The sequence below is a fragment of the Cryptomeria japonica genome, chromosome 5, assembly GCF_030272615.1.
Source record: "Cryptomeria japonica chromosome 5, Sugi_1.0, whole genome shotgun sequence".
Taxonomy (NCBI): domain Eukaryota; kingdom Viridiplantae; phylum Streptophyta; class Pinopsida; order Cupressales; family Cupressaceae; genus Cryptomeria; species Cryptomeria japonica.
In genome coordinates, this window is record NC_081409.1 from 847,769,206 (window position 1) to 847,841,294 (window position 72,089).

The following is a 72,089-nucleotide window of genomic DNA, read 5'->3' on the forward strand; positions in this document are numbered from 1 at the left end:
CATGAAAGAGATTCATGTGAAGGTTAGGACAACCCTACTAGACACCTCTCAAAGGATCAAAGAAAAAGTAGATGAGAAAAGAATATACAATTTGTTGTTGGGGACTTGTTCATGATCCATTTGAACAAATAAATACTTTGGAAAGGTGTCCCTAGTAAACTTCAGATGAGAAGGATTGGACCTTGTAAGGTCTTGGCAAAATATGGCAACAATGCTTACAAACTAGACCTACCTGGAGATATGGGTTTATCTCCCATATTCAATGTTGCAGATTTGGTGCAATATAAGGGCACACTTCCAAAGGAATATAGAAAATTCTTAGAGGTCTCTCAAGCACTTTCAGACCTGCCCTTACCACCCACAACCATGCCACAAGCCGAGAAAGTGTTAGATTCTAGAGTTCTAAAGAAGACAAGACACACCACCTATATAGAGCATTTGATCAGATGGAAGCACCTTCCAGCATCTGAGGCTACATGGGTACCTAAAGAATAATTTTCTAAGTTCGGAGTTCCCCTTTCTTTGTTTCCTAAAGGAGTCACTTGACTTCTTTCTCATTGGGGGAGTATGGTGCAGGAGCACCTAGGATTTAGTGCATTTTCTAGATTTTGGTGTGTTAGTCCTTATTTTGGATTAGTTTTGTGAATAATGGACTACTCCAAGGTCCACATATGTGTTGGATATGCATTTGAAGGATGATTGCCAACTAGATTATGTGTTTTCTCAAATTTGGCCTATGAGCCCTTATAAGCCTAAAATGGCATAAATTTTCTTTTTGATGTAAAATGTCTTGTGACACCTCATTTGGAATTTAGACATGTCATTTTAATGTTTTAAAGTCATTCTTGGAGGTTTAGGATGAGTGACAATGCATAAAATGTAAAAATGCACATTTTGGCAAAAGTTGTTGTAGACTAGGAAATTGAGGATTCATCAAAACCATAACAAATTAGGACAATCACAAAACCTAAAATTGCAATGAAAACAATCCTAATCTAATCAATGAAAACATGAAGAAAAGATACTCAAAATGCAATCAAAGCAAACCAAATGCAGATATCTCCTCCATAATTCTCCATTGTCCTTATTTTCCCTTCAAATTACTTTGTTTGTGGATCTCACCTACAAGTGCAAAAGCATAGTATGAAAGCAATATTGACAAGATGAAATGGTAGCGTAAGGATACTAGAAGAGTGATTGATTCTCTGAAAATGTGATTGATTGAAGAAAAATCATCCAATTTATAGACAAATTGGAGAGATGACAAGATTAGCATGAAGAGATTTGAAAGGAAATTCAAATCAAGAATAGCAAAATTATGACAAGTGTATGACAAATTTCTATGCAAGGTGTTATGACAAATTATGACAAATTGCTATGCAAGATGTTATGACAAAAATTTGAAATTAGAAATAGAAATTAGGAGAAATTAGAAAATTAGGTTAGAAATGATGAATTGGAAATTAAGAAATTAGAAATTGATGAAATTAGAAAATTAGGTGAATTAATTAATAATTTTTCATTCATTAATTAATTCACAAAAATAGAGGGAATTAATTAGCCAATTAAATAAATATTTAATTGTGACAAGAAGACGTAGGATAAATAAATAAATTATTTAACCTAGAGGGAAAATGACAATCAAGATTAAATGAATAAATCATAAAATCCTAGAAATAAGAGGACAAGGAATTAGGTCAAGACAACAAGAAATTAATGTCGATTCAATCATGATTTTGATTGACAAAGGACCAATGCTAATAGATGATTGAGATTGGTTGACAAATTGACCAAGATTGACAAAGAGACCAAATTGATAGGCGCCAATTGATGAGGAACAATGACTAATTGATCCAAATTGACACAATTGAAAAGGACAACGATCGATGACAAATCGATCGCAAAATTGACGAGATTGACAAGAGGACAAGGATCGATGACAAATCGATCACAAAATGACAAGATTGACAAGGACGAGGATCGATGATGAATCGATCACAAGATGACAAGATTGACAAGGACAAGGATCGATGACGAATCAATCGCAAAATGACAAGATTGACAAGGACGAGGATCGACCAAAATCATGACTGGAGATTGTTATCGACAAGACCAAATTCAAAAGCGAGAAAAATAAGGAATGTAGAAGAAGGACTCGATGCTCGCAAATGATAAAAACCAAGTGCGCAACATAGAATAAATGTTAATGCAACGCAAAAACCCTAAAATAAGGCAATGCGCAAATGTTAAAGTATGACTCCACAAGCGTTGACCATTTTTAGACATCTACATTTTGCCCCTCTTTGAGACAATGCAACTCTAAGCGTTGTTTCAAAGAACAATAATGAAAATGCCCCAGACAATAGCAATGACATATGCATGCCCCCTCGAGGAATTGGCTGGAAACATCTAGAAAAGAGGCCAATTGATCGATAAGAATGATAGAAAATGATAGGATCAAATGGATGAAAGATCGGAGGTTGGATACACAAATGACAAGCAGTGGAAGGTGCAAAAGACCATGACCAGACTGACGGAAGAAATGTTAGTAAGAAGAAATTAGATAGAGGACAATTAGAGATGAAGGAAAACTTGCTTTCACAAATGCACATAAGTAGGTGAGAACCTTTATTTATTGTAGCAAAGCGGATGCAGAGCATCATGGCATTGAAGGCCAGAGCTGGAATGCAAACCCTTTTGCAAAAGATAGACACATCACACACAAGGAATGAGTGAAGCATCCTAGGGTGCATAGATCAAGGGTCGAGGTATGTGCGGCATTCACAAAGTGAACGTACTTATCATAGACACCCAATGATATAGTTGCCCTAGTTTGTGACAAACATTCCACAAATAGCAAACAAAACAAAAAAGGAAAGGGACCATGAACCATCCCGGTCACTCTAAATCAGTCAGTGACATCCTCGAGCAACATAGGAACATGATCAAAGCCAAAGATAAATCAGTAAAAAGATAAGACTCACAAATTCAACCAAGTCAAACAAACATTCTGATCGTCATTGTCAAAAGTGGAACACAAGAATGATCATGTTGTCTGGTTCTAGGGAAGGCGGTACCCCATCTAAGATAGGACACAGTCTAGTTTCAAGTATACCACACCCTGCATAAGACCCATGATAATAGTGACAAGGACAAATGATATTGATACTAATTGATTGATATGACAATTTTCATCAATTTGAATGTCTGGTTTGATTGAAAAGTTCATCTATTAATGCATGATTTCAGTTAAAGCACAATGTTTGATTGATTGTCATTGGATGTATGCTCAGCGATTTGTCTATGCACAAAGGGGATATTTATGGACAAAATGCAAAATGCCAAAGAAATTGTTTTTGGATTTTGATGTTTTTCACTTTGTAGGAATTTCGAGTTTTTTACAATTTTTTTTTTTTCGTTTTTCAGGACTTTATTTGACTTTTTTTTAGGGATTTTTTAAGGACATTATTTGATTTTTAGGGATTTTTTTCAGGACATTACTTGATTTTTAGGGATTTTTTTCAGGACATTATTTGATTTTTAGGGATTTTTTCAGGACAGTATTTGATTTTTTTGGATTTTTTTCAGGACATTTTTCAATTTTTTTTAATTTTTGCCCTCAATGTCTAGCAAGGCAAGGAATATGACAGGTGAATAAATAGGCTTTCTGAAATGATGGTGGATAGAGGGAAGACAAAGGCCTTTTATCATGGAGACAATACAGATGTAATTTTCAAGGGCTATTGCATGATGGGACAAGAGATTGGATATGACAATGTAAAGCAGTGACATGGCATGAGGGATATGTCGAGAGGTTTTTGAAACTATGTTTAAATTTTGCGTCCTTATGTCATATCAAGATCAAGGAATGAAAAAAAGAGTGTATGTATAGTGATAAGATATGGATGGGATAAGCAAGACCAATAATGGATAAGGGACATGGACTGAAGGTCGGGAGAAAATATGGGATAGTGGCAAAAAGTTACAATAAGACAAGGAATATGGATGAAAGGTTATAATAAGCAAATGGATAAAGACCAAAAGCTATGATGGACTAAAAGTTGCAAACAAGATGCATGATTCTCATGAAGATCCTCAGCCTTGTCAAGATCAAAGGTGGAAAGGGAAACTAGACATGAGGGACAATAGGATATGAAGGGTAATGACAGGGGTTCGATAGGATAATGGAACAATGAAGGACAAAAGGATATGATAGGATAAAACTTGTCCCCAAGTATGGTATGCAAGAAGTTCATAGATTATGCATGATGCCTGTTTGCTAGGTTTTCATCATGGTACTTGCCCAAGACGCCTGTTTGCCAGGTTTTCACCAGTGGAAGAATTATTTTTTCTTTACTTTTTTTTTTCTTTTTTTCTCACTTTTTTTTTTTTTTTTTGTATTTTGACTTTTTCAATAGAAGATGGACACATGATAGGGGATGGAAGAAGGACTCAAGCGTCTTTTTTTTTTTTTGATAGTAGCCTTGAAAAAAATGGACCATGACCTTTAAAAGTATGCTCAAAGATGTTGGTAGGATAAGGACATGGAAAATGAGATGAAACTAAGGCAAGGATTTATGCAAAGGATGGGATCAAAGGGATCGAAGGATGGAAAATATGCATTGGATAATGGATAGAGTATTGAAAGAATTGGGCTTCATTGGACGAAAATGTTGGCAAGATCACCATTGGAACACACCTTGAGGGGTGGTGGATTGATGGAGGAAAAATGGATCTCAGATTGTGAGATTTGGATGGAGGAATAGCTTGGGATTTTGGGACATAAGGGCCCAAAATGGATGAAGAAGGTGATGGAGGAACAAATTTGAGAGGGTTGGATGGAGGAATAGCAACTTTGGATGCCAAGTTGGATGTTTCTTTTTGTGCTTCATGGAGCTTCTTAGGGATCCACATGGTTTTTGATTTTTCATGCTTTTGTGGTTCCTTGGAGTGCATTGCTTGCACAAGGGATTTAGGAACCCATATATATTTTGACTTTGCTTTATTTTTCTCAGTGGGCCTTTGTGGCCTTTTGGACATTTCTTTTTCTTTATAGATCATATTGTTCTTTTTTTTGACATGTCGATTATATTGGACATGTTGATCCTTGAATACATGTGGATTTTTAGACTTATGACTTTTATGCTTGGCATCCAAATTGCTTGGAGGGGGAAAGGAATGCATGGATGGATATGAATGAAATGGAGTTCTTTTGGATGGATGAAATTTACTCAAGGATGTGTGCCTTTTCTGACCTTGCATAGAGGATGAAGGGATATAAGGACCTAAGATGGATGGAAAGTATGATGGGGAAGGTGTATGTTTTGATTTTGAAGGGATGTTGGACTTAGTAGGGGTACCCATGTCTTGAGGAATTTCACTGAGGCCATGACCCTTAATATTTTCTTTAACATGAAGGGATTCTTGCTTATGGAGATCTACTCCTTTTCCTTTATGAATATCTTGACTTGTAGGATACTCTTTTCTTTGGGAAGAGGACGTGAGTCCATTATGAGGTGGATATGATATGAGAGAAATAATGAGATCTTGAAGTGGATCGGATTGCACCAAAGTGGAAGAACCCATTATGCATGTCGAGGGTTCACGAACATCTTGCACTAACATGTTAGAATCATGAGGGGGATTAGGATAATGAGGGGGACTAGGATTGTGTAGTGGACATGGTTCAATGACAGGCTCTTCAAGAGATGGAGTGGGAGAAATAATGGGATCATCAAAAGAAATGCCATCTTGGAGTGTAAATGGAGCATTAAGACAAGGAGATGGAGGAACAAAAGGATCTTGTGGAGGATTTAAAGGAATAATTTGATCTTGACAAGGAGGAAGATCATTGGAATCCTCTTTAAAGTTGCTTTGCTCGTGACTTTCAATGGGATCATCGGAAAGGATGGAAGGGATATCTTGATCTTTCTTTGGAAGTGGAATGTCAATGGGATTTGAAAGGACATTTTTTTCATGAAATGGAAGGGGATCATTTTGGATTGGATGGACTGGGATATCTTGATCTTGCTCGGGAAATGGAGTGTCAATAGGGCTTTGGATAGGATGGACAAGAATAGGGGAATCATCGTGAGTGTCTAGGAACATGGGGTCCTAGTCAACAATTGGATGTGATGATAAGGTTTCAAGATCTTGATCTTGATCTATTTCAAGACACGTTTCTTCATGCTCTAAATTATCCTCTTGACATGGGGTTGGACTTTGGATATGCATGGGGGATTCTGACAAGGGATCAATGTTTTGGCATGAAGGAAATGCACTTTGAACATTTGTGATGGATTCTGGCAAGGAATCAATGCTTGAACATGAGGAAGAGGGACTTCGAATGGGGTCCTCTAAAATAGGTAATGGCAATAAAGTGCATGGTGGCATTGGGTCTTGTATTTCTGAAACATGACAATGATGTTCATCATGAATTGGATTATCTTGGTAATCAATTATGGATAGCCCTTGGATAATTTCATCCTTGGGTGTATTGTTTGATGAGGACAATATGGAAGGTTCTTGTGAAACTTCTAAAGGTGTAGGGATAGATGCCATTGGAGAGTCAATTTGTTTGTGGGGGGATGAGACATTGCTAGACATAAGTGTATTATCTTGATCTTCCTCAAAGAACTCACTTGGTAATTTCCTTAAGATCCTTGCAATAAAGCCACCTTTCTTTTGGGGTTTTGACGTGGTTGTATCTGGAATTTGAACTTGTTTGGCAAGAATTTGGTCTTGGTTTGATGTCATGTTTTGATTTCGAACTAGATGTTGATCAAATTGGTTTGACATGTTCAAAATTTGGCTTGGTGTGTGTTGCAACCTTTTTTTTTGAATGTTTGGTTGTGGTTGTTGACATTGATATGTTGATTGAACTTTTTGATATTCCACCATTGATTGAACTATCTGTGGACATTGTATAGTTGGTTGGACATATTGTTGAAATTGGACCATTGGTTGTGTCTGTTGGAAATGTTGGAGCTATTGAACAATTGGTTGTGATGGTTGAAAATGTGATTGATAGTAAACACCTTCTTGTTCTTGTTGTGGAGGCACATAATGTTGTTGTCTCTTTTCTTGAAATTGTTTCATCATCTCTATTTGTGAGAGGAGAGCTGGTATGTCTGATCATTTGATAAGAGATCTTACATCAATTGGCTCAATCTTTGGATTTCGACTTGGAAATTTACGAAACATTTTGGACATTTGTGATCTATTCTTCTCAATGTTTTTCACTTTTTGTTCCAAAATCTCCTTTTCTTGAGCTAGTTTCTCCTCTAGTTTTTGTATTTGGAGACTTGTTTCATCATAAAAAGTTTGATCCAAGTTCTGAGACATGTAGAGATTGGATTGACATGATTGATTTCTCAATTGTGATGACATGGCTTCGTAAGAAGGTTGAGACCTCATTTCAACAAACATGTCACTATGAAATGCAACTAATGGGATTGACAAATGCAACCTAAAAGGATGACAATGCAACTTAATGTTTTTGTTGTTTTTCAAGATTTGGACAAACTTTTTGGAATGCAAACCTAAAGACTCAACCTTGGGAAGTTGAAATGAAGTCAAGACCTTAAAAGACAAAGGACCAAATGACAATAGGACAAATTGACAATGTCTCACCTATATGCTTGGATACTAAGCTAGGTTTGACAAAAATGATATTAATGAAAGGACAAATTTTAGACAAGGTCAAGACTCCCTAACAACAACTTAGGGTATCATCCAAAGTTTTGATTTTTCAAGTTTAACAAACCAAATTTTTGAGACTAAATGCAAGAAGGCAATGATTATGACAATGACTTAGGATATGACAATGAAATGCAAACTTAAGGAAATGATTTTAAACCTAAGTGCAAAATGAGGACGCTTGCAATGAAAAGGACTAAAATGAAGGGAGATGACAATATGTCCTAGGACCTAAGTGGGACTATGCAAAGACCTAGCCTAAAGTGACATGAATTTTGAAACCAAGGTATTCAATTTTTTGACAAACCATGTCCAAATGTTGGATGAATACTTAGATGGATTTGGACTTTTTGCTTTTGATTTTGTTTTGAACTAAAGGTTGTTGTTTTATGAGCACTTTTGAAAGTTTGATTTTAACTTTTGACAATCACGGAAGACATAATGTTTGTTTGACTTTGACTCAAGACAATCAAGCACATTTACAACAAACCCTATGGCTGGCAAGGGCAATATCTATTGAATCCTCTAACCATAAAATACAACACTCAGCTAGATAGCTAGACGCTTGGTAGCACTGGCTCCCCCTTATAGTGCACTCACTTCTCGGGCATACCAAGCTTCGAGTTCAAGGGGCATCACTTCCCAAGAACTTGCTATCTCTAACTAAGGAATACATGAGAGGTGTCTTCAGCATGCGCGTATCACAACGCCTGAGCCAATAGATAGAAGGTTTTTGGCATCTAAACAAGAGCTTCTAGTGAGGGCATCCATTCGGGTGGGTATTGATCCACCGAATAAATCATCGCAATACCATTCTAGCACCCGTTGTCTACAACTTTCGTTGCATCCATAGTTATTTAGAGTGGTTTGGAAGAGCTTGGTTTTAGCCTGTCACCACTTAGGGTCGTTCCCTCTCACCAATGCCTATGCGAAGTGCTAGGAAAATCGGGAGGCAGGCCCAATTCTAAGGGTTAAAACATGCAAATAAATTAAAAGCAAACAAAGTATGCATGGTGTTCATTATCCTTTAAGAAACGAAATGTGCAACTACTGAAAAAATTTGCAAGGAAGCTGTTTCAATAGAAGTCTTTGACCACGTTCTGCATAAGATTTGTTAGTAGTTTCATTCTTAGTCTTCGTCACACGTAATGCCAAGGTGCTACATAGAGAATCAGTACCAAAAAAAAACCAGAATATAAGAACAGAATGAAAAACAAAGTAATTTGCAAGTAAAAACACTAGTTTCACCTCTGTTTCTGGCCTTACACAGGCGTCGAATGTCTCAACACAGGCGTAGAATGCCTTGACACAGGCGCAAAATGCCTTGACACAGGTGCAAATCCCTTTGACACAGGTGCAGATCCCTCTTACATAGGCGCAAAAGTGCCTAGAAAGCCCTGAGTTACCCTATTTCTTGGGTTTTCACCTGCAAATCAGCTCAAAAGAACTAAAAAAAACACAGTTAAGAGGTTAGATTCACGTCGGGTTCACCAATTAATGTAACATAGGAATTTGGAAACCATCAAAGAAATAGACATTAAACTAGCTCAATCACAAAAACTAAATTGCAATGACAAATCCTAATAACATTCAATAGAGATACTAAAAACAAGACATTCAAATCAAATGCAAACCATTACAAACGCGAATATCTCCTCCAGAATTCTCCCTTTTCCTTCTTTCTCCTTCAAATTAGTGTGTTTGTGGATCTCACCTACAAGTGCAAAAGCATAGTATGAAAGCAAGATTGACAAGATGAAATGGTAGCATAGGGATATTAGAAGTGTGATTGATTCATCAAAACCATAACAAATTAGGACAATCACAAAACCTAAAACTGCAATGAAAACAATCCAAATCTAATCAATGAAAACATGAAGACAAGATACTCAAAATGCAATCAAAGCAAACCAAATGGAGATATCTCCTCCATAATTCTCCATTGTCCTTATTTCTCCTTCAAATTACTTTGTTTGTGGATCTCACCTACAAGTGCAAAAGCATAGTATGAAAGCAAGATTGACAAGATGAAATGGTAGCGTAAGGATACTAGAAGCATGATTGATTCTCTGAAAATGTGATTGATTGAAGAAAAATCATCCAATTTATAGACAAATTGGAGAGATGACAAGATTAGCATGAAGAGATTTGAAAGGAAATTCAAATCAAGAATAGCAAAATTATGACAAGTGTATGACAAATTGCTATGCAAGGTGTTATGACAAATTATGACAATTTATGACAAATTATGACAAATTGCTATGCAAGATGTTATGACAAAAATTTGAAATTAGAAATAGAAATTAGGAGAAATTAGAAAATTAGGTTAGAAATGATGAATTGGAAATTAAGAAATTAGAAATTGATGAAATTAGAAAATTAGATGAATTAATTAATAATTTTTCATTCATTAATTAATTCACAAAAAGAGAGGGAATTAATTAGCCAATTAAATAAATATTTAATTGTGACAAGAAGACTTAGGATAAATAAATAAATTATTTAACTTAGAGGGAAAATGACAATCAAGATTAAATGAATAAATCATAAAATCCTAGAAATAAGAGGACAAGGAATTAGGTCAAGACAACAAGAAATTAATGTCGATTCGATCATGATTTTGATTGACAAAGGACCAATGCTGATAAACGATTGAGATTGGTTGACAAATTGACCAAGATTGACAAAGAGACCAAATTGATAGGTGCCAATTGATGAGGAACAATGACTAATTGATCCAAATTGACACGATTGAAAAGGACAATGATCGATGACAAATCGATCGCAAAATTGACGAGATTGACAATAGGACAAGGATCGATGATGAATCAATCGCAAAATGACAAGATTGACAAGGACGAGGATCGATGACGAATCGATCGCAAGATGACAAGATTGACAAGGACAAGGATCGATGATGAATCGATTGCAAAATGACAAGATTGACAAGGACGATCATCGACCAAAATCATGACTAGAGATTGTTATCGACAAGACCAAATTCGAAAGTGAGAAAAATGAGGAATGTAAAAGAAGGACTCGATGCTCGCAAATGATAAAAACCAAGTGCGCAACATAGAAGAAATGTTAATGCAATACAAAAACCCTAAAATAAGGCAATGCACAAATGTTAAAGTATGACTCTGCAAGCGTTGACCATTTTTAGATGTCTACAATTGTCATTGTTGCTCGACAACATTTTGCAGCTTTTGAGCAAAATTTTGCATTTTTGACCACATCAGTGGTTAAGCAGGTGATGAAGAGTTTGTTAAGATCCATATGGCATATAAAATGATCTGAGAAGGATTTTAAACAGGTTGGCAAAAGCCTTGAGCAAGTTTGAATAGATTGTGAAGACATTTTCCAGATTTTACCTTGCATTTTCTCAATTTTTTTGAGCAGCAGTCCATACATAATGGATTGATTCTACCACCGTTCTTTCATGATTGCTTAGTAAATTAAATTTTAGTGCTCAAAAGGTGTTTGTAATTTTTTTTGGTGTAGGTTTGAAGTTTGTTATTTATTTTGCATTGCTCTTGGCCTAAGCAAGGGTTTAAGAGACCAATTATGGTTCCAGCTTGAAATCCCTTGAGTTTTGCTCAATAACCCTTGGGACTCAATCCATGGAACCATTTTGCAGGGATAACTAGTTGTGAAGATGCCAAGTGTCTGGAATGAAAAATTAATCTGTGGAAGAGCCTAAGTGAAAGGTTGAAGGTGTGACAGAGTAGAGAATACAATAAAGCCTTTGGAGAAGACTGCAAAGTCCTAAAACCCCTTATAAATGCCATTTTTGGGTTTTGTACCAGTACGGACAAACCTGACTATCTCACCTAATGGATTCAAAATTTCATCCAAAAGGGTACTCAAATCACAAAATAGGTTTTAATGTTCTTTGAGCGATTTTTGAACAATTCCTCAAAAACTAGTCAGGTAGGGCTACTAGCCCTAGAAAATAGAAAAAAGATGGAGCGATGAAGAAATGAAGATAAGTCAATTGAAGAGTTAGTTGAATGGCATGGAAACACTTTTAGAAAACCTACTACAACCCCTGCAATTACATGTTAAAGGATTGCATAGCTTAGAGGTTGGATTTACCCTTGTGAATCTCAACCATGCTTGAAGCAACTATTGAGCACAATTTGATAGGGAACACTCCTAGAGAGTTTGAGTGTTTTGGTTTGTTAAATTATCATTGAAGAGTGAAAGGAGCCCAATAATGCATCACCCTCCTTCCTATTGAGCAAGGTGAAACTCTCTATGAGAACCCCTCCCCATCAAACATGATCTTAGTTTTTAGGTTCTTCTTCTTCTTCACTTTCTTCGTCTTTTGTTGTACCTACCTATTTTGGCTAAATGGGGAATTCTATGTTCAGTCCTCCAACTTCTGGATTTACTAGTTTTGGCTCCACAAATAGTGTGTTTGGTTATTCTTCCTCCTTCTTCTTGCTAGTTTATTCATATTTTTCAGGAAATTCATCTACTTGGACATTGATACTTTCAATGATCTTCTTAGTTTGGTTGTTGTAGCACTTGTAAGCTTTGCTCTTGGTGGAGTAACCAAGAAATATGCCTTCATCACATGTGGCATCAAAATTTCCAATATAATCACTTCTTTTAATAAATCATCTGCTACCAAAATTTTTGAGGTAACTAACATTCGGTGATCTACCATACTAGTATTCATAGGGTGTTTTGTCTTTACCTCTTTTGACCAGTATCCAGTTCATTGTATAAACAACTGTGCTGATAGCTTCTCTCCAAAATTTCGTAGCTACACTTCCTTGAATTAACATATTCCTAGTAGCTTCAACCATTGACTAGTTATTCCTTTCTACAATATCGTTTTGTTGTGGTGTCCTTGGTGTAGATAGCTGCCTCTTGATCCCATTATTTTCACAGTATCTAGTGAATTCCTTTGAAGTAAATTCACCACCTTGATCAGTTCTTAATTTTTTCAGCTTCCTTCCACTTTCATTCTTAACCAAAGCTCTGAATACTTTAAATTTGTTGAATTCTTATGTCTTGTCTTTCAAGAATGTGACCCACATCATCCTTGAGCAGTCATCGGTAAATATCATGAAGTATCGATCTCTTTGAATACTCCTAGTCTTTATTGATTCACATACATCAGTATGAACCAGATCTAGAAAATGTTTAGCTGATAAAGATTTGCTCTTGAAGGTTGAGGATGTCATTTTCTCTAATTGACATTCCTTGCACAAAGCATTCACCATTTTTTCCAACTGAGGCAATCCTCTTAATGGTTTTTACTTGCTGACTCTTACAATGTTATCAAAATTCACATGACAAAACCTTTGATGCCAAAGACAGCTATCTTCTACTTTTGCAATCAAGTAACTGTTGAATTTAGAGTTTAAGTGAAATAGATTACCACTTGTTTGTTATTTTGTCTATTGCAATTAGTTCACCTTTTCTTCCAAAGATCTTGCAAACTCCATTCTTGAATTCTAATGGGTAACCTTTGTCATTCAGTTGAGAAACACTCAAAAGATCATGTTTCAGACATTCAACCTAGTAGACATTTAGCATTCAGGGAAATGGAACCTTTGCCTTTCACCATGCAGGAAGAGTTATTCCCAAATCTAACAACACCTCCATCAAATTCGTACAAAGTTGGGAACTTGCTCTAGTCACTAGTCGTGGTGTGAACAACCACTGTCAATAATCCAGTCATCTGAATTATCCAAGTGAGAGACCAATGCCTTCTGATCTGATATGTCTTCTTTGATAGGAACAAAGATAATGTCCTCATTTGTATCTTCCTTAGATTCTTCATCTGTAATACCTTCATCCACTGCAATGAGACAATCCTTTTCCTTTCAACTTCCTATATTTCTCTCATTTTTCCTCATTATCTCCATTAGGACAGTTAGCAGCAATATGTCCTATTCGGTTACATGCAAAACATTTCAGTTGTAATTTACCTCTATACTTATCGGTACCTCTAGGTAACTGCTTGGACAACAATGCTTCCAGTTCCATCAAGCTATCTTCATCATCTACCTCTCTGCTAGATCTAGATTCATGACTATATTTTATTTCTCTGCTTTTCCATACTGGTGGGGTTGAGACTAAGGTTTAAAGTACAAATTTTGACCTCTGAACACTTCCATCAAAACCATTTAATTTGAATGCAGTCAATTTACCAATGATAGAGTCGAGAGTTACCTTTGTCTTGTCAATAGATTTGAGTTCTTGAATGGCTGCAACTTTGATAGCATAGATCGGCAGAAGGGTTCTCAATACCTTGCTAACCACAGTGGCATCCTCCACTATACCTCCAACAGTTTTTATTTCTACAATTATATCCTTGATTCGCTGACCATACTGTGGAATGTTTTCACCTTCAACCATTCTCATATCATCAAATTTTCCTCTGAGACTTTCTTCCTTGGCTATCTTTACATGCTCATCACTGCCATAGATTTCTTCCAGTTTCTTCCAAAATTCATGTGCAATCTCCAATCTATGAACATCAACATATTCTGAATCTAACAAGGTACTGATGATGGCTTCCAATGCTTCATTGTTCTCCTATTGCTCCTTCTTCTGATCATTTGTCAGAATTCCACTAGGCAAGTTATACTTAGTAACAACATGATCCCAATACTGACTTCCTAAGCTCTTGATGTAAATCTTCATCCTATCAATCCAGATTCTGTAGTTATCTCTATTGAACTTCTGACCCTCTCTGTTCATCATTTTCTCCTAGATCTTTTCCTCAAGCTATTAGGCTTATACTCAAGAGGACCTAGAATGCTCTGATACCAATTGATAATATGATGAAACTATAAAGATCTGGTCAACCACTGAGAGGGGGGTGAATCAGTAGTTGAAGAATAAACTAAATTTTCACCAAACTTATTTTCATCTAAGAATCAACTCACAAAGTTTACTGGTTTAGTCACTTTAACAAATCTGCAGCTGCTTTGTTAGACCTTACCGGTTGACCTAATACTTCAATGATATAATGCAATAGATCTGAAACTTAAATATCCTTTGACCAAAACCTTAAACCACTTCACTAATAACATGTTTTAGATCATTTCAAAACATTTAAATATATCTTTGCAGATTTACCAATCATTCATATCAACTATACCAAAAAACACATCCATAAAATCATTCACCACTTGACACAATGATTTTTCATGTGGAAACCCAAATGGGAAAAATTGTAGTGGGGATGAATACCCACAAGTATTCTTTGAACTCTTCTGAAGTTCGCCCTATTAGGAGCCAAGCCTGGTTAGAAGTTTATACAAGAATATTTTTTTAGGAAAAAATCCAGTTAAGGACCACCTGGTTAAGGGATTGACTACAAATACCTTGTTAAAAGATAACCTCAGTAGAGGATTTCAAATCCAAGATAATGGATCACTTGGTTAGAGAATTTCAACAACAATCCTGTCAGAGCTTACCCTGTGAGAGGATTTCAAATTACTGTAATGGCTAGAGAACAACAGGTTCTTTGATCGATCTGAAAATAACACTTCCTTGTTGAATCAGATCGTTTACTGCTCCTAGCTGCCTTCACATCATTTTGCAGACACACCTCCTGGTTCGGCAACAATTACTTTCACACTTTACCAAATTTTCAAACCACTCATTCAATTAATTCATCGATCTTATAAACAAATACATGAGGTTGGTAACACAACACAAACCCTAAAATTTTAATAGAGATTACAAACACATTGGTTCACTCTTGATCATTAGATTACACTGCAATCAACTTTACATTCTTCTAGGCATCTACAATTGCTCCTGGATCATCGCATTTTGAATCTTGTAACACAACACACGTTTGTCACTTCATACTATGAATTTGATCATTCCCAAGATAAACGGTTATCTTTACACGCCAAAACCATCTAGAAACTCATCACGTGCAACATCCTTTCATGGCATCTTCATCACCGATCATCATCCGATCATAAATCATCATGACCGATCTCTAAGCTTCATTGGTTAGGGTCCGCTTCCCAACTGGATAGTGTTACTGGTTGATCTTCACTGCTTCATTACCGGTTGCTTTACGACTTCATTACTGGTTGCTTTACTGCTTCATTATCGGTTGCTATTGACATCAATGACAACACTTCCTAATAAACTTGTTCAATGCAATCTTCATGCAATGCCAATAGAATATCCATTTACAATAGATATCCATTTTCAAAACATAAAAGTTAAAAAAACAAAAGCAACTTGAGGAAACACATATCTATTTTTGACATTAAAAAAATGGATTATCCGTCTCTAATGGATGAAATGGATAATCGATTACTAACTGATATCTATTTTTTCTAACATAAATTTTTTCCATCCATTTTTCCCTCAAACTCTCTTTGTTATTTGGCTTGGGGGTTTCAAACTTGGAAAGTCAATAGCAAAAATGTGTTTAGAAAATTTTGTTAGTTTTCTAGACTTCGCCCATGTAGCTGACAACATTTTTTATCCGATTTTGATGAAATGAAAAGGCTTTGTTAGGGAAATTGTTAACTATCCACCAATATAAAGTTTACCTTGTTTTGAATTTAAAAAATATTTATTATTGATTTTGTACACGCATTATGACTAAAAGTCTTGATTGTTAGGTTGATTGAAAAATGTCTATAAATTTCAAATGGTTTAACATTTTTTGAATTCGAAAGATGCAGCATATTCCATTCTTTGCATACTATAGGATTACAAAATAAAAAAGTTAAATTTCATGAAGTTTTGACCACGTTATGGTGGAAAAATATATGAGTTCTTTATGTATTTAAAAATTTCTAGTAAAAATTTCATAACTAGTTATTTACTTGGAAAAATAATAAAAAACTATGCAATACATCAAGACATATGTCCTCTACTTATATTTAAAGTTTCATAAAAAAGAATTAGGTTGGTCAGACATACACCTACTTTCTATTTATTTATTCTGAAAATTTAGTACTACTATAATGAAATATCAAATTTTCACCAAATATATTTAATTTATTTTTTGTTTTAAATAGCTTAGAAACTGTGTTCAATTTTCTACAAATTCTATTCTTACATATTTTTGAAATTATGTTCATAGCCTATTCAAATTTTCATGTCAAGTTGCCTAACTCTATTTATTTTTCAAATTTTTTTTGCCACTTAAGGGCCTACTTTGGCCTACCATGATCCTACACATACTTAAGGTTGAGACACCTTAATCTCTAAAATTGATCAAATGATAGAGGAATTATTTTTAAAATGGGACAAGAATACCAATACAATATTGATCTTGACATACTTAGAGGTAGTGTAGGTGCCACATAATAAATGGGATGAAACTTGATAAGGTGGAAAGATTAATAGATGAAATAAATTGTGATATGGACTTAGAGTTTCGCAACACCCTTTCCTAATGGCCAAGATTCAATCAAATCCTACTCATTTGTGGTTGTCAAATCAAGAAATACAAAATTGAGATGACTACCCTCTTCTTGGACTCAGGGATTATGGCGAGTGACAATGTTATCATTATTATGGGTCACACCAAAGGCCTCATTCACTTTGCAAGGAAGGAGGATTAGATGGTGGATATTATATCATTTTACATTTTCCAATCTCAAATTATTTGTAAGTTTATATGTTGTCTTATTTCTAATTAGAGTGCCAATGTTCTAATTCTTGTGTCTATAATTTCAACGAGTCCTATTAATCTATAGATTTTTTATACGATGTTCTTATCTTAATTATATTCTAAAATCATCCTAAGTATGGGTTAATCTTATTAGAATTTGTGCAAAATTGTATTATCAAATCCTTCTTAATCCTAAGACAAGATAAGTGTAAAATCTTGTAAAGATCCTTTCTATTTTAACTAAAATCAGCATTGATTTTATATTACTATTATTTTGTTGTGTTAAAGATGTTGTGTAATCTTTACATTTTAAACGTATTTATTCTCAAACTTTCCATTGATTTTGTATTTAAGAATGGTATGGGTTAGTATTTTATAGTAAAGGAATGGAACAACCTAAAAGAAAATATATTAAAAAGGTGAAGTTTGCAAATGTTTTTGAAGAATTTAAAAAGATAAATAAAAGTCCTATAAAAATAAAGGTATAATATATTTCATGAATTTTTTAGATGACAAGAAAAATGGTGAAAGTATGTTCAGAGTTTGATTCAATTATACATTTATGATAACATATCAATCTCACTTTTGCCAACACATTGGGAATATGAAAGAGCCTAGGGAGATAGATCACTTTGGCTACTTCTTGTGAGAAAGTGAGAGCCAAGGATTACTTCTTATGGTTTATATTCCTCTTGTTGCAAATGATGAGAAAAACTAGGGTTTGAATGATCAACTAGGCTAGGAGATAAAGATTGAAGCATAAATGAACTTGAAATTGAACAAACTTGTAGATTTGAAACTGAGATACTAAAAGCATGAAAGGGGGAGGATTCTGGATGTGTACCCAATGCTGCAAATTGAACAAAACTGACTTGGACCAGGGTGCCACACTACTATCTTGTTTCTACAGACAGGAGTTTGCAACTGAGACACTACAAACTAGAGGTCCTGAAGCTATATCCTGCGAAAAATCACTGTAAAGTGTAGGGACCAGGGCACCATGCCCTTGTCCTTGATAGATTTCTGCACTTCTAGGTGGTGTTGATTCTTTTTCCAGATTTGAAGCTGCCTCCAGATACTTGTATCTACACCTACAACTGAAAAGGGAAGGTTTAAGTGGCTATATAGGATTTTGCCTTAGTCAAACCCCTATGTTGGTGATTTCCACCTCCACAAATAGCCAATAATGTACTGAAAATGTGTGTGCTAGAACCTTGTGTGTATGCAAGATCCTAAATGATAAGAAACTAGAGCTACCCTACGTGTGAGAGTAAACCCTAAATTTAAATGTTTTCGAAGAATTTAAAAAGATAAATAAAAGTCCTATAAAAATAAAGGTATAATATATTTCATGAATCTTTTAGATGACAAGAAAAATGGTGAAAGTATGTTCAGAGTTTGATTCAATTATACATTTATGATAACAGATCAATCCCACTTTTGCCAACACATTGGGAATACAAAAGAGCCTAGGGAGATAGATCACTTTGGCTACTTCTTGTGAGAAAGTGAGAGCCACTTGATTACTTCTTATGGTTTATATTCCTCTTGTTGCAAATGATGAGAAAAACTAGGGTTTGACTGATCAACTAGGCTAGGAGATAAAGAATGAAGCATAAATGAACTTGAAATTGAACAAACTTGTAGATCTGAAACTGAGATACTAAAAGCATGAAAGGGGGAGGATTCTGGATGTGTACCCAATGCTGCAAACTGAACAAAACTGACTTGGACCAAGGTGCCACGCTACTATCCTGTTTCTACAGACAGGAGTTTGCAACTGAGACACTACAAACTAGAAGTCCTGAAGCTGTATCTTGTGAAAAATCACTGCAAAGTGTAGGGACCAGGGCACCATGCCCTTGTCCTTGATAGATTTCTGCACTTCTAGGTGGTGTTGATTCTTTTTCCAAATCTGAAGCTGCCTCCGGATACTTGTATCTACACCTGCAACTGAAAAGGGAAGGTTTGAGTGGCTATATAGGATTTTGCCTTAGTCAAACCCCTATGTTGGTGATTTCCACCTCCACAAATAGCCGATAATGTACTGAAAATGTGTGTGCTAGAACCTTGTGTGTATGCAAGATCCTAAATGGTAAGAAACTAGAGCTACCCTACGCGTGAGAGTAAACCCTAAATTTAAATGTGAATGTAAATAACAAAGCTTCAAATGAAATATGCTAAATGTTCTAAAGCATGAATGTAAATATACAAATTGATGTAAAGAAGCTCATAGAAAGACATGAAAATAACATGAAATCATACCAATCCCCAAGGGAGAGAGATTGCCACTAGATCTCCTATTATTCTTCAATGTCTTCAAGGCTCCTAATTGATGACGAATGCTTGACAAATGCTTAATGAATGTTGTTGAATGTTGTTGAAGACTCCACATAGGCTTCTCTTTCACTACATAGAAGGCTCCCTATGCTTGCTTTGATGAAAACTCCCTTAGATTAGATAGATCTTAGTTTTTCTAGTTGCCTTCAAATGAAGAAAGAAAGCTCTTATCTATGAAACCCTAGATCTTAATTTCAACTTAATTTTGCCTTAAGGCTGACCTAGGAATTGAATTTCCTATCAATTTTTTGGGGTTAAGCATTGTGATATCATAGAATTGTGCTCCCAAAATTTCGAGAAAAAAGCCAAGTACCATGTGCGCTCTTGCCACGGTTGGACTAGATTTTCACCAAAATTTCAGAGCCTTTAGATATGATGATATTGAGCGAATCCCAAAGTTACATCTAATTTGAAGGTGTTTTGATATGTGAAATCGAGCCTTAAAGGTTGAAATAGGACATAATTAGGGTTTATGATTAAATGATTTATTGGATGAATAAAATAAAAAGGAGCACACTTAGGGTAAAGGGCCCAATTTTGTGATGTGTGAAGTGATGAAATATGACTTTAGATTTAATTTAATTAATTAATTAAATGCTTAAAGGGAAATTAGAAATGCAAGATGCAAGACACACTAAGGCGGGTGCTAATCTAAGTGTGAAATTGTACCACCCTAGCAAGGGTGTACAATTTACGACACTACAAGAACTATTAAGACATTCTTTCATTCTTTTGTGCTAGTCAAATGTTGATTTTCTTATACCTCCCCAATAGTTTTTTTTCTAGATGATGTAGCTCACATAAACTTTTATATGACCACATCCTTAAAAATTGAAAGTTCCTATCATTGTTAGTCATTAATCTCAAATCCAAGCAATACCCAAAAAATCACGAGTCATTTTTCACAAAACAATGAAGCATGCATCATCCTTATTTACAATATATTAGATCAAATTAACTATATTAGTGACATAAAGCAAGAAATCAACAGTAGACTAACAATTTGAGATGATGCAAAAGTCATTAATTTCCTTTCATCTAAAATAACAAATGCAATACTCAATAGTCAAGGCTTAATTAAACATATGGGCCCCCTTTTCATTGTACACCATCTATCATCTATTTAATTATATCAATTATCAAGTTAAAGTGGCAATGATGTGATTCAATGAGTTGTAGAATTTGTCTAAAACTAATCTTGATTTTGTGGAGTTTTGGAAGCCAAGTACAGATCTAGTAGTAACTAATAAGAGCAAGTGCTTGGAATATTTCATTTAGGATGATGTGCTATTCAAAGGGAACTAGTTGTGCATTTTTGAGGAGCTTGATGCAAGAGAATTTGATCAAGGAGAAGCATTATAGAGGACTAGCAAGACACTTTGACATTGACAAGACTCTAGGTTTGGTGAGTGAGAATTAGTATTGGCCACAAATCTATAAAAATGCCTAAAAATATGTTCAAGAGTGTAGGACTTGTCAATTAGCTAAGGGAACCCGTCAAAATGTTGGTTTGTACTAGAGCCTCTTATAGTTCTAGAAACGCCTTGGGAAGACATCAACATGGATCTTGTGTTAAGATTTCTAAGGAAACAAAGGGAAATTGACTCCAAATTTTTGGTGATAGACCGATTCTCCAAGATGGTGTGTTTCATGCCCTATAGGAAAACCCATGATTAAATGCATATTGCTAATATTTTCTTCTAGGAAGTGGTGAGACTACATGGGTACCGCATAGCATTGTTTCAAATTGGGACCATAATAAGTTTATTATAATTCTAGAGAACATTGTGGAAGAAGATGAAGAAAAGCTTGAAGTTTAGTTCCCTATTCCACTCCTAGAATGATGGACAAATAGAGATGGTGATTAGAAGCTTGGGGGCCATAATCAAATGCTTGGCAAGTCACAAGGATAGAAACTAAAACTTAATCTACCAGATGTAGAGTTTGCATACAATTCAGTAAATTGGACTACAAGAAAGACACCATTTGAGATTATTATATATCAAATTGCATCCTAAGGGAGTTGTAGAGCTTAGAGATATTAGCTCCAAAGATAAAAGGAGTGTAGAGGTAAATAAATTTTCAAACCACATGGGGATTGTCCACAAGAAATTTATGCAACATCTAAAGAATACGAATGACAAGTACAAGGACTGAGAAGATACCAAAAGATGCCAAAAGGGGTCTTTTGTCAAAGATGATGTAATGGGTTATCCCTGGAGGGAGAGGTTTCTATTAGGAACATATGACAAGATAAAAATGAAGGAGTTTGGAACTTGTAATATCCTCCAAATTTTTGATTCTAGGAATACTAATGAGGTGAATTTACCATAAGGCATGGGCATTTCATCGATCTTCAAAATTATGGATCTATACCAATTTCATGGAGTATATTTTGATGAGAACAACACATAAGTGCATCTTCAAGGCCAACTATTACAACAATTAGAACTTAGATAGAGAAAATTCTACATAGCCAAACTAAGAACAAGACCTAATACATGGAATATAGGGAATATGTGGCCAAGTAGAAAGGAAATCTAGTAAAAGATGTGACATGGATAATAAAAGCTAAACTTGAATGAATTGAATCATTTCCAAAGATTCCAACACGCAATACACACTTTTCAAATAACTTAGGGGCTTGATGTAGGAGCATCCCAGAGAACCTTATTGCATCAACCATTTTTTCTCTATGTATTGGAATGGGGACAACATGAGAATTCTACTAAAACATACCAAGGTGATAGTTATTATAGAATTATTGTCCATAAGTTCTCTTCACCGAGAGTTCACCCTATCAAGAAACCATAACTTGTACCTATGATAGAAGCATGCAAAATTCTTTCGTACATTGCAGAGCCAACATGGCATATCACATGGTAAAAATGGGCTAAGGAAACCCCTATATGGATCCACACCCCTCCACATCGAGTTTTGATGTTTTTTCATCCTCCTTGGACCAACACACATGTTTCAATAGATGTTGGGCTTGAAACCTAGCTGAGGTTGACACAAAGCAATCCTAATGCTTGGATCTAGTATATAATCAACCTTTGAATTCATTGGAAGGTAGCTTAGTTGTTAGGGGATTTAGGAGTTCGGGTATTATGATCCAAAGCTAAATTTTGCATATAGTTGTAATAATCCTACAATGGCTTGTGCACCTGCATGTGGAGCTAATAGAGCCTAACACAATTTGTATATGGGAAGAATTGTGGGCATACATGGTTTTTGTTTTTCAGTAAATAAGGTTTCTTTTTTTCCCTCAATTATTTGTGTTTTGTTGAATTCTACTATGTAAGGTTGGACAATCCATTCCATAGCCTACAACCTTGTCTATATCAAAGAGATTCTTCTAAATCTATTGAGGGGGCTTGAGGTAAAATGACCTACTAGTAATAGTGATGAAAAGATTGAAAATGAAAAATGGTGAGTAGTTAAAAAAAATCGGTACCTTTCATTGACATGTTTGATATTTGTATAGTAATGGAAATAATATAGTGACTAAAATAATTCCTTGAAAACATTATATTCGTAATTTTGAGTTAATAGAGACAAGCCTTCAATTGGGTACCCTAATATATTTGAATATTAACAATCTACACCTATTGATAGAGTTAAAAATAATGCAACTACAAGGAAGGAAATCATTATATATAGCTTCCATCTCGATAGAGTCATGGTCGAGAGGTAGTAGTCTTATATAAGTAGTGATAGAAAATGGTAAGCTAACACACATAGATTTAGAGGAAATGACTCATGCATTTGATTACACCATTCCACCATTAAATCAAACCAACCTTGAGGGTTTGGTGAGGCTCAACAAGATATGTTACACCATATGTTGATGTTTTATCGTGAAATATTTAAGATGAACTACATCTTAGGTGTCTTGCGACCCAACATTTGTTATTTAATAGAGAACCATATTAAAATTTATTAGAAACCATAATATTCTACAAACCATGTTTCTATCAAGGAATTTATGAATTATTTCCACATTATCTCATAAAATTCACCATATAAACAACAAATAACCTATGTATCAACAATAAACATTAAAAAAATTAAGATATAATTTATTGTAGATCTTATTGCACGCCTCCCTTTGCTAAGTATCCAATCTATAGGAAAATGGTCATGTTAATTAGATCCTAGCTCTAGCATATTGAAATTGCCACACACAATCCAAGAAACTATGAGCAATGACCCCACAATTCATTGCTAGAGAAAAGATCTTTTGACCACATCATTGAGATAATAATTATTAACTACCTGAAGAGAGTGGATTTTAATATTAAATAATATCCACAAATCATAGCTGGTGGGATCACATCCATGGGCTACCATATAGGACAAATTAAAGTGACAAGGTCTCAAAATGCCACTTTATGGTCGCTATGTAGAAAAAGTGATATTTAGCAGGATCATATAGCAAATAGTAGAAAGCACCCCACTTTATGGTCACTATTTACAAAAAATTGTTAAGGAACACCCTGCACAATGTATTTTCTTTTAGGATCCATGAGACCCCTTACATTTCATCAAATGAAATCAATGAAGGATTGAGGTCAAGGGTCATATTATCAGCATGAATCTCATCAATAGATCAATAATTATTTAATAAGAAACCATTTTTAATGAGTGTGCCCAAGGCTTTATATCAAATATGTACTAGAAAAATGAAATAATTTCTCTTCTTCTTTAGAATAAATTCACCTTTTAACTAATGCATTGGGTTGGAAGAACAATGAGAGACCAAAGAAGATGAATATCTCTTCTTAGATTAAGAAGAGATAATAGTAGTTACAATTTGGAGTTTGATTGAATTAGGATTTGGTATCAACTTGGGATTATTCCCTTAAGGGATTGGAATATGCCACATCAGTTTCCTTAGAAGCATTTTAAATATATGACCATTAGTTAAAAGTTGGTGAATATTACTTTTTCAACCCACCTCACACTACTTTTTTCATGACTATGGTAGTTTAATCATTAGCATCTTTTAGGGTTGGAGTAAACATTGAAGTATGCTTGTCAGGGAATTTGGCTCAATGGATGATCAAAGGATAGTCACAAATTTTATGGTCTAAGAATTGGTATTTATAACAAGTGTTTGAGAAGTTAACATACATGGATATCTTAGTGAAATTTTGGTTTCCTAATTGCTCTTATGTGTACTCTTCAAGATCTTTGGAAAGATCAACATAGATACATACCCTCTTTTGGGGATGAGAAAAGAGAAAGCACTCTAATGAGCAATGGGAACAATCTTCTCTAAAGACAACAATGCAATCTAAGAAAAACCATAATGGTAAGGTGAAACTGGGGAATTTGACCTCGATAGGAACATGAAGAGATCATTCCTTTGATACAACATAGCCTTGAGTCGAATTGTAGAACACCAGAAATGAAGCCCATACTTATGATTGACCAAGATAGAAAATAGCCTTCATGAATTTGACTTCAACAAAATGAAAAATGAAATATGATTTAGTGAGAACCTAGACAACCTTTGCATGGACCCCATGTCAGACCCAAGTACACTTGACCAAGCTGTGGACATGTATTTGGAAGCGATATGACCAATAAATTAATTAGCAAGGATAAAATTTTCAAGTAACTTAAAGCATTTTCAAAATCATGAAAAAGTAAGACAACACCAAGAGCAATGCGATTCCATTGTGTATGAATTTTGAAATAAGTTTTCATGACCATTTGAGGTCTATTTTCCATTGCATCCAAACCTAAAATAATCTTAGTATCCACTGTTTAATCATTTAGACTAGTTACCATATAAAAGATAAAAACACATTGAAAAGTAAATAAGCTAAAAAAATGCAATACATATAAATTTCTCTTGCTTCAAAATGCAATATGACATTTTTGAATGATCCTCTATCCAGAAAAACACAATTTCATGAAGTTGAAAGGTTCTTAATGAGCCCATCGGGGATCAAGTGTTACTGAGTGCAAGACTCCAACATCAAAAAGGGATGAGGCTCAGATTGTACTCCGGACTAATTGGGTGAAATGGATACCTCTCAGTCCTTGGCTCTTAGCCAAAGAGATTCAGCTTAATGCTCGTGCTCTCATAGAAGGTAACTAATGCAAATTTGTGAGCAAACCTCCATAAAATAAACACAATGCCTGAAATGTTTTTAATGATATTTTGTTCTTATAATTTATGTTTAATTTCAAATGTGGTGATTTTTTCTTCTTAGAATAACAGCATTATGTTGTGGGACCTTACTCCGAAACTTCCCCGAAATGGTCTAATGTCCCATCATGGGGTATCTCAAAATTTAACGCTGGATAACACTCTCGAGCAACTTCGTAGAAACTACCACAAAACTCTGAAACTTCGGAGAAACTGGCGTTTTGGAAAACGAAAGCTGACTTGCTCCCAGAAACAAATTATGTCAATGAACTGACACGTACATAAATAAATCCTGTCTCTTTCACCGAGAATAACTAGAAATAGATGAAGCTTCCACGCATTTTCACTGTCACTATACAAATTTAATTTGAACAAGTAATTTCTTGTACAGCGCAAAATATAGGCTTAATTCAGAATCCTAATAAAAAATCAATTAGATTTACCTTTAAGAAATCACTCAAAACATAGAAAAAAGTAAGAATCATATGTTGAAAGGTACTAGCAGGTTTTTTGTCAAAGAGGCGTGTTGGAATGAACTGGAAAAAGTTTTGACACGTGAATTGAACTAATCACAGACTTTGAATTCATGGCGTTTGGTAGCTGGTGTGGTAGGTCATATGTTAGCTCAAGCAGAAGATAGAAAGGATATATATAGGGTATAATGGTTATGAAAATTAGCAGGAGTTAATCTATCTTCTCAGTTGTGCAATTGTGTTTAGTGTTTGATTCTCTTTGAGATTTGGAGAACATTACAGATGGCAGTTCCTGTGATTGACATAAAGAACATTGATGGAGGAGACAGGAAGGCCATTATGGCTAAAATAGCAGAGGCTTGTGAGACTCCTGGATTCTTTCAGGTACATATGGCTGCTTCTTATCTGGGTTATATTAGCAACAGGAAAATGAATCACCTGTTAATTGGGTATTCTAACTAACATTTTTCTAATTTTAAAAACTGAAAATTAGATTGGTGGATAAACTCTTCAATAACAGTATATATCATAGCAGGTGGGGGTTGTCATGGTTTGACTTTGTGTTATGATTCTTCTTGTTTTCTGTTGTTCTAAGTAGTTATACAATGTTTTTATTGTTTCTTTATGTAGATTTGGTTTTTTGGATTCATAATTCTGATAAAAAATCGTTAACAATAATAAAAAGTAGAACAGAGATTGGTTTAAAAATTACAAATTTGTGATTGATAAAGAAAATTTTAGATTTTATTGATTTGGATAAATTTATATGATCATTTAAGATAATTCAATTGTTAAATCTACTTTATTAATTTATAATTAATTTTTGATAGATTACAAAATTTTAATTTTCATGATCAATTTCAATCAATTAATAAATATGATCAAAGATATATCATCACTGATAAATATCACCGTCTATTGAATATTATTAAATATAGCGCGATCAAAACTTTTGATTAAGAAAAGTTACCCATCTCAATATAATTCCCAATATTTGAATTGGTTGCCTTATACAATACCAATTGCAAACTTACGTGGTTGATAAACTCTTCTATAAAATACATTAAATTGAAGTGTTTTGTTTTTAAATGTTCAGCTTATAAACCATGGGATCGACCATGGTCTGATGGACCGTGTGAAGGAGGTGTGCTCACAGCAATATAAGATTAACAGAGAGCAAAACTTCAAGGATTCTTCACCAGTAAGAGCACTGAATAAAGCCATTGACGCTCAAGCGAAAGAAAACAATGTTGCAAAGATTGAGAATATAGATTGGGAGGATGTTTTTCAAGTGCATGAAATGAAGGAGACAAATTCCTGGCCTTCTGAACCCAAAAATTTCAAGTACGTACAATATTTTCCTTATATATGTATAAGTTTTGTATGATAAACCTTCTAATTCTAAAAGTTATGTTCTATTAATTTCCATATCACAATTACCAATCTTCAAGATTACTTTTCAAATTCGAAGATTATTTTGAGATGTTGTTTGTATGAGAGCAAAATGGCCTATAAAGGGCCACGAATTTTCAATCTTATTTGACTCCACCCAATGCAAAATTTCTAACATAGTAATATGTGCAATGTATGTAGGGAGACAATTGAGGAGTTTCGTAGCCAGATATTTGCACTCACAGAGAAATTGTTGGAAATAATAAGTGAAAATTTGGGGTTGGAGAAAGGATATATTAAGAGGGTATTTGCAGGGGGAGAGAAGCCATTCTTTGGCACCAAGGTGAGCCACTATCCTCCCTGCCCTAGGCCAGACCTCATAAGGGGTATCCGTGCTCATACAGATGCAGGTGGTCTCATTCTTTTGTACCAAGATGATGAGGTGCCTGGTCTTCAAGTGCTCAATAATGGTAATTGGGTTGATGTGCAACCTCTACGTTACTCAATAGTTGTCAACATAGGTGATCAATTAGAAGTAGTGAGTAATGGAAAATATAAGAGTGCATGGCATCAAATTCTACCAACAAAGGATGGAAACCGGTTATCAGTGGCATCCTTTTATAATCCATCATATAATGCGGTGGTGAGTCCTGCACCTCAACTCACTACTCAACTGAATGGCAACACCACTCATGAATTATCTACTTATCCAAAGTACCTATTTGGTGACTATATGAATGTTTATGTTGAGCAAAAGTATGAAGAAAAAGAGCCACGCTTCGAAGCAATGGGAGAGATGAACGAACAAGTTTCTTACTAAATGAAGAGTATATTCTATAAAAGAATAGCCAATAAGCTTACCATGTAGTATCCAGATATGGTATGGAGCAGTTTTCTTATTAGAATAAGTTCTTTAGGTCAAATTTCTTGGTGAAAAAAATAGTAAGAATAAGAAATATTGAAAACAATATTTGGAAACTTGCAAATGACCTATGTAATGACATATATTTGATTTCCAAGTAGTTTAGAATCAATGTTTGATTTCATTATTCTATATGATCCTTACATTCATCTAGTATATATTTAAGTGCATAATGATTGTCTTTAAATTAGACGAATTGACATAGCAAAATTTCACTTGAGATGTGTTATGTTGGTATACAATAATTGGTGAAAGGTAATGGATTTGTGAGTTAAAAGTCTTCAAATATAAAATATTGATTTCACACCATAGAATTTAGCTCTTTACCCTTTTCGAGATGACTTAATTTTTTTTGTGGGATTTTTTCTATAGATTAATTAAATTAAAAATATGGAGCATTTAATTAAGTGAATGAAGATTAAATAGATTAAAATAGATATTAATTTAGTTATGTGATTTCATTTCTCCTTGATCTTATTAAAATTAGGATATGATGGTTTGTAAAAACTTATATACAAACACTTCTAGTCAATCCAATAGAGAATGATACAATATGTGTTCATACAACTATTAATATATGGTTCAAGATTATCTCATTTTTCAGTTCTTGTTCTTAAGTTTTATTTTGACCCACTTTTATTTGAACTAGTTTTTTGTTTCTTTTTATAATCTAAAGGTCACGGACACAATGAGCACTAGATGTGTTTTGTAAATTATTTTATAAAGTCTCTATAAATGGTTAAGTTAAAAATATGGAGTATTTAATTACATTCATGAAGATTAAATAGATTAAAATTGATATTAATTTGGTTAAGTGATTTTTATTTCCCCTTGAGCTTATCAAAATTAGGTTATGATGGTTTGAAACAGCTTATTTACAAACTCTTGTAACTAATCCAATAGAGAATGATATAGTATTTACTAATATAATTATTAATAAATTATGTATGATTATCTCATTTTTCAAATCTCTTGTTCTTAAGTTTAATTTTGACCTACTTTAATTTGAATTTGAATTTTTTTTTGTTTTTAATCTAAAGGCCATGAACATAATGAACATAAGATGTATTTTGTAAACTATTTTACACTATTTCTATTAAAAACCCTCAAAGTATATGTAAATGTTGTAACAATCTTAGTTGTGGATATTTATCAAATCTAATTTAGATGGCAAATAAGACTATGTGAGTTCGATTAACATACTAATATGTGCTAGTAGAGGGGCATCTTCATTGTAGAGTAATAAGGTAGATCCCACTCACATGATTGCACATAATGATGCTTGATTATTTCTTTGTTGATTAGCTTTTTGGTTTATGCTTTTTTATATGTTTTTAGTTTCATTTATATGTAGATTTATAGTTTGAAGAATATATTATTATAAAGATGTTTCTCATTATTAATTAATGATTGGAAATTATATTATTTATTTCTTTATTGCTAAATAGTAATATGTTGATGAAATACTATTGTAATCATCCATGTCTTTTAATTAGTTTGATTAGTCTAACATTTCCTATAACATCAATTATTTGTTATTTTATCATATTTTCTTATTTCTTCTTTTGGCATAAATTACAATATTTACTTAAATATTCAATAGTAGTTGTTCCTATAGCTAGTAGTTTTAATCTTTAAATTTATTTCCAAATGTATGGAAATGGGATTGTAGCCTATGGATACAAATTAGGATCATAAATATTCATTTGATATATCATTAGGAACAAAAAATGGTTCAACTATAGTCCTAATATGAGAGTGAAACACTTGAGAATTTATGATCCTTTTGTTGTAATGAATTTGAGATTGTGAAGTGTGTGTATGAGATATAGGTTTAATATTAGGAAAATGATGACTTTCAGAAATAATAGTAAATTATAGAATTAAAAATCAACAAAGTAGGTCAAGTCTAGGTAGAGGACATGGAAAGTAACTTGGATCTACAAATTGAGCCTCAAAGTCTAAAACTCATATTATAGGCACCATAGTCTAGGGGCACTTGTGCAAATAGAAAGGAACATATTTGTTGTCAATAGGTCCTATTGTTCTATCTATCTAACGTTTTGTCAAAATTAGTTAGACACATGTGTTGGGAGCCATAGTCTAGGAGTTTTAATTGGTTCAAAATATAGGAATGGCTATCACTATCCACTCTATGCTCTTATAACACTCTCTAATATCATATCTAAACTTGCACACACAAAAAAGGTAAAGAACGGTTATGTTTTATAGGGGTTTGCCTAAGTCAAAGCTCATGTTCATGTTCCCAGCTCCACAATAGCTAGGGTTAATGACAAAGAAAGCTTTTCCTAGGGAGGAAAGAGGCTAAACAATAATGAAAATGATGAATTAAAATTATTATATCTTTGGAATGGAAATGGTGGCAATGCAAAGATCTTTAGAAATTCTTCAAGTGTTAATTCAATAACATGGTAAACAACATAAATAATGTACATATAAAATCATACTTAAATATTGAATGTTGTAGTTTGATGCTTAATATGATAAATGATTAGATTTGAAGTTCTTTCTTGATCATTTGAATGTTCATAAAAATTCTTAGAATTGACTAGAAATCATTAAGACTTATGAATAATAAAAGATGTGATTTATATAGGGCTCATGAGTATTTTTTATAATAAACCAACATAAAATTGTGAAGTACCAAAGTTGAGAATAGATTTTGAATTGTAAAGGTGGACATTCATACTAACTACAATTTTGAGAAATTTTGGTTATATATATATATATATGCTAGGTGCTTAGTCCCACCAAAATAGAGCCTTTGAAAGGGAGTCGCAAGTGTTAAGGTGCTAGATCCAATCCTGATTGAAATATTTGATGATAATTAAATTACAAGATTAATATCAAATATTTGAAGTAGAATAGGGCCCAAATAAGCTTTAACTGATCTAAGATAAAGAACACTAAAGTAGGGGTCCAAATAGAGTGTGAAATTATAAAGGGATAAAATTTACTATACTACTTTAGCAAGAGTATGAACTTAGGCTTTATACTCATAGTAAATTAGAGAAAGTAGCTAAGAGAGACATATAAGGCATAAGATAACGCCAAGCTAAGAGAAGCAAGCCCCCAAGATTAGGATCATATCAGCTCACTCAATATTATCCAAAATAGGATAAATGGAACACACAAAACAAAACAAAACAAAAAATAAAGAAACAAAGAAAACAAAAGAAAATGAAAGACTAAAACTTATTAGTACTAAAAACAAAAAGGCTCCAATTCAACTAGTTGAAGAGACTTCGACATCAAAACTGTCTCAATCACTAAGTATCATTTTTGGAATGTTATTGAAAAATTACAAGTGGACTTATAGAGAGAGACAGGAGCATATGTACCAATTTGCAATGAGAAAAGGTTCCATGGTCCAATAACTATCAATTTGTGTTATGCTATGGGTCCATAGAAAATCCATGAGTTCTATTGCATGGATTTTAATGGCCAACAATTTGTGTTATGTTGTGTGATTTGTGCAGTGCAACAAAAATGATTACACTATCAAACCTTGTTATATTAGGTAATCAATGCCTCATGGAGCATAAAAAACAACAATAGTCATGCTAAAAATTTGTCTTATATTAGATAAATAAAACCTCAAGGAGACTAAACAAAAAATTATCAACCTAGCAAGCCACACTATACTAGATGATCAATACCATAAGGAGCATAAATATATTCAATAAAAGATCTATTGGCAATATGTGTTGTCATTGATGCCAACCTAATTTTTGAGAGTATATATTGTCATTGAGGAAATAATTAGAGTATGTGATGAGGTAATTGATGCATTTGATAATGTTTATGTGTTGAAGGCATTTAAGACTAGTTGTACAATTGATCAAAGACATAGAAGGCAATCCAAAGATTTATGCAATGCTATTCTACTGGTCTAGAGTAGATGATATGCATTGGTTTACTTGATTATTCACTTTCAATTATATGTTGTAGTCATCTTGGTCGAGGTCTCCATGTCCAATAATTCAATACTATGGTGTTTGAGTTTAGTTTTATTTTTGGTTGCCTAAGGAAATTTATTTGAGTATAGATCATTCTATTTTCCTATGGCAATGTTTTAGTATTTTCATCCACATTCTTCACCCCTGCATGTTTTGTGTGTGCAGTTCTAGATTCATGCTATGTAGTTTGTTAGGCATTCTACCAATTTTCAAGATGCAACCATTTGTATAGAAAAATTTGTAAGCATTAGAACTTTGAATCACAGTTTGTTAGTATAAGGCATTTTAGTTTGTTCACTAGAATATTTCGCATTATGCCAGAATGATTGCTTTGTATATGTAGTTTTGGGAATACATTAAGGATAGTATTTTGTTTCAGTGACATGAGTTTCAAGGTTGTTGGTGCTTCGTTGTATGGTATTCTTTATGATAACTTCATGCAGTCATTCTAGTCTATAAAATGTTTACTAGTTTAGTGGTGATGTTTTTTTGCATCGACATTTGATATTTGATCTATTTAGGAGATGTTGTATAAAGGTTGTATATGATGTTCACTACCTTTATCTTAGTTTACATGATTTTTATTCTCTCGCTAATGGTAAAAATGTTAATAATTAGCAATCTTGATAGTGGTGTTGATATTTGGTCGATCGGGTATGTTCTTTCAATTGCAGTTGATCTAGAACTATTTCATTGGTGTTCAAGAATGTGTTATGATATGAATAAGGTTTTGTTATATGCTAGGTTGATCTATAACCTAATTTTTTGGTTGATGTATATGTTTTAAGATGACCTATTTTAGGTCACACATTTCATTTGCTAGCTCCTAATTGAGCCAACCTAAGTGATTCTTTTAGATAATGCAAAGGATACATAAGGAAGAATAAATCATTTATGGAGATGTGAGAGTTCATATAAAGTCATATAATGTGTAAAATATATCAGTAGTATATCAGATTATTATGAGGTGTGCTAAATTTCTATGACAAAATATTTTGGTCTAAAACAATAGTTCAACTTATGTATGTTTTTGTAATCTCAATGTACCTTGCTTTGGAGAACTGATATTTAGATTGCAAGTATTGTACATTTCTTTAGGGTAGAGTGATTTAGCCTACAAATTGCACTTTAGCCTACAAATCCATTTAGGGAGTACTGAGCTTCCTTTGGAGTGAGCCTAAAATAAAGTTTGTAACAACTTGTTTCATAGAATGTGAGTTTTTGATTAAGGGTAAATAGGTTTTGAGGAGACCAAGTGTTGGCAATATTTTGGATTTGGTTAAGTGTTGTCATTGATGTCAACACTGTATCCCGATTGGATATGGTTTTTCTATCCCAGTTGGATATTGTTCTACTATCCCGATTGGACTTATCCTGGTTAGACTTGGTGTTTGTCTTGGTTTTGGCTATGATTCTGATCCTGTATGATCGGATCCTTGGTTTCAGTTTTGGATGGTCATTCAGGATGGTGATATGCTTGTCATATTCTATTGATTCATGATTTGGTGCTTTGGAGGCTATCACTTAAATTTTCCTGATTGACAATTCTTGGTACCAGTTAGCCTTACGGGTTGGCAATATTTGATGATATGGTTAAGTATTTTTGGTCCAGCTTATGAAAATTGTTTCTAATGTACTGAAGGTACTTCTTGATCATGTTCTTATTGTTTGGTGGCTTTGCATTGACTAGTGTGCTGATTTGGTCATCCTATTTGGATCCAGTTATATATATTTTGTGTTATTGTACCGAGGGTTTCTACCGATTGGTGAAACATGTTGGAGATTTGTCTTAGCGTGATTTCCAGTGGATGTAATTGTTTGGGAATTTGAATTAGGTCCATGTTATGTAGTGTAAATCATAATATTGATCCTGTGATATCGTGTAATGTAATTTTTGTAATTTTGGGTAAATGAGTTTAGGGTTTAGCTGACCTTATCATTAAGGTTGATGATCTATATTTATAGGTGACTTATTCATGTAATCTTTGTATCGATGGTTATGTCTGCATTATCAAAGAAATGTTTATGTGTGAATAGTGATATATCATTCAGTGGAAGGTTGTGAAGTATTTTCTATTGCAGGGTAGACATATGTGCTTAATTGAAATTGTATCATGCATTAGGAGATGTTATGTCCACAGGTCATTCTTTTTGGATTGCAGTTTGATGTTTTTGTAAGTTAGTGAGACTTCCCTTTGTGATGAGAAGTGTGCTCTAGGAGGTTCGCCTAATTGCAAGTGCAATCCCTATTGTAATTATTTCACATATTATTGTAGAAGTATTATATGATTATGGGTATGGTTTCCCATCGTGGTTTTTTCCTTTACCAAGTTTTCCACGTAAAAAATATTAGTGTTGTGTTTATTGTTCTTTCATGCTTTATCTTTATTTGTGTTGTTTTCTTTGTGATCTGGTATAAAGTTTATAATTTGCATTAACTTTAATACTTGTGAGAAAACGGATTCACCCCCCTCTCAGTTTTCTCTCAGGATCTTAACTATTTATCAATTGGTATTAGAGCCTAGTCCTCTCTGTAGAGGCTTAATAACTTGAGGAGATCAGATGGCATCAACATCATGTTCTACATTTAGTCCTTATCGAAAGGAGAGTCCCAGAATTGATGACATAAATTACAAAATATGGAATGAGTGAATGAAGATTCATCTGTGATGTCTTGGAGCTGAAGTTTGGGAGATAGTGGAGAAAGGGTATATACCTCATGATCCTAATTCTAGAACATTGGCACCTGCTGATTAACAAAAGAGAGCTGAAAATAATGTCAAAGCGAAAGAAGCTTTGCTAAGTGCCCTATCTAATGAGAAGCTATTTAATGTCATAGAATTGGAGAATGCAAAGTAGATCTCGATAAATCTTGAAACTCTTTATGAAGGCGACCAAGAAGTAAAGATTGCAAAACTTGAAGGTTTGTGGGCAAGATATGAAACTTTGAAGATGGAATAAGATGAGAAGATAAGTTCTTTCATGGATAGAGTGAATGAGATTGTCATGGGATTCAAATGCTACAACAGATCAATTAAGGAGGATGATATTGTGTCAAAGATTCTGAGAGTTCTACCTCCGACTTACAAGGTGAAGGCTACTACAATTAATGAACTCTGGACAATGTCAAGTACCCCTATTAACAAAGATGCATTACTTGAGATATTGACTGCTTTGAGATTGAGAAACTTGGAGATCAGAGTGCTACTAAGACAGAAACTGCATTTAAAGCATCTACCTCCGATAAGAAGAAGATAGATTGGAAGGAGTTATATGCTAAAGATTTGGAGGACATTGAGAGAGAAGACAGAGAGCTTGAAGAGTTGGAAGCCCTAATTGCTAGAAGAATGCCTAAAGGACCGATTGGAAGGAAGTATGAAGGAAAAGTACCTTTCAAATTTTTTCATGTAATACGATTGGTCATTTTGCTTCTAGATGTCCCGAAAGAGCTACTAGGAATCATGAAAGATTTATGAGGAATTATAAGACTAATCCAGAATATCAGAGAAGATCTAGATTTAGAAGGAATAAGGATAAATCATGTTATTATGCTGGTGATGATGATTTTGGTATTATTGATGATGATGACGATTATGAACCTGTAAGTGGATCTGGTAATGCAAGCTCCAGTAAAGTTTGGGTCTTTATTGCTATCAAGGATGATTCTCTAGAACCTGTCATTGATACAACTCATACTAAGGAGAAGGTTTTAGCTGCTAAAATTGAAGTGAAGGATGAATGGGTTATAGATAGTAGTTTCTCACATCATATGACCAGTGATAAGAGAAAATTCATAACTCTACAAGAATTTGATGGTGGACTAGTCAGATTTGGAGACACCAAGGCTTGCAAGATCAAAGGCAAAGGAACAATATCCCTGGATGGTAAGACTAATATAGATAATGCTTATTATGTTGAGGGATTGAAGCATAATCTTTTGAGTGTAGGTCAGATGGTGGATAGAGGATTTCATTTAAAATTTAAAGATGGAAAATGCAAGGTTATCAATAGATCTAGATTGGAGATTGCATCTAGAACTCAAACCAAAAGAAATATATTTCATTTGAAATCCGATGAGAAGACTTGCTTGATTTCTCAAATCGATGAGAGTTGGTTATGGCATAAGAGGACATGTCATATAAACTTTGAATGCATAGTGAAGATTAGTTCAACACAAGGTGTCAGAGATTTGCCCAAGATTGTTAAACCTTATAATCCGGTATGTAGAGAATGTCAAATGGGTAAGCAAGTTAGAACTTTTTTCAAAAGAATACATGATAGATCTAATAAAATTGTTGATCTTATTCATACTGATCTATGTGGACTAGAAAGGACTAAAAGTTTTCAAGGTGATAGACACTTTACGTTGCTTATTAATGATTATAATAGAATGATGTGGGTTGCATTTTTGAGAAAAAAAATCAAAAGCTCTTGAGAAATTCAAAATTTTCAAAGCTATGGTTGAGATAGAAACAGGATTGAAGTTAAAATGTTTAAGATCATATCAAGGTGGTGAGTTTACATCCGATGAGTTCAACAACATTTGTTAAAAGAATGGAATTAGATGAAGACATTTTTCTGCACCTATAACCCCACAACAGAATGGAAATGTGGAAAGGAAGAATAGAACTATCTTGGATGTTGCAAGGAGAGTGATGATGGAAGCCAAATTGTCTGATATCTACTAGAGAGAAGTTGTCAATACTACAGTATATACTTTCAACAGAATACACATAAAAGGTGATATCGGTAAGACTCCTTATGAATTATGATTTGGTCATACTTCTGCTGTTAGATATTTTAGAATTTTTGGAAATAAATGCTACATTAGAAGAGGATGAATTAGGGAAATTTGATCCTAGAAGTGATGAGGGAATATTTTGGGTTATTATACTAAGAGAAAAACATAGAGATGTTATAACAAAAGATTGAATAGGACAATGGAAAGCATATATGTCAAGGTGGATGAGAAAGGTAACTGAAGCAAGGGAAAACTAGGGTGAAGATAAATGGTTAGTTTAAGCATAAAAAAAAATGAAAACCTCAAAAAAAAATAATAAAACATCATTATACCTTCATAGTCCTCACTTATTCCTCAGATTGAGTGTGATGAGGTTGGAATAGTGCCCTTCTCCAAACTGATTGGATTTTCTCTTGGATTAGATGTGGTTGGCTCTCCAAATGTGCACAAGATGATGGTAAAATGGATGGATTGAGGATGGGATGTGTATGAAAGATGAATGGCTAAGTGGTAGATGAGGGAAAAATTGACTATAGTCTGGGTGCTTCGGATGATTGTCTAAACTCAAATGGGCAGCATGAACTTACTTGATTTGGAGATGGAAAATGGAGTGGAGTCTTCAATTTATAGAAGGAGAGAGAAAATATAGGGCTAGGATTGATCCAAGATGGAGGGCCAAGATTGCATGTGAGCCCACATATGGATCAAGAGAAGTTGGCAAGACAAGTGTGGAGTCCACTAGATATGCCATAAAGGAATTTCTTGTCTCCACACTCCTCAAGGTTCATTATGAAGGCTTCCTAATGCACCTAGGGAAGAAAAAAGGAATAAAAATATTCATTGGAAGATGGGAAGGAGGAATTAAAAATTCCCTAAAAAGAGGAGCATGGGGATTGGAGGAATAAAGAGGAATTAAAAATTCCTTGGGGGAAGGGATACCTAGAGCAATGTGAGATTTTTGAAAATCTCACATTCACCTAGGAAATGAGCATTTAAGGAAGCTAGTTGGATGGGGGGTGCATAGAGAGATGTGAGGAGATCATTTAAGGAAAGTGGATGAGTGAGGGGACAAGGAGTTGACTTTGTGGCTAATCCTCAGGATTAGCCATTAGCAGCCCATTAGAAGAGATATTAAAAGAATGATTAGGTGGGATTAGGGCAAGTGGGATTTGTAGGAGGATTTGACTAGGAGAGAGAATGAGTGGAGGCAATTAAAAATTAGAGGAATAATGGTAAGTGGGATTAGGAGGGTTTATAGAAGAATTAATTAGGCTAATGATAGATTAGGAAAAGGTGATTTGTAGGGATCAACTGGGTTAATTAATTATTGTGATTAATTAATTAAAGGGGAGATTTAGGAAGAATCAATTTTGGACATCTTAGAAGAATGGGGGATAATTGATTTATTAAATAAATCAATCATTGAACTATAGTGACAATATTAATTTAATTAATATTGAGAAAGAATAAGGATTAACATAATTAAATAAATTAACTATGTGGGAGTGTTAAATTAATTAAAATAATTAATTTAAGTGTCTGCATTTTGCCTCTCCTTTACGTAGTGGAAAAAATTGGTGATGGGTAAAAAAAATAGAAGAAAAAGGATGGCCCAGCATAAGGTGTGGGTGGTACATGCCCCCTCGAGATTTTTTTGGATTTTTGTTTGAAGAAATAAGCGAAAAATTCTTGAAAAGAAGAAGTAAGAAGATAAAGATGATGAGCGAATGAAAAAGAAAGAGATAAATGACTGAGGAAAAATGAGAAGAGATAGAAGAAGGGAGATGACAAAGGAAGTGGGTCTGCAAGAGGGGCCCATATAAGCCACACAAGGCCCCATGAAGGGTCATTGTCACACATAAGAATTGAAGCACATCGCGGTGACATGACCACTTGGTGTAAGGGATAGGCAAGCCTAGTCACATCCTTGCATTAACAGGTATAGGGGCCTTTTGCACTATACACGGATAGGAGCCATCTGGTTTTGGCACCATATTTTTGACGAGCTCATGGAGTTCACATGGCAGCCATTTTTGGATTGCAAGAGATGGGGGGAGACTGGCAGCTACATTGGGCTAGTGTAGAGATGCGGCTTTTTGGCCACTACATTTACGTTATGGAGTACTACGCACCTTACAGGGTAGCTCGACAGTTTCGTCTGGTGTAGGATATAGTAGGAGATATACCACTATATCCTTAGATGACTTGGGAGGTTGGGAGATGGGGGCAGACGGCGAGCCCGCTGGAGGGGATGACCAGTTTCCAAACAACAACTTGTATACACATAAAAATGGCTATGAGCAATTAAATAAATATTTTATATTTATATAATAATTATTCTTCTATTAAATAGTTAATTTGAAAAGATTAATTTATTTAATTCATTTTATGTCTTTCTATTAATTAATATTTTATTAATTAATTCATCTATTCTATTCTTCTAATTAATTAAATATCTAATATTTAATTTTCCTTTTAACCAAGTTAATTAAATATCTAATATTTCATTATCTCCTTCAATCAATTAAATATCTAATATTTAATAGTTATTCTCCTATCCTATAGTCTCAAATATTAAATGATTTCTTAAATTATTTAATCTTTCTTATCTAACTCACCCTCCATCTCCACTTCATCTTCCCTTTGCCAGCTTATCAAACATGTGGCTAAGGAAATTAATAATTCTTAAATATTAATTCATCATTTATCTTCAACCTCCAAACTTAATAAATATTGTGTACGTACACATATTTCATAACCATCTCCTATATTCTCTCCAACACCCCTACATCTTAGGAAGGACTTGAGTCCACTTGTCCTATCATGCCTAAATTTCCTCCAACCATCCCTAGATTCTCTCAGTCAGCAACCCAATCAAGGTGAGATGAGTGACACTTGTCTTCTCCTTCCCCCTTTCTCTCAACCGTCACTTTTGCTCACAACCATCCAAATTTGCAGATCTGATTAGGACCATTGATCTAGGCCACATCATCTAATCCTCTCAAGGTCTATAAAATCAAGAGCTTCAGTTTAGAGAGAGTTAGACTTAAAGAGACTTCAAGTGCATTTGCAAGATAATCATATGCATCCATGAGTTTTAATTTTGAAGCAAATAGTAATAGCACAAGTAAATAGTAATAGCATAATCATTTTAGCATAATCATGTAGTATTACATATCATAGTATTAGTTAACTGCAAGTTATCAGTCCATTCTTCATATGCCATCTTGGAAGCCATCATTGCATTGTCTGAGAGCACACCATCTGCAACTAGGAATAGTGGAGTTAGGACACAATGGGACAGAAACCATGAAGGTAATATTAGTATATTATTTCATACATACTTCATTTAGTTTCATTAGTTGAGTTTGGATTTCCTGTAGTATTTCCATTTGGATTTTGTGAAAACTTATTGCAGGTAACATTCTGAGGATGAAATTCAAGTCGACACATTTTGGCACCCACCGTGGGGCTCATGGACCTCGCATATACCTTTAAAAATCTCGCAAAAAGTAAAATTAATGCATTTGTAATGCGGATTTAAACATGTGTGAATTCTGACAACGGTTTTGTTCTGTAGGTTAGCGCATTTGCATTCTAGGTTAGTGCATTTGCATCACAGGTTAGCGCATAAGCATTTTAGATTAGCGCTTTTGTCTTAAAGTCTACGCATTTGCATCACAGGTTCGCGCATTTGTGTCCTAGGTTAGCACATTTGTCAAATAAATCATGCTTTTATATCCACAGAGAAGCGCTTTTCCAATCTAGGTTAGCACTTTTGAGAAAGAAGATAGCGCATATGTTAGATTAGTGCTTCTATTTACAAACTAACAAAAAATTCTTGCAAGTCTGAATGTCCAAGAAATCCGATTTTTCAGACTACTAACATGCATGTGCAGGATGGTATTTAAGGCAAATTTTATGCATTTCATCATCTAGTTAATTAAAAGCCTTATTTTGGGAAGTAACATATCATATCTTGTTCATTTAGTTTAACCAAGAGGATGAATTGACAACATGCAACTTGCATTTTTAGTAACTTCTCTAAAATAGTTGCACATAGACTTCTAAAAAAAGGCTAAAATAAACACCATTCTTGTTGGAGCAACATCTTCAAATAGGACTTAGCCAACAATTTCTTTGAAAGGATTAAAAAAAATACTTATATTTTGTATCTCAAAAGTGGTAGGTATATGCTCTCCCCATAATTGGGTGACCAAAAAGCCAAACCCACTCTTTTGTGCTTTCTTTACTTCCAAGAAATTAAATCCTTTAGAGGGCCTGCCTTTCTGAGCTACCTTGAGGGGGCCAGTGAGAGGGGAACGATCTAAAGTGGAAATAGGATAATACCGAGTCCCTCCAATCCACTATAAATAAATCATGTTTGTGACGAAAGTCCCAAACAACATGTGCTGATAAGTTCATACCGACACTATGTTTCCCCATAAACCCTATGGAGCGTAACCTCTATAGGCTAGGAACCTTCTATATTTACAGAGCTGAAAGTGCCGCATGTATGACCACATGACCAGAACCCTTTACTATAAACCACTTGTAGTAGTTGCCAAAATCCTTCTAGTTGTTGGCAAAGGAGGTCGGACCTCTAAAGCGGCTCACATACATATGGTTCCTAGTAGAGATAAAATTTGCCATGGGGAGTTTTTATGGAAACTGGTGCTTGGCTGCCCCGAAGAAGTGAGTGCCAAGGGTGGAACCAGTGGGGTCAAGCATCTAAATATCTGCTTTGAATAGCATAGCCTCGGGGGAAACCCCATGTGAGATTCAATAGCTATTGTCTCAGCCTGCCATAGAATTTGTAATTGCTTGTGCATTTTGTTTATTAAACATTGTGTCTTCTATGTCTGTAACATGTTCCAAATGATAAAAAATTGAAGAAAATTATCATCTACAAGTGAGCAAAAATCCAACAAATTGCTGAAAAATTTTGATCAAAAGAGTAATACAAAAGCTTTCCAATACTTGAAACACCAAATCAAAACCAGAGTGTCAAAACATCAAGTATCAAAATTATTCTTGAAGTAGGTTTATCTCTATACCATCATGTATTTTCAAACTAGCTCAACAACTAGGTCACTAATCCAACAGGCTATTCCCAAAAAGTTCTATAAACATCAACATTCAACAAGCTATTGATTCAAACATCTTAAGTGCAAAAAAATCAACATCATTATCAAGTCTCTCATTAGGATAATCAAATCCTCTATCACAAAGCTTGATCAATCTATACTAGGTTCATAATCCTAGATATATCTTTCCTATTTTGAACCTAGGTTATATCAAAACCAGAATCACATCAACATTGAAATCAAATGAACTTGTAAATTGTCAAATGCTTATATGACTTTTAAGTATCACCTTAAGAAAAGAAAACCCAGTTATAAAGCTACTCAGAAAAGGATAAGATTCTTGTATATCAATCGCAAGATCTTATTGAAACATAGGACATTCCTACACCATTTTTGTCACTACTTATGTGGCTACAGTATAGAATTTGACAGTGAGATTTTGCAAAGACTTGCTTTTCAACAAAGAGACACTTTATGCCAACGAACAAACAATAGTGGTAAAATCAACAAGGTATATCTTCTTAAACCAATAATCACCTATTGACTTTGTCCTTTGGAAATTCCAATAACTTTGAAATAATCATATGCCATTTTGGACTAGAGCCCAACACGAACAACTTAGAAAATAACAACAAATGGAGGAAGAAGATAATCCTATATTCCAACTTTTGGATTTACCATTGTTGACAAAGAAGTAGTCAATAGCACCACTAGATACATTGAGCAATATTTCAAATTTGATAGGCTAATGGAAAAATTGTTGGCAAAATCTAGAGCTAAACTACCACAAGACTTTAACATAGAAAGCTTGAAACAAGATGCGGAGGCAAGTAACACCCAAAACACAGATGAGCCAAATAACAAAGATGTGAACAAAGAAAGCAATGAAGAAACAAGGAAAGAAAGGGATGACAAAAGAAAAGAGCGTAATGATAAGAGAACTCCTGAAGAAACAAGGAGAAACTATGTGGATAATCCATTATCAAACCTTACTCAACAAATACAAACTCTACAACAATAGATACAAGACATGCAAAATGGGACAAGCTCCAAGAAGTATTTATTAGAAGATATATGCCCTTATCCTTTTGATAAAAATCTGAATATGATACCATTTCCGCAACATTGCGAGATTCCTAAATATGACAAATACGATGGAAATCTGATCCTCAAGATCACATTAGGGAGTTTTGTACTATGAGCATGGAATTTTCTCATGATGAAACTTACCTTATGCATCCTTTTCCTAGGAGTCTAAATGGACAATCAATGGAGTGGTTTTCAAGATTACCATCTGGAATCAAATCTTTTGAAGAACTTGTGAATAGATTTATTTCACAATACTCCTACAATATAAGGAATGAAATAACAATGCTAGATCTCTACAATGTTAAACAAAAGAATGGTGAATCCTTTGTGATATTCTTGCAATGATGGAAACCCATGTTTAATAGGTATCCCCGAGATGTACCTGATAAAAAAAAATGGACATATTCATTGATAATCTTATCAGTGAAATGAGTTATTGACTAAGGATGCAATGTCCTCCCTCTTTTGCCAAAATGATCGAGAATGGTTTGAAAATAGAGAACGAAATGGTAAATAAAGGAGAACTAAAACTTTACAATAATTCATACAACAACAACAACAATAATAAAAATGACAAACCTAAGTTCTGGTCAAAGAATAGGAATGTCAGTAATGAAGGGAATGATGATAATAGTACTACAAAACAACAACAACCAATTTTTAATCTATCAAGTCAAATCCCAAGCAATAACAATCCAGAAATAATAAAGCCAAGTCCTTTTTCTCCAATCCTCAGAGGAAATTCACAAATGTTGGAGAACCTTTAGAATCAGCTCTAAAAACTCTGCTTGCCAAAAAATTGATTGTTTTACTAGAAGAAAGAAGTTATGAACCACCAGTCAAGCCAAATTGGTGGAATGACAATCATTTTTGCAATTACCATCAGAATAAAGGACACATAACAAATGACTGTCAAAGATTGAAACACATTATCCAAGATCTAATTGATAATGGAACCATCATAGTGGATAGCCATAAGACAAACGAATCACATCTAGCTTTCAAAATTCTACTTCCGAATTATGAAAAATTTGAACCATCACAATTTCAAAGATCACAAAGGAAAAACTAAAGTGAATTACAATTATACATATGATGATGTGGTAAATGTAATCATTGTTAAAGATAGTCCTCATTCATAGCCAATCAATGTTATTACTAGAAGCAAAGCAAAGGTTACCTTTCCAGGTATAAAAAAAGATCCAACATCCACTTCACAACAATACAATTTAGTAGAGCAATTACAAAGAATACCCACTCAAATATCAATTCTGGAACTTCTCAAAATTTCACCTATGCATAAGGAAATTTTGGAGAAATCTTTAGTAGAAACAACAGTTTCAAAAGATTTGGATATAGATCAGTTCCAAAACATGGTAGGACACCTTATAGCTCCTCGTTGCTTATCATTTTCTGAAAAATGATGATGCATCCTTACAACATCCTCACAATGCTCCCTTGCATGTTGAAGTCTCCATTAATAAAACTTGTGTCAAATGTGTGCTCATAGATGGAGGAGCTGGCTTAAACAATTGTGCGTTAAGTTTGATAAAAGCTTTGGGATATTCAGAAAATGCAGTGGACCCGAAAAAGAAAATAACCATCAACGCTTATGATGAAGCATAACGTTCTTCTAAAGGAACTGTTGTACTACAAATAAGAATAGGACTTGTGGAAAGGGATACATTATGTCGGGTTCTAGATTTGAACCTCTTACAACATTCTTCTAGGATGACCCTGGATTCACAAGATGCAAGCAGTTCCTTCTACATATCATCAATGTGTGAAATTTCCTCATGAAGGAAAAGAGATCACTATAATTGCAGATTCCAGTGAATATTGCAATAATTTGAAGCCAACACAAGATACAAGAGTTCCACATAACAGAGAATCAGTATATCCTACCAAAGAAATTCAAGCAAAGTTATGGGAAACTATTGAAGAAAAGCTCAAGTTAAATGATGATGGAATGGGAAAGTATTCTTTGAATAATTTTCCACTTTCCCCTAAGTCATATGGAAAGCCTACAGATATTCAATCAAAGACATCAGAAAGACCAAAACATACAAATATGTTTAAAGGGACATTTGTTAGTTCTGGAACTCTTGAAGAAGAAAATGAAGACAAAGACATTCTTGGTTGGTTGTACAAGGATGAAGATATAACTATAGAAATAACAACAGAAGTAAATATTCCCATAAAACAATATGGTAAAGGATATGAAATCATGCAAAAAATGGGATATGAAGGAAAATGACGAATTGGTAAGCAACATCAAGGTATTTCAGAACCTATTTGTCCGCGCTCACAATCCACAGAAGATAAATCTGAGCTGGGATATCTAAAACCCAATCAAAGGCGACATAATCATCAACAACACAAATGAAAGAAGAAATCGGTTTCTAAAGAAGAAAATTGGCAAGAAAAGCTACATCAAGCGGTCAAAACAGTAACCAATAAACAAAATAAGCAAGAAGAATATGGAAAGAAAGAAGAGGAGATTACCATAAAAGGTGAAGAAAAATCTTGTCAACAAGTTCTAAAAATACAAACAAATGCAAAATTTGAACAAGATATTCCAGAAGCAGTAAAAATAGACATGGTAGAAATCAGAGAACTTTTTACACCATACAACATTCCAGTATGGTATAGTGGAGTAATCTTAGATCAGGATTCAGAGACAGATTCCAATGAGTATGAATGAGGTCTAGATGTCTTATCTACTACATCAAGTAAGGAACACAATAAAGACCAAGCAGCTATCACGAAAGAAGACTTGTCTATTGCAAAACAAAAAATGAAATTAGAAAGAAGGCAAGAAAAAATCATAATTCAAAGAAAAGAGGCATATGAAAAAAGGAAAGGAAATGACAAAGACAAAGAAGTAAGGCCACAAGAAGCACAAACAAAGATAGATCAAGCATCTAGAAATATAAGATTTTCATCAAAAGAGGAACAAGATGCATCCAGATATGGCAGAACCATAGAAGAATTAAGAGATAGTCAAGTTGGATTGACTATTAGTCTATAAGAAGTTGAGTTTGAAAGGACTAGCAAAAGAATCCTCTTTATCATATATACAAGTATGTGAACTCCAAAATGCAAATGAGGTCAATCAAGAAGGAATTTGTAGTATTAAATATGTGTGTGTTGATATAATCCATTCATTTAAGGGACAAATGTTAGTTGAAGAACCAACTGAGTGTGAACTACAAAATGCTAATATTGATTTTGTTGAGACTAATTCGGAAATGCTTGAGAAAGACAATTCTTAAAAACATTTAATCTATGACAGTACCTATTCTATGCCAAATTATGATCATTTTGTCATGAATGTTGAAACACCTAATGATGATAGTGTTGGCATTACAATAGAAAGGAGACTGTTGGCATTACAATAGAAAGGAGATTGTTGGAATTTCAATAAGGATATTGAGAAGGTTGTTGGAGATTATTGATATAACTGAAGAAGGATGATTACTATCTTAATAATATTATTCTATCATTGATGTCAAGAAATTGATTCTCTGACTTAGTATGATGTTGCCATATCTTGAGAAGTATGTTTTGATGAGTATTAAGAGGTCGGTAAGTGACATAGAAAGAATGTGATAATGAAGGGGAATAATAAGTTATTCAATGGGCAACTATTACTGAGTTAGAAAATGATGAGATCATGTTGTTTTGATTGTTTTGATATCCTACATATGTCGTTGATTATAAGTTTAATACTATACTATGTCACCGAGCAAAGAACCTAGTTGGTAAACCCTAAGGTACCTAGTCGGTAAACCCTAAGGTTATCGATATCGGTTAAAGAAGGCAGAATGTCTACCGAGTGAAGTTCAGTATTTACCGAGTAACAACTGAGTTATAATAGATCGCATTGGATGAATAAAAGCATTATTTAATGAAGGATGTTGATAAGCTGGAGATGAATAAATGATTGGTATGTCATGCAAGAAGTTTGTTGAGGATCGATGACATGAAAAATCAAGAGGAAGATCTACAACACAGATTGAACTACAATAACCTAGCACAAGTTCCAAGGCAAGGTAAGACATTTTTTAGATAGATCATGGGAAATGTGATCAAGGAGATTAAGCGGTTAGAAATTGTTTATAAATAAGGAATTGTTGATGAACAATGTATGCGGGCAACTGTATGCACAATGATGCTATAGTAATGTTTACCAAGCATAGAAGCTTGAAGATCTAATTGAACAACATATTGAGAAGCCCAACAAGCCCAACAAGGGACAAGATAAGTCTTATGACAAGATTGTTTTAAGCAAATAGAGTCTGCTTTAGCATTTCAGATGTGAAGTTGGAGATATATTTTATTACTGTTATTTATTTTTGTAAGTGACAGGAAATCTCTTAACCGAGTGGACTTAATAGTCTTATTTGTAAACCCTCTAGCAAGGTAACATTCTAAATGAGTGTTTGAAATCCTTTGAGAAGGTCACTTCTAACAAAGTGCAAGACTCTAACAAGTCTGAGGAAAATCCCTTAACCGGGTCACATCTAGTAATGTGTTTGTAATCTTTAACAGGATTAGATTTTAACTAAGCATACTCTAGAAGGGTATATTTCTTAGTGGGTCTACAATCCCACAGTGGTTTTTCCCTATTTTGGTTTCCACATTAAATCTGGTGTTAAATGTGTTATGATGTTTTAAGTGTATCTGTTTATGAGTATTGAATGATTTACAGTCATAGTTGCATATCAATAAAGGCTACTGAGGTTAAATCTGTTGAATATATTGAAGATTAAGTTTTTATGATTCACCCCCCCTCCCCTCTCATCTTAACTAACAATTGGTATTAGAGCTTCGGACTCCAGAAGAAAAGTTTAAAGGTACTTGAGGCAAGATCCGAAGATGTATTAAAGGGATGCACCAAAGCTGAACAAGTCAAGTTTCTCCACATGGTAGAAAAGTATGAAGCTACATTTATCAGGAATTAGAGAATATGCAACATATTATTTGGAGAATGATTACATAGCACCCATCACCAACCCAATGACAATGGAAGAGATAAAGGAAAAGCAAGAACATATTCAACCTATGATTGAAATAACATCTGCATTAACCGACTCAAAGTTTAATGACCTAGAAGGCTGCAATGATGCCAAAGTGATGTGGACCAAGCTTATATCTGTGTATGGTGGTGATGAACATGTTCAAAGAGAAAAAGTAGATAGTCTAAGAGGTCAACTTGAATCCATGAGAATGAATGAAGGTGAGAACATAACCCAATATAGTACAAGGTTAAAGGAAACTGTCAATCAAATCAAAGGAGCAGGAGGAACTATTGAAGAAAAGGATGTAACAAGTAAGTTGCTTAGGACACTTCTACCTGCTTATGCCATTCAAGTCTCTACAATCAATGAATTAAGGTCTATGCCAAACATTCCAGTCTCTTTGGATGCTACTATCTGTTAGCTACACGCATTTCAGTTAAGTAATTTTGATAACAGTGGGTCCTTGGTAAATAAAGTTGAATCTGCATTCAGTTCTTTTCATATTAGTGAATCTGATGATTATAATGATAGAATGTATAAGTATACTGAAGGAAATCACAATGGAGCAAGTGAAAGATTTTGCAAAAACATGGTAGAGGTACACAAACTATATGAAGAAATCAAAAAGCAAGAAGAGTTTGAATCATTATTAGCTAGAAGGTTACCGAGAGGCAAAGGTAAGTCTAAAGGAATGTTACCTTTAAAATGTTTTAACTGTGATAGAATAGGACATATGGCTTCTAACTATCCTAACAAAGAATCTAGTGAAAAGAGAGAATACCGAGATGAAAGACAGAAAGACAACCAATACAAAGGACACCGCGACTTCAGAAGGAAAGATAGAAAGACATGCCTAGTAGCTAATGAGGAATCAAACGATGATAAATTTGATGGGACTGATACAAAGGAAGTTGTTTATGTGGCTATCAAAGCTGGATCAGATGAAGAAAGGTATGAAGAAAAAGACCTAATATCTCACATAAATAAAAATGATTCTTGGATCATAGATAGTGGATGCTCACATCACATGACAGGTGATAAATACAAGTTTGTTAAATTAGAAGACTATGATGGAGGATATGTAAGATTTGGTAATAATGCACCATGTCCGATGAAAGGAAAAGGATCTATAACACTTATTGACAATTCTAAATGTAATGATGTATACTGGGTTGAATGTTTTAAATACAATTTGTTGAGTGTAGCACAGCTAAACAATACAGGATATCGAATAGAATTTTAGAAGGGATGTGTCAAAGTTCATGACAAACATGGAAAACTGGCTACTACCGGGACACAAACAAAAGGTAATACATTTCATCTTGACTCAACTTGGAACAATTGTCTGTATGCTAAAATAGAAGATACCTGGTTATGGTATAAAAGGTTTTGTCATGTAAATTTTGATAACTTGATCAAAATAAGTAAGAAGCACCGAGTAAGAGGTTTACAGAGCCTGGAAAAATGAGAGAATGCAATATGTCGAGGATGCCAGATGGATAAGATAACAAGGTCAAGCTTTACACATAAGTCCTACACTTCTAAAGGAATTTTAGATCTTTTACACACTGATCTTTGTGGTCCTATGAAAGTTCAAAGTTATTATGGAGATAGATACTTCATATTATTTGTGGATGATTACTCAAGAATGATGTCAGTTATGTTTTTAAAAGAAAAATCAGAAGCCTTTCAAATGTTCAAATGGTATAAGGCTAGAGTTGAAAAAGAAACAGGAAGATAGTTGAAATGTATAAGATCTGATAGAGGAGGATAATTCATTTCTGATGAATTTAACCTATTTTGCAATGATCATGGTATAAAGAGACAAGTGTCTACACCAAGAACACCTCAGCAAAATGGGATAGTTGAAAGAAAAAATAGATCAATTGTAGATTGTGCCAGAACCCTGATGATAGAAAAGAGGGTACCTCAAACATTTTGGAGAGAAGCAATCAGCATTGCAGTTTACACCCTGAACTGAGTACAACTGAAGAAAGGAAATTTGAAGACACCATATAAAATTTGGTATGATAAGAAACCCAATGTATGTTATTTTAAAATATTTGGAAGTAGATGTTATGTTCACAAAGATGATAGAAATGGAAAGTTTGATCAGAAAAGTGAGGAAGGAACATTTATTGGTTATTCTTCTATAAGTAAAGCATTTAAATGTCTGATCAAATCATCTAACAAAATAGTAGAAAGTGCAAACATGAAAATTGATGAATTTGTAGAAAGAAATGATGAAGGAAATTCCAAAGAACCAGAAAATTATGAAGAATATGTTTATGTTCAACCGAGAAATCCTACCAAGAAAGTTGATGAAGAAAATGAAGAGGATACTCAATTATCGAGTGATGAAGAAGATAAAATAGAGTATACCGAGCCCATATTAGCCAAGTATGTCAAAAGAAATCACGCATCAAGTTAGATTATAGGAGATAAGGATGATCCAGTGATGACAAGGAACAAACTGAGACAAAACACATGTCTGATATCTGAATTTCAACCGAGGATAGTAAAAGAGGCATTTAGTAATGAAGATTGGATAAATGCTATGACAGAAGAGATTGATGAATTCAAGAAGAATTAAACATGGACATTGGTCCCAAGATTGAAAGAGAAAAATGTAATCGGTACAAAGTGGATTTTTCAGAAACAAGCTAAATGAAAAAGGAGAGGTCATTTGGAATAAAGCAAGACTAGTTTGCAAAGGTTATGCTCAAGAAGAAGGAATTGATTATGGTGAGACTTTTGCACCTATGGCAAGACTTGAAGGAGTGAGAACATTGTTGGCATATGCTGCTTACAAAAATTTCAAGGTATATCAAATGGATGTTAAATCTGCATTTTTGAATGGTATACTAGAAGAAGTTTACATTGAACAACCTAGAGGATTTATTGAAGACAAGAATAAAGATCAGGTATGTAAGATGAACAAAGCATTATATGGTTTAAAGCAAGCACCTAGAGCATGGTATGAAAGACTGCACTCTTATTTGATCAAGATTGGATTTATCAGGACAAGTAAAAACAACAACATGTATATGAAAAATGATGAAAACAATGATATACTACTTTCAGCCATATTTGTTGATGATATTATTTTTTGTGGAAATGACTCCCTATGCAAGAACTTTGGAAATGAAATGTGCAAATAATTTGAGATGTCATTAATCGGTGAAATAAAGTATTTTATAGGTTTACAAATACTACAAATGAAAAATGAGATTTTTATTACTCAATCCAAGTATATAAAGGAAATCTTGAAGAAATTTGGAATGGAGGATTGTAAACCTATAAGTACTCCTATGACTACCAATTGTAAACTATCAAAGAGTGATGAATCTACATCTATTAATGAGACACTTTACCGATCTATGATTGGAAAGCTATAATATGTGGTTCACAGTAGGCCGGATATAGCACATGCAGTAGGTATAGTTGCAAGATTTTCTGCAGATCCTAAAGAAACTCATTTGATAGCAATCAAGAGAATTTTTAGATACCTGAGAGGCACAGAAGATTATGGCTTAGTGTATCAAAAGAGAAATGTTTTTGACTTAAAAGTCTATACTGATGCTGATTGGGCAGGAAACATTGATGATAGGAAAAGCACAAGAGGTGGAGCTTTCTTTTTGGGAGATAGACTAGTAAGTTGTCTTAGCAAGAAACAAGGATGCATTTCACAGTCAATAGCTTAAGCTAAATATGTCACTGCAGCATTGAATTGTACCAATATAGCATGGATCAAACAACTGTTGGAAGGTATGAATGAGAAAGTTATTGAGCCAGTAACTATATTCTATGATAATACTAGTGCCATTAACATTTCAAAGAATCCGGTAATGCACTCTAAGACAAAGCATATCTCTATAAAGTATCATTATCTCAGAGAAGAAGTTCAAGAAAAGAAAGTTGTGCTAGAATATATTAGTTCAAAGGAACAAATAGCAGATATTTTCACAAAGCCATTGCCAAGGGACACTTTTGAGTATCTCAGAAGTCAGTTAGGGGTCCTATTGCTATCTAGTACTCACTGACAGAGTTCGGTGAAAGAATCAATTCGATGAATCTAAAGGATAAATATTTATGAGTTGATGTTGATTTACACTTTAGGAGGTCGCCTAAAGTTGTACAAGAAAAAGTGATTGAAGACAAAGATGCTCTGACCGTGAATGAGACTGCAAGGAAATTACTTCACAAAGGAAGAAATCATGAATTAGTTTTTTCTTTTTGGCATTGTTGTCAAAGAGGGAGAAGACTAATTATAGGGGGAGAAGACTTAAGGAGAAGGTTTAAATAGCTCAAGGATAATAGGAGAAGTCTACATAGCAATCTGAATCCGAATCAGTTGGTATTTCCATTTAAAGTTGGTATTGCCATCAATGCCAAGGGGGAGATTGTTGGCATTACAATAGAAAGGAGATTGTTGGTATTAAAATAGAAAGGAGATTGTTGGCATTTCAATAAGGATATTGAGCAGGTTGTTGGAGATTATTAATATAATTGAAGAAGGATGATTACTGTCTTAATAATATTCTTTTATCATTGATGTCAAGAAATTGATTCTCTGATTTAGTATGATGTTGCCATATCTTGAGAAGTATGTTTTGATGAGTATTAAGAGGTCGGTAAGTGACACAGACAAAATGTGATAATGAAGGGGAATAATAAGTTATTCAATGGGAAACAATTACCGAGTTAGACAATGATGAGATCATGTTGTTTTGATATCCTACATATGTTGTTGATTATATGTTTAATACTATACTATGTCACCAAGCAAAGAACCTAGTCGATAAACCCTAAGGTACCTAGTCGGTAAACCCTAAGGTCGTCGATATCGGTTAAAGAAGGCAGAATGTCTACCAAGTGAAGTTCAGTATTTATCGAGTAACAACCGAGTCATAATAGATCTCATTGGATGAATAAAAGCATTATTTAATGAAGGATGCTGATGAGCTAGAGATGAATAAATGATTGGTATGTTGCGCAAGAAGTTTGTTGAGGATCGACGACAGGAAAAATAAAGAGGAAGATCTACAACATAGACTAAACCACAATAACCTAGCACAAGTTCCAAGGCAAGGTAAAACATTTTTCAGATCGAAGGATACATTGAACCTAGTCAAGTTTGAAGATTTGATGGCTAAGATTGATCATGGGAAATGTGATCAAGGAGATTAAGTGGTTAGAAAATGTTGATGAACAATGTATGCACAATGATGCTATAGTAATGTTTACCAAGCACAGAAACTTGAAGATCTGATTGAAGAACAAATTGAGAAGCCCAACAAGGGACAAGATAAGTCTTAAGACAAGATTGTTTTGAGCAAATAGAATTTTCTTTAGCATTTCAGATGTGAAGTTGCAGATATATTTTATTACTGTTATTTATTTTTGTAAGTGACAGGAAATCTTTTAACCGAGTGGACTGAACAGTCTTATTTGTAAACCCTCTAGCAAGGTAACATTCTAAATGAGTGTTTGAAATCCTTTGACAAGGTCACTTCTAACAAAGTGCAAGACTCTAACAAGTCTGAGGGAAATCCCTTAACCGGGTCACATCTAGCAATGTGTTTGTAATCTTTAATAGGATTAGCTTTTAACCGAGCATACTCTAGAAGGGTATATTTCTTAGTGGGTCTGAAATCCCATAGTGATTTTTCCCTATTTGGGTTTCCACGTTAAATCTAGTGTTAAATGTGTTATGATGTTTTAAGTGTATCTATTTATGAGGATTGAATGATTTACAGTCATGGTTACATATCAGTAAAGGCTGTTGGAGTTGAATCTGTTGAATATATTGAAGATTAAGTTTTTATGATTCACCCCCCCTCTCATCTTAACTAATAGATAGTGATTATGATTTACCCCTTCTTCATCCTGAACTAATTGATTGGGATAATTTAGACAACCCCGAACTGACTGTCTTTTCCAATGATCATGACTTAGTTTTGTACCTTAACATTGTTGAACCCATCCCACCTAAGATATCTTCCATTGTAGAATCAAGTGATATTTCTCGTAGTCAGGAGAATGTGAAACTTTCCAGTCGCAAAAGTGAAATAAAACAAGGAAAGAGTCCTATTGTTGAAAACCATTTCATGGCAACATTAGATCAATCAAAAGAGAAAACAAAGGATGTATCTGATGGTGAAAACCTCCTTGAGGCACCAGAAGATGGAAAGTTTGACATTCTTCCTACATATTTTCAAGAGAGATCTACTATCCTGATAGAACCAACAAAAGCAGTAAACATTGGTACATCGAAGGATCCTAAAATACTTCATTTTGCTGCCTCATTGTCAGAAAAAGAGAGGAAAGAATACATGGAATCCTTTATGCAAAGACAAATAAATTTTTCTTGGTCTTATGCAGATATGCTAGGACTTAATCTAGATCTTATCATGCATCATCTTAATGTGGATTTAAAAGAAAAACCCATTAAGCAAAAGCTAAGAAAGATGCCTTTGCACATTGCTCTTCTTGTAAAAACTGAGCTGAAGAAACTATTAGAAGTGGGTTTCATAAGAGCAATTGCTTATCCAGAATGGGTTTCAAGTATTGTACCAGTGTCAAAGCCAGATAAAAGCATAAGAGTCTATACAAATTTCAAAGATCTGAATAAAGCATGTCCAAAAGATGATTTCCCACTACCAAACATTGATATCATAGTGGACTTATTAGCAGGACATGAGATTTTTTCATTAATGGATGGCTTCTAAGGATATAATCAAATAAGAATCACACTTGAAGATTAAGAGAAGACAACTTTCACCTGTGCATGGGGAACATATTGCTGGAATGTTATGCCATTTGGGCTTAAGAATGCATGAGCGACTTATCAAAGGGCTATGACAACAATTTTCCATGATATGATACATACATTTATGGAAGATTATGTCGATGACATACTTGCAAAATCTCATACAAGACAAGAACATTTGAACATTTTAAGAAAGATTTTTGACAGGCTGTAAAGATATCAATTGAGATTAAATCCAAAGAAATGTGCATTTGGGGTAAGCTTTGGAAAGCTCCTTGGGTACATTATATCAGCTCATGGCATTGAAGTAGATCCTGAAAAAGTCAAAGCTATCATAGAGATGGAGTCACCTAAGAACATAAGTCAATTGTGATCTTTACAAGGAAAGTTGAAATCAATCAGGAGATTTGTTTCTCAATTGGCCGATAGATTCCTTCCATTTACCCATCTTCTACATAAAATTGTTCCATTCAAATGGGATCTAAAATGTGAAGAAGCTTTTTTGCAAATAAAAGATTATCTAATGAGTCCTCTAGTACTGATATCACCAACCAAAGGGAAACCATTGTTTCTCTATATCTCAGCAACAAATGTATCATTAGGCACTCTCCTTGCCCAACATGATGATGAAGGAAAAGAAAGAGTAGTTTATTATATTAGTAGAACACTTGTTGGATATGAATTAAATTATTCCTCAATAGAAAAGACTTGTCTAGCAGTTGTATTTGCAACTCAAAAGTTGTGACATTATATGTTGATTCATTGTGTGAAACTAATACCGAAGATAGATCCTCTCAAATATTTGTTGAGTAAGTCAACGTTGATAGGAAGACTAGCCAAATGGCTTATGATACTAAGTGAATTTGACATAGAATATGTTGACCGGAAAGCTATCAAGGGACAAGTCATCACTAATCAATTGGCTAATGCACCTTTACAAAATGACATACCTTTGCACATCGAATTTCCTGATGTAGATATCTTGACAGTAAGTACAAAATTTTGGGAATTGTACTTTGATGGTTCTTATACACAATATGGATCGGGCACAAGAATCTCTTTCATCACACCTTAAGGACACACAATTCCCAAATCACATAGACTGCGGTTTCCATGCACTAATAATACTGCAGAGTATGAAGCATTGGCTATTGGGCTTAAAATGGCTATTTAATGGAATGTCAAAGAACTACATGTCTATGGTGATTCACAACTTGTCATCAACCAAATCAATGATGAATATCAAACAAAGAATGATAAGCTTATTCCATACAAACAGCTGGTAGAGAAATTTAAAGAACACTTTAAAGAAATCACATTCACCTAGATTCCAAGAAATGAGAATAAAGCAGCAGATGCAATGGCTACAATAGCATCTCTCTTGCAAAATAAGGAGAATCAATAGCATTACGAATTTCTCACGGAAGATATATTAACCCCTACCACTCAATCCCAACATACTTATCGAATTTACCATATATCAGGAACCAGTCAATCCTTACGGGGTCAAACTTATCAGTATTTAAAAGATCATATCCTTCCTCTTGAATTATCTCATAATTAGAGAATAAATTTTATCAGTCAATCCTCTCGCTATACTATTATTTCTGATATCTTATATAGGCATGGTCTAGATGGCACTTTGTTGAGATGTCTTGAAAAAGATGAATCTAAAAAAGTTCTTGACGAAGTTCATGCAGGTATTTGTGGCACACACTCAAGTGGTTTAACATTGGCTAAGAAACTTCTTCATATGGATTACTTTTGGCCTACTATGGAAAGAGATTCATTCACATATGCTAGAAAATGTAAACAATATCAGATCCGTGGAAATCTCATTCATGCACCAACACAAGAGTTATATCCTATAACAGGATCATGGCCATTTTCACAATGGGGCCTTGATTTGGTAGGAAAGATCAATCCCTCATCTTCTAATGGACATAAGTTTATTCTGATTACTACTGAATATTTTACTAAGTGGATTGAAGTAGTGCCTTTAACAATAGTGACAGGAAAACAAATATCATCATTCATTTTGTATTATAGAATCTGTCGCTATGGAGTTCCTATGACCATTATCACTGATAATGGAAGACCATTCAAAAATCAAGATGTGAAAGAGGTATGTGAACAGTTTCATATCCAACATAGGTTCTCTACTCCATATTATCCACAAGGTAATGGTCAAGCTAGGGCATCAAATAAAACTATCTTGAAAATCTTGAAGAAAACAGTCAATGAAGCTGGAAAGATTGGCATATTCAGCTAAATCTTGCTCTTTGGGCATACCGAACTAGCATCCGCACTCCAACAGGGGAAAATCCATATTATTTGGTCTATGTATCAGAAGCCATATTACCTATAGAAGTAGAGATACCTTCACTATGAGTATCCTTGCAAGGTCTTATACTAGAAGAAAAACAACGAGTCTCTCAACTCCAGGAACTAGAATTGATTCAGGAACGTCGCCAAAATGCAACAAATCATTTAAAAGTATATCAACAAAGAATGGCAAGAAGCTGTAACCACAGAGTCAAGCCACACATTTTCCAGATTGGAGATATTGTTCTAAGGGAAAATCCAAGAAATCAGCAAGACCGGGAAAACAAGGGAAAATTTGAACCAAATTGGCTAGGACCTTTTGTCATAGTAGCAACATATGGATCAAGAGCATACAAGTTATCTACCCTTGAAGGTGATTGGTTTGATGAACCTATCAATTCTATCCAACTCAAGAAATTCTATGCTAGAGATAAAAAGACTTGAAAAAATAAATAAAAAGCATATAAAGTCCTGAAAAAATCAATAAAAAGCATATAAAATCCAAAAAATGCAATAAATTTAGATGGTAAAAACCTGGTAAATGGGTGCTATCTAAGAAGTAAGTTCCTCCATCTATAAGATCACTTTGCACACCTATCTACTCCATCGTACTGAATCTATCGCTTCCATCTATCTTAGCTTATCCATTCCATCCTTCACATCCATTGGTCTGAACCATCAGCAGAAATATGTAGCTTACCAATAGTTATCAATCTTTGACATACTTGTCATAGTCACTGTGTTAGATTTTATCAAAATCAATCATATCTACATTTCTATTCTGCCATGGTTTGGATCTTGATCAATTCATATATTCAATAAATTTTTGTTTCCACTGGGGGCAAAATCCTAATTCCTTTTGCTAAGGTGATCTTTTGAATCTTTGAAAATCCCAATACATTCGGAAAACTTAGAAAAACCAAAAACACCTAGGATTTTAAAATAGATAACGAGCAACAAAGCAATGAAAATCAAGGCATTTCATAACAATTGAATCGTGAAACTTAGGAGATGAAGAATCAATCAACAAGTAATTTAGGATTATCAAAGATCATTCATTAAGATGATTATATCAGTTAATGACCATTAGAACATGTGAATGACATTCAAGATTCAATGTTTCTATGTTGATTTTATTGCTAATCATGTACTTTATTGTAAAGCAGAAAATCGCGAACAAACCCTAGTTGCTCTCCCCTCTTCCAACTCCAAGGAGAGAGAAGGGAGATTCACTAGGGTTGATGGTTTTCACTTAGGGGAGAGACTTTACATTCAAAAGAGGGGTTGAAACCCACAAGATCCAATCCCACACAATGCAAGATTGGATGCTAAATGTGTTTCAAGGGTTAAGAAAGCAAGGCTACCCTCTTTTGTAAAGAATGTGCATAGAAGAATTAAGCTAGGAATGCATAGAAAGTGACAAAGATTCACTTATAAACTGAGATAGGGATATAGGATGAAGCTGCGGACCTGGAATTAGCAGTAAAATGTCGATACGGTGCTATCCTGCAAATTTGAGCAAAATTTGTCAGGACGATGGCGCCCGAGCGCCATGGTCCTCCGAAAAATCCGTGAAACGAAGGGGGATCTGTTCGTCTCTACACAAGGATTCCAGATCTTCAATTTCAGCCGTGTACCTGCAACCTACACACAAAAAAGCGAAGACGATTGGGGGGTTAGGGATTAGGGGTTTGCCTTTAGGTCAAACCCCGGTTTTGGAATTAACCAAGAAATGAGCAATGCTGTAAATGTAAATGTTTGTAATGTAAAACAAGTACTAATACCTTGTTGTAAGGATGTTTGTATTCTTATGTGCGAAGGTATAGATGTTGTATGTTGAATGTTGTAGTAGTATGTAGTAAGTGATCTCCTCTTCAATGGTTGAATCCTTGTCTTGAATGCAACACTTAGCCTTGAATGGAGACTTGAAATGATCAATTGCTTGAAGGAATGCTTGAATGCTTGAATGCTTGAGTATAGTTTCCATGCTTGTACACATATGTCCTTCTTACCCAAATGGGAGAGGCAAATGTAGTTTATATACTTGTCAATTAGGGCTGATAGACTGATTTTCCTGACCTTAGGCCGACCAGGAAAGATAATTTCCAATTTGCAAACAAAAAGACCCGAAGTCCAAAAAGAGACCGGGCCCAAAATAGGACCCAGGGACCAGGGCGCTGGGCGCTCTGGTCCCACCTCCTTGGACAGCAGGGTGCAAAGGAGGTTCAGGCCAGGGTGCAAGAAAATGCAGTTTTTGGTGTCATAATCAGGTTTCGGGGTCTCCATTCAGGTTGCGTGTTGTGTCGCCATCGTGAAGACCGAAATGCAATCGAAATTGCAAGTGTCACAATTTTAGGATGCTACATTTAGCCCCCACTTTAGCGGGAGTATGTATGCTCATACTTCCAGTAAAGTACAAGGAAACAATATTGAAAGACTTTCACCACGTCAAGGAGGCAAGACACACCAAGCCCCCAGTGGACTAAGGATCTTACGACTTGGATTGACAAAGTAAAAGGGAAGATCACGAGGGAGAACCATGACTGTCAGTAGTAAGGTTCCCTCACTATGAGTCATGCAAGAAAGATATCAAAAATTTTCAAGGCAAAGCTAAATTTGTCAAGAAATTTTCAAGTATCTTGAAAAGATATGAACGGGATGTATGTCCCCCTACGTTAAAGCAATCGCACACACCTCACCGGGGGTGATTGCTTTAAGGTAGTGATACATATAAGAAATGAGAAAGGAAAGGAGCACGTTATCACAAGGATTTAGCCCCCAAGTGTGAGATAAGCCCAAGGATAATAGACACAAAACACAAAGCACGAGGTGACTTCGCTTTCCTCGGGGTCAGTATACTGTATGATAATTCATGTATATCATATGTATGTATGCATAATTGTTCTTCATTCCCCAATCAAGGAAGGTCACCTAGAAGAAGGGAACACATGTGTCTTTTGAGTCAACATGAGAGAGACCAAAAGAGATCTCAATGCTTTGCATCGTCCTCAAGTAGAAAACACCAAGGACAACAAATAGAAGAATGAGAATAACGTATAGAAGAAGTAACACAAGAGAGGAGGAGAGAATCTGCTATGCTAATGTAACTAGTCTAGCACGTCATCTACCCCCCGATCTTGCTGATCAATGTTTCGGGAAGGCAGGGAACACGCTAGAGGAGGAACATTCAACACAGCAGATGGAGCTATCACAAGATCCAAACAAGGGCTATGTTCATGTTCCAAGCCACGCTGTTCTTGTCTAGGAGCTAGGATAAGTGCTTTAGAAAATTCATTAGATAAATGGTTATCAATATCAACAAGTTCATATTCACTATCAGAAGCAAGAGGAGTAACATTTTCATCTATATCATCATCAAGATTTATAAAAATAGGATTTTTGACTCGCACAGTATCAAGACCATCATGCATCTTATGTTTAGGAGATTTTGGAGAAAATGGAATAATGCTTGTTGAAGGTGTTTTTGGAGATTGCAAAGTTTGAGCTCTAAGACGACGCTTTCGCCAGCGTTCACGTGCAAAACGATTTCGTCTAGTCTTAGTAGGAAGTTGAGAAGATTGAGGAGGAGGAATGTTCTCATCCTTAGCACTTGGGTGTTTAGGTTGTGGTCTCTTAGGCTGAACAATAGGAGAAGAGGAAGGTCTCTTCTCTCTATAAAAAGAAGGAGGAGGGACTGCTCCATATAAAGGAGGAATTTTTGGTTTAGGAAGGAGACCAAGTCCATCATGATGAGGAGGTATAGGTCTACTTTTAGAAGGTTTATTAGGCATAGACATAATCACATCCATGGGAACGGGTTGGGAATCTTCTTGAGGAAAGACATTAGTTTTATCTTTCAAAGGAAGAACTTCCTTCTCAAGAATGATAGGAATATCAAGTTTAGGTGTTCTAGGTTCACTTAGAGATAGGATCATATCTGTTTTCCACTTTTGATAAGATTTGAAAAGATGATCACTTTGCGGAGGAAGAGATTGGAATTGTTTAGGCCAAAAGTAATCAATAGGAACGCTAGAAGTTCTTTCAGCTGGTTTAAAGAGACTATGATTGACAGTAACAATTTCACCATTATGGGGAAATTTCAAACACTTGTGAATAGGAGAAGCAATAGCTTTCATGGAAGATAGCCAAGGATAGCCAAGCTTCACACGAAATTGTTCGGAAGATGGAATAATAGCAAAGTTCACATCAAGGGATTTGTTATGGACCTCAATAGGCAATGTAATAGAACCAATTGCAGGAGAAGAAAATGCATCAAATAGTTTCACAATCACATCTGTTTTGTCATAAATCACTTGATTCAATTGCAAAGTAAAAAGAAATTCTTCAGTAATAACATTAACCATGCATGAAGGATCAATAAGCACTCCACGGCAAGGTGTATTCTTAACTTTTGCAACTATGTATAAAGGACCATTAGGTGCCCTAATGGTTTCACTAGAATCAAATGTGATGGAAGGTTCTTTAGGGTTTTCTTGCTGCTCTACAAAGTTAATCACATTCAGAGTCATAGACACAAGACCATCAAATGAAAGAGGGGAATCATTAGTCTCAATCGCATTAGAGGTATGAGAAGGTAATGGATCAGTGAAAATCTAAAGATTTTGATTAGGAGGAGCTACAGATGTATTGCCTTTATCATTCACTCCAGAAACAGAAATAGTATTATTATCAATCAAATCTTGAATTTTACCCTTTAAAGAAAAATATTTTTCAGTATCATGCCCAGGCTGACGATGAAAGTGACAAAAAGCTTTGTTATCAAAATAAGGTGAAGTAATCTTTGCAGGATCAATTTGTCTTATAGGAGGAAGAGTAAGCACATTTTGTTCCAATAACTTATTCATAATACTATGCAATGATTCATTCAAAGGAGTATACTTTCTTTCTTTCTTGAAAAATTTAGAAATAGGAGGCACACCTGATGCTGCATTCACATTGTTGTTGATGATGTTTTCATTGAATTTGATGGAATCTCTGTTCGGTTTAAACTTCCCAAATGGTTGTTGACTGCTATCACCCTTATCACTCGGAGCCATAGGATGTGATTGTTCCATTTGACTCACAGTCAGTTGATAATTGTGAAGAGTTGCACACAACTGTTGGAAAGAAGTAAACTCAGAAAACAGAAGTTTGTCTCGGATATCTTTTTGTAAATTAGAAATAAAGATTCTTTGAATATCATTGTCAGGCACTGGAAAGGAAATTTGAGCATACAAATGCTTATATCTACCAATGAAATTAGTCACTTTTTCTTTAACACCTTGTTTACAATGCATTAAATCAATCAAAGTAACTTTAGGACTTATATTGTTTTGAAATTGTTGAATGAAAGCATTTGCAAGTTGTTCGAAAGAAGTAATAGAATAAGAAGGCAACGAGCAATACCATTGTAGGGCTTTGTCTCTTAATGTTCTAGTGAACAGTTTTGCAAGCAACCTTTGGTCATAAGCAAAATCAGTACAAATTGTTTGAAAAGTCTTAACATGTGTTAGAGGATCACCTTTACCATTATAAAGCTCCAAATGCGGGATTTCAACATGTTTAGGAGGGATAGCTCGAACGATGTCAAGAGAAAGTGGGCTCGCAACATCAAATGTGGGCACACTAAACTTAGATTGATTCATAGAGGCAATTTGTTGCTGTAAAGAAGAGACAGTTTGTGCAAGATTGTTAATGGTCGCTTCAGTCGAAGAGTTCATATTAGATGTGTTAGATTGAGATGGAGGTGTTATGTTATTGAAAGAAGGTAAAGAGTAAGGTGGTGGGACTCTATGATAATTAGTCATAGGAGATGATTGGACAGGAGGAACACTACAAGGAGGAATGGAATGATTGAATGAATTGCCCCCTTGCATCATGTTCATTTGTGGAGATGTAATAGGAACACTCATTGAAGGGACGAATGAAGAAATCGGATTGAATGAAGGAAGAGGGTTAATTGAAGAGGAAGGATTGCCCCCATGACTGGTGATCACAGGAGGAATGTCTTGTGTAGAAGTAGCCATTATGTTTGATGTAAAGGTAGGTATGCTAGCAATAGAAGTCATCAAAGGAATAGAATGATTGACTTGAGTAGGAGGTTGTGTATAACCCAAATTTTTAGCACAACTCTTCATAGGCATCACATTCGAATCCACAATGTGTGCAATACCACGCAAAATATCAATTCCATTCTTATCACTTTGAAGCATACGTTTTAGACCCTCAATTAAAGGAAGAGCTTGACTATCGGGGTATTCTTGAGACATCCATTATCGAAAATCGTCAAATTGGTTATCCAATTTTGAAAGTTGTTCTTCAGAAACCTCATGGAGAGCTTCTTCATCATTAGGAGGATTAGAGGAATTACCCATGTCCTCGTTAAAAAGGCTATTCAAATTAGGTTCCATCTCCTCATTAGTTGAACCTCGGAAAGACTTAATTCTACGGCTTCGTCTAACGGGAATAGTGTAAGTAGGACTTATTGTTGTAAAACTCATGCACTAGAGAGAGAGAGAAAGTTTTGAATTTAGAGGTAGCAATTTTCAGTAAAATCAGCCAATCTTCTGGATTTAAGCTGTTAAATACAATCAGGACAATCTCTCGAAATTTCAGAAAAAATGTCAGGGACCGTGGCACTTCGGAGTGCACACGGTCCCAGCAACTTTTTTCGAAATTCGCAGGGATGAAAGTTATGATGATTTTAGAGCTAATCTGAAAAAATTGAGTGATTTTGCAATCTCGAAATTGAACCCTATCAAGATTGTCGAAAAATGCAAAATTTGAATTTTGAAAAAGAGAGGGAAACTGAAATTTTGAATTTTATGATTTTAGAGGGAATGTCAAGAGCAATGCAAATTTTGAAATTTGAAAATTGACTCAATTTTACGCAAAATTCAATTTTGAAAGCGGAAATTAAAGTTGTTGTAATTAAGCACTTAATTTCAAAAGTCACAAATTGCAAGAATTTGAATAAAGCACTGAAATTTTGAATGAATGCAAACACACTTTTCAGATTTAGGGCAGTAAGAACACAATTTTGACACAAAATTTCAATTTCAATGATTTTTGAATGATTAGGAGCCCTAAACCAAGCAATCACAAGACCAACTTTGACTGTAATTTTGAAAGTGTTATAATTGATAAAATCGGCCAAAATTCTGGATTTTAGCAGGAAAATACAGTAAGATCTAGCTCCCGAAATTTCGGAAAAAATGTCGGGGACGATGGCGCTCGGAGTGCACATGGTCCTCGCAACTTTTTTCCAAATTTTCAGGGATGAAAGATATTGTGATTTTATTGTGGAATCCAAAGTTACAGCTGATTTGGAGATGTTTTGATCAGTGAAATTGTCGGACAAAGGTTGAATCAAGAGGGTTTCAAAAATTAGGGTTTTGACACTTAACCACTTAATTTTCAGAATTAAAGCACAAATATGAATTGATAATTTGTAATAGAAGGGTAGATCTGAAACAAGCATCAACATTTAGACATTTCACAAGCTTAATTACTAAAAAGAAAATTTAGGGTTTTTATGCAATTAGCCTCTAAAATTTTGCAAAAGATCAAACATGGAAATGTAATCAAGGAATCCAATTTTCAGATCTAACCATGAATAATCAGAAAGGATGTTCATGTCAGGTTCACCAAAATGTAAAGCAGAAAATCGCGATCGAACCCTAGTTGCTCTCCCCTCTTCCAACTCCAAGGAGAGAGAAGGGAGATTCACTAGGGTTGATGGTTTTCACTTAGGGGAGAGACTTTACATTCAAAAGAGGGGTTGAAACCCACAAGATCCAATCCCACACAATGCAAGATTGGATGCTAAATGTGTTTCAAGGGTTAAGAAAGCAAGGCTACCCTCTTTTGTAAAGAATGTGCATAGAAGAATTAAGCTAGGAATGCATAGAAAGTGACAAAGATTCGCTTATAAACTGAGATAGGGATATAGGATGAATCTGCGGACCTGGAATTAGTAGTAAAATGTTGATACAGCACTGTCCTGCAAATTTGAGCAAAAGTTGTCGAGACGATGGCGCCCGAGCGCCACGGTCCTCCGAAAAATCCGCGAAACGAAGGGGGATCTGTTCGTCTCTGCACAAGGATTCGAGATCTTCAATTTCAGCCGCGTACCTACAACCTACACACAAAAAAGCGAAGACGATTGGGGGGTTAGGGATTAGGGGTTTGCCTTTAGGTCAAACCCCGGTTTTGGAATTAACCAAGAAATGAGCAATGTTGTAAATGTAAATGTCTGTAATGTAAAACAAGTACTAATACCTTGTTGTAAGGATGTTTGTATCCTTATGTGTGAAGGTATAGATGTTGTATGTTGAATGTTGTAGTAGTATGTAGTAAGTGATCTCCTCTTCAATGGTTGAATCCTTGTCTTGAATGCAACACTTAGCCTTGAATGGAGACTTGAAATGATCAATTGCTTGAAGGAATGCTTGAATGCTTGAATGCTTGAGTATAGTTTCCACGCTTGTACACATATGTCCTTCTTACCCAAATGGGAGAGGCAAATGTAGTTTATATACTTGTCAATTAGGGCTGATAGACTGATTTTCCCGACCTTAGGCCGACCAGGAAAGATAATTTCCAATTTGCAAACAAAAAGGCCCGAAGTCCAAAAAGAGACCGGGCCCAAAATAGGACCCAGGGACCAGGGCGCTGGGCACCATGGTCCTGGGGACCAGGGCGCTGGGCGCTCTGGTCCCACCTCCCGGGACAGCAGGGTGCAAAGGAGGTTCAGGCCAGGGTGCAAGAAAATGCAGTTTTTGGTGTCATAATCAGGTTTCAGGGTCTCCATTCAGGTTGCGTGTTGCATCGCCATCGTGAAGACCGAAATGCAGTCGAAATTGCAAGTGTCGCAATTTTAGGACGCGACATTTATGTAACTCAAGGATGTCCATGTTAGGTCCCAGAGACAACTGAGAGGGGGGGGGGTGTGAATCAGTTGTCAAATAAATTCAAACCAAAAACTAATTAACTAACTTGATGCTTAATACCGGTAAACCATTTAAGTATGCCGGTAGACAGTGTTAACAGTAAATTTCTATACTGGTAAAGATTAATGCATGAAACATAAACATAAAGTCATCAACAGCAAATAACACCAATATTTGTATGTGGAAACCTTGTAAGGGGAAAAACCATGGTGGGAAACCTTACCCACAATTAGATGATACTACTCCAGATAGTAAGTGTACATAAATGGGGTTTGCACAAGCAGAAAGGCCAACAACCTAGAGCTCACTGCTCAATCACAAAATGGAGTCACACTGACTATAGTTGGATGGGTAAATCCAATAAGAATGTACTGCACAAAATAGCATATTCATATGCTGGATTCAGTACCGATGTAATGTTGATATGCTTATACAAAACCCTAGCTTCACCCTCAAATGATGTCTTCATGTATACCTCTGCTTAATCTCGCATATATCTTCACTCAATTCTTTTTTACATTCCACATATGATCTTACAAATAAGATCTTACATTTATACCATAACCTAAGACCAATTTTAGTAGGTCAGCTCTACAAGATATTACAATAAACATTTTACATACAATATAATATCCGATGCAATAACCGATTAAACATGTTGGCTTAATGCATTTACATCAATAATAAATCATGTCCATAGCATGCCATGCTGATCTGGAAAGATGAACCTGCCGGTGTAACCCTAGATAACCCTGGACCTATTTGCCGACAAAAGCAAATATGCAAATATGAATATACCAATGATCAATTCTTCAAAACAAAGTGACCACACGATGTCTTCGACATTACCAATTGTCTTCCATATCATTCTAGATACTAATGAATATTATATCCTGTCAGTGAACCATATACCAGTAACTATGCAATAGTTACTTGCTTGCTGGTGAATGTTGCTGGATCTCCAAAGTGCTTGTTTTCAGTAGGTGTTGACATCAATGAGAAAACCATACCAAAATACCAACAATCTCCCCCTTTTGGCATTGATGGCAACATAAGATGGAAAAACCATCAAAGTGCTGAAACAGAAATGCCAAATACCAAAAACCAGTTTATCTCTTTTTCTTCAACTTTTTCCCTTAGAAAATTCAGTTTGATAGAAACATGTTTTGTTTTAGAATGTAACACCAAATTTTTAGATATATCAATTGCTGCAGTGTTATCACAATATATAGTAATGGGTTCCTTGCATTTTACCTTTATGTCTTTCAACATTTGTTTAAGCCATAGTACCTGTGTACAGTTAGTTGCTGCTGCAACATATTCTGATTCTGCTATTGATAAAGATGTACAACTCTGTTTCTTACTCAGCCAAGAAACTAATCTCTTTCCAAGAAAGAATGCTCCTCTAGTGGTTCTTTTTCTATCATCCACATCTCCTATCCAATTTGCATCTGTGTATGCACATAGATCAAAATTTTCATCTCTAGGATACCATAATCCAAGATTTGTTGTGCCTTGTAAGTACCGAAAAATCCTTTTTACTGTTGTTTCATAATTTTCCCTAGGATTACTTTGAAATATAGAAACAATACATACTGCATTCATAATATCAGGCCTGGTTTGTGTCAAATACAACAAACCTACTATCATAGATTTGTATCTAGTTGGATTAATAAGTGTAGATTCATCCCTTTGAGATAATTTGTCATTTGTAGTCATAGATGTGTTTACCAATTTAGAGTTCTCCATCCCAAATTTCTTTAGTAATTTTTTCAAGTACTTGGATTGACTCAAAAATATACCTTTATGAATTTGTGAAATCTGCAATCCTAAAAATAATTTTATTTCTCCAATCATAGACATTTGAAATTCTTGTTGTATTTTAATAGAAAATTCCTTACATAATCCTTCTTCTCCTCCAAAGATTATATCATCAACAAATACTTCAATAATCAAGATGTCATCATTAGTTATTTTGTAATATAAATTGCTATCTGCATTTCCTTTAGTAAAACCAATCTTTAAAAGATACTTATCCAACCTTGCATGCCAAGCTCTTGGGGCTTGTTTTAATCCATATAGAGCTTTTCTTAACTTGCAAACCATATCATTGTAATCTGTCAAGGAAAATCCATTAGGTTGTTCAATATATACTTCCTCTTCAAGATCTCCATTCAAAAATGCACATTTAATATCCATTTGATAAACTTTGTAGTCCTTGTGAGCTACAAGAGCCAAGAATAATCCGACTACCTCAATTTTGGCTACTAGTGCAAAGGTTTCATTGTAATCAACTCCTTCTTTCTGAGAATATCCCTTACACACTAGTCTTGCTTTATTTCTAACAACCTTACCATCTTCATTAAGTTTGTTTCTAAATACCCATTTGGTTCCAATTACATTTTTATCTTTAGGCTGGGGAACTAATGTCCAAGTATTGTTTTTCTCAATTTGTCCTAATTCTTCTTCCATAGCTTTAATCCAAAATTTATCTTCACATGCCTCATTGATAGATGATGGTTCAATTTGAGAAATAAGACATACCTCTTCATTTGCCAATCATCCTCTTGTCATAACTCCTTTAAATTTGTTTCCAATTATCTGATCTTCAGAATGATTCAATCTTACATACCAGGGTGTCTTAGTTTGTTGTTGTTCTTCAATTGCTGTGGAATCCTCTGATGATATTGGGGTAACTGGATCTTCATTCTGTACCGGTGGATTCAGTATAGGTTCATTTGTCACAATTTTTGTTGCCGGTTCAGAGTCTATATACCTTGAAGTTCCTCTGAATTGTTCATCAATCTTTACATTTCTACTCTCAACAATTTTTTGCAATCTCTTATTAAAACATCTATATGCCTTTCTCTTAGATGAATAACCAAAAAATATTCCTTCATCACTTCTAGGATAAAATTTGCCAATATACTCATCTCTTCTAATATAACATTTACTTCCAAAAATTATGAAATACTTAAGAGTAGGAGTATTACCAAACCATAGTTAATGAGGGGTCTTACCGGTTTCACCTTTGATGTGAACTTTGTTGAATGTATAGATAGTAGTGCTAACTACCTCTCTCCAATACACATGTGGTAGATTTGCTTCTGATAACATACTTCTTACTACATCCAAGATAGTTCTATTTTTCCTTTTAACAACTCCATTCTGTTGTGGTGTCTGAGGTGCTGATAACTGTCTTTTGATTCCATTCACTTCACAGAATGTATTAAAGTCCTTAGATGTGAATTCTCCTCCTTGATCTGATCTTAAACATTTGAATTTCTTACCAGTTTCATTCTCAACCATTGCTTTGAACAGTTTGAACTTCCCAAGTGCTTCTGATTTTTTTCTGAGAAAAGTAACCCAACACATTCTAGAATAATCATCAATAATTAGCATGAAATATCTATCACTTTGTAAGCTTTTAGTTCTAGCTACACCACATAAATCAGTGTGAATTAAATCAAGAGCATTATTGGATTTTTCTTGAATACTTTTGAAACTAGCTCTAACTTGTTTTCCAAATTGACATTCCTTACAAATTGTATTCCGAGGTTTCACAATTCTAGGTAGATCTCTAACTGCCTTAGAAGTACTGATTTTTACCATGCAATCAAAGTTTACATGACATAGTCTCTTATGCCATAACCAACTTTCATCTATATGTGCAATTAAGCATGCCTTTTCACTATTATTCAAATGAAAGATGTTACCTCTAGTCTGATTACCGGTTGCAATTTCCAAACCAGTTCTATTCATGATTTTGCATTTTCCATTTTTAAATTGTAACTGAAATCCTTTCTCAACTAATTGACCAACACTTAAAAGATTATGCTTTAATCCTTCAACATAGTAGACTTTGTCAGTGTTATGCTTACCATCAAGAGATATTGAACCCTTACCTTTGATTGAACAAGCTTTGTCATCTCCAAGTCTTACTAAACCTCCATTGTATTCTTGAAAGTTCAAGAATTTACCTTTGTCTCTAGTCATGTGATGTGAGCATCCTGAGTCAATGATCCATTCATCCTTTGCTTCAAGTTTGGCGGCTAGGGCCTGTTCTACTGGTTGAGCAGTGGGTGCTGGTTGATCTTCTATTATAGCAATGAAAACCCATCCATTATCATCTAGATCCTCATCAGAATCATCAGTCACACCTTCATCAGCAATGTAACAAGATTTGTCTTTGTTCTTCTTAAATCTGTATCTCTGATATTGAAGATTAGGCTTGTATATTCTTCTAGCTTCTTCTCTTAGTCTAGCATGTCTATCAGGGCATCTTGAAGCCATATGACCAATCTTATTGTAGTTAAAACATTTGAAGGGTGCTTTACCTTCATACTTACTTCCAACTGGACCTTTTGGCATTTTTCTTGCAAATAGTGCTACAAATTCTTCAAGCTCTTCATTCTCCTTCCTGGTTTCTTCAAGTTCTCTTGCATAAAAGGCTTTGTAGTCTGATTTGTCAAATGATAGAGTAGATGATGTTGATGCTTTAAAGGCCAAATCAGTTTTTATAGTAGCAACAGGACCAAATTCCTCAATTTCAAAGGCTGAAAGTTTTCCAATCAATGTATCCCTAGTTATTGCTGTATTAGGCATTGTTCTTAACAACATTTAATACCCGAAACAATTTCATTTACTCTTTCCATAAAAGCAGAAATCCTTTCATCTTCTTCCATTTTCAGATGTTCATACCTGACTCGGAAGCTTTCAAGTTTTGCAATCTTGACTATGGAATCTCCTTCATTTAGTGTTTCCAAATGATCCCAAATAGCTTTAGCAATAGACCTATCTGATAATCCCATGATTTGTTGATCTGATAATGCGCTCAAAAGTGCTTCTCTTGCTTTGCAATCATTCTCTTCATCTTTAGCTAAGGTAGTTGGAGCAGTCTGACCAACTATAGCAGTAGTATAACCATTCTTTGTAACTTCCCAGATGTCTTTACCAATGCAATTCAGATGTGTCTCCATCCTGATCTTCCATATCCCATAGTTGGTTCCATCAAGTTTAGGACTATCCTTCCTAAAATAATTAGTAGACATTAGATCTCCTCAAGTTGTTAAACTTCTACAAAAGAGGACTAGGCTCTGATACCAATTGTTAGGTCCCGAAGACAATTGAGAGGGGGGGGGTGAATCAATTGTCAAATAAATTCAAACCAAAAACCAATTAACCAACTTGATGCTTAATACATGTAAACCAGTTAAGTATGCCGATAGACAATGTTAACAGTAAATTGCTATACCAGTAAAGATTAATGCATGAAACATAAACATAAAGTCATCCAAAACACATAACACCAATATTTGTATGTGGAAACCTTGTAAGGGGAAAAACCACAGTGGGAAACCTTACCTGCAATCAGATTATACTACTGCAGATAGTAAGTGTACATAAATGGGGTCTGCACATGCAGAAAGGCCAATAGCCTAGAGCTCTCTACTCAATCACAAAATGGGAGTCACATTGACTACAGTTGGATGGTTAAATCCAATAAGAAT

At 34.6% G+C, this 72,089-nt stretch overlaps 1 protein-coding gene across 1 annotated transcript; it reads left to right on the forward strand.

The window, feature by feature from the left end:
- The first annotated feature begins 26,520 nt into the window (after positions 1 to 26,520).
- LOC131078730 (1-aminocyclopropane-1-carboxylate oxidase) lies at positions 26,521 to 28,748 on the forward strand. Its single transcript, XM_058016498.2, has 3 exons — positions 26,521 to 26,680; positions 27,393 to 27,640; positions 27,890 to 28,748. The coding sequence occupies exons 1-3, from the start codon at positions 26,579 to 26,581 to the stop codon at positions 28,506 to 28,508; spliced, it is 969 nt and encodes a 322-aa protein (XP_057872481.2). The 5' UTR covers positions 26,521 to 26,578; the 3' UTR covers positions 28,509 to 28,748.
- Positions 28,749 to 72,089: the final 43,341 nt, after the last annotated feature.

Bases quoted from the DNA above. Each gene is read 5' to 3' on its own strand.
- LOC131078730 (XM_058016498.2), top strand. From the start codon at position 26,579: ATGGCAGTTCCTGTGATTGACATAAAGAACATTGATGGAGGAGACAGG. The intron at 26,681-27,392 runs GTACATATGGCT...TTAAATGTTCAG, and splicing joins AGACTCCTGGATTCTTTCAG to CTTATAAACCATGGGATCGA. The intron at 27,641-27,889 runs GTACGTACAATA...CAATGTATGTAG, and splicing joins TCTGAACCCAAAAATTTCAA to GGAGACAATTGAGGAGTTTC.